General features: G+C 44.2%; 1 protein-coding gene across 2 annotated transcripts; it reads right to left on the bottom strand.

Moving 5' to 3' along the window:
* Positions 1 to 36,724: 36,724 nt before the first annotated feature.
* Positions 36,725 to 60,068, bottom strand: TRIM29 (tripartite motif containing 29). 2 transcript variants are annotated; one of them, XM_088520587.1, is made up of 9 exons: positions 59,211 to 60,068; positions 52,096 to 52,191; positions 50,650 to 50,883; positions 50,117 to 50,315; positions 45,325 to 45,408; positions 41,880 to 41,945; positions 40,558 to 40,659; positions 39,716 to 39,792; positions 36,725 to 36,992 (listed from the first exon to the last, which is right to left on the bottom strand). In XM_088520587.1, the coding sequence occupies exons 1-9, from the start codon at positions 60,066 to 60,068 to the stop codon at positions 36,930 to 36,932; spliced, it is 1,779 nt and encodes a 592-aa protein (XP_088376713.1). In that variant the 3' UTR covers positions 36,725 to 36,929. The 2 variants fall into 2 exon arrangements, with proteins under 2 accessions (XP_088376713.1, XP_010213501.1); XM_010215199.2 differs by having other exon boundaries at positions 41,886 to 41,945.
* Positions 60,069 to 71,504: the final 11,436 nt, after the last annotated feature.

The following is a 71,504-nucleotide window of genomic DNA, read 5'->3' as shown; positions in this document are numbered from 1 at the left end:
CTTACAAGTACCTTCATCTAGGACAAGCCAGAGAAATAGTGTTTACGCTCTCCAAAGAGCCAGCTGCTGACCATGGCTCTCAGCCCCACTGCAGGCTAGTGGCTTATCCAGTGCGTGGTTCTATTTTGCTCTGCATTAGACTAGAAAACATGTATCCCATGTGAAAATAGGTCAGCTCCAGATTTGCTTCTAGAATGCATGGATACATTGAGTTGTCTAAACATATACCAGGGATAGATCTGGTCCTACCATATGTCCCAGAGCTAACTTGCTTTCCTCCTACTTTTTGAGACTGCTAATGAATCTCTCTTCCCCCACAGAGAAAGCAATGTGTTAAAAATAGGACTGTTGCATCCCAAGAGGATGGGTGTTAGTGGCAGAACAGAAGGGGAGAGAACGATAATGGAAATCAATGTGCGTCAGGATCTGATCCAGGCTATCAAAATCAATAGAGTTTTTCAGAGTCATGAAATTTGAGGTCCAGAACATGTTCAATCAAGCTCTCAAAGTGTCTGAGTTCAGGAGTTTTTTTTCTGTTGCTTTTTCTCCAAATTTTCTCTGACGTTCCGATTTATTTCTATTAGCAAGCGTAGAAGGTGAAATAGCTAGGGAAACTGCCTCCTCTCAGTTAGCAGAGCATCCCAGAGAGCCTGAATCCCACGAGTCTGATGGGGAGGGAGGGGAGAGCCCTCACTGTGAGCTGGGGAGCAGAACAAAGGTGGAATGAAGGATAAGCAAGCTGACAGCTTCCCAAACAGGCACCATGCTTGTTAACTCCTAGATCATCCTGTCCTAATTATTATAATTAGTGATTTGATGAGGATCTGTCGACATAATGTCCCTCAAGGGAGTAAAGTGAGGAGGTTTGCCTAAACCATGAGGTTATTAAACACAGTGCTTTCTAGATAAAGCTGTGCAGGGCAAAAGTGAAGGCAGGACTGACAGCCTGATGTGGCTGGATGTTAGAACCTGCTTAGAGGTGGGAAAAAAAAAAACAAAAACAACAAAAAAAGGCATCTTAGTAGCTCACAATCCAGCTCCGCATCAAAATCTCAGTGATGATGGGAGCAAAGGAGACTTGTGTATCTATCAAAAGCTCTTACCACTGAAATTATTGCTGATGTGCAATGTGGGTGTTTTAAATTCAAAGTGTAACAGGAATTTTCTTAGGGCTATGATGTATATTCTCTGAGTCTCAGCTCCTGATGTAATTCAATCAAAGAGGAACCAAGCAGGAGGTGGGGAAAAATGGCATAAATCCTTAAATTCCATATAAAATTAGATAAAAGGGAATGGCTTAAAGGATTTTACAGAGCCTTATTTGGGATTTTTTATTTTTTTTAAATGGAAAAGAATTTAGCACACACTCTCTACTTTTCTCAACAAAATATCAGAAATTCCAGTTCAGGAACTGCTTGAAGCCAATTTCAAAGGGTCACTAATAGGGAGGAAATATCTGAAAAGAAGAGGTAGAGAGGAAGAACAGCTGTACAGAGTCCCCAGCATCCTCTAATCACATTTTTCTCTGCTTGCTAAATATCAAACAGAAAGAAATGTTTGAAATAATACATCCATTAAGAAACCTTCAATGCCTGTCAGATTTTGCTCTGAGAGGATTGTGCTTTGTTACACAGCAGTAAGGTTTTAGATTCATGAAATTCCTTTGGAGCAAGTAAAATAAAAGGAGGTAGGAAGCAAACATGCCTCTTTCACGCCCAGGAATGGGGCTTGGCAAGCAATTAAAATTCTGCCCTGCACTAGCCTTCAGCAAAGGACACAGGTATGAACAGGTTGGTTTCCACATCTTTTAAGTGATTGTTCCTACTTAGTTCGGGAGTATTCAGTAAGAGAGAGGAAAATATTCAACTGTAAGAAAAGAACATGAAAGTGTTGAGGATGTACGAGGCTGCAGTAATTTGAGATGCTGGGAGAAGCCATGCCTGCCAGGATAGGCAGCTATCCCTTATAGCAGCACCAGTTTGGCCAGCAGACCGAGGCCTGGGATAGCCGCTGTGAGGAAGGAATGGCCGGGGAGTAACCCCAGAAATGTCATCCTCACTTTTCTGAGCTCTGATATCTCCATACCAGGGCTTTGGGTCTGAACCAGAGCTCTGCCCACCTCCCAGCAATTCTTCCATTCAAGACAACAGTGAGACCATAGCCACTTTCAGGGTGGAGAGACAGAGGGTCTGATGGCTGTAGCCAGTCTGCGTCCTATCATACAGCTCACTCCAGTGCCATCTTCTGAGCCTTCCTTCAGCTCCTGATCCTTGGCACCTAGACTGCTTCTGTGGTTTCAAGCATTCAGTATTTATCTCCAAGGCTTGCCTGCCTGCTCTCCAGGCTTGTACAACTCCATCTCTCTGATGGTAGATAAGAAGAGCTGTCCTCATCCTGGGTTAAATAGATGTTCTCTCCAAGCTTTTGAGATCCTTCAAGGTAAGATTGCAGAAGTGTTCTCTGCTGTTATTGTTAGAGCATAATCAAGCAAATCAAAACCCTGCGCATGCACTGAAAATATGAAAAGCTCTGAGGATGAAAAGCATCATAGAAATGGGCTATGAATTTTTACTATCGGTTGATAAAGACACTTTTTCTGTCTCAATAACTCTGTTTTCCTGGGAGCCTTTTCCTCGGAGTTGTACCTTAACCACCTTGGTCAGAGTTCAACACCACTTCTCCCTTCTTGCTTTTGTTATTTCAGTCATATTATGTCAACAGATGAGTCTTAACAGCCTATGCAGGCAGGAGTTTTATTTAACATAATGCCTTTTCCTCATCATCACCATTTTTCATTTAATCTTTCAAAGTCATAATTAGCTAATATTCATGTTCTCATCACTGCAATATTCACAAGAAGACAGTGGGTTTTTGTCCACAGAGACAAGGATTTTGGAAATTAATACACTACTTTTCAGGATTGATTTCAGCCTTATAGTTGCCCACAGCCAGAGGGACCGGTCTGTTTAAGAATATCAGAAACTAATTTCCCAGGATCCATTATTCAGCCGTAGAATTGAGTGAAGTTGTCCTTCATATGTCTTACACACCTTTATGTTGTTTTAAGCTTTGTTATTTTGATATGTCTTAAAAACATGTGGAACTCTGCATAGGCCAGATTGTCTTCCTTGTCTAGCTATTTCATAACTGTAGAGTCCATTGGGGGTCTCAATTTGAAATGCCCCAACAACTGTGGAGGAAGCTGGATACTGTATCTGACATTCCAAAATGACATAGGGAGAAGGAACAGATTATGAGGTTCTTTTACGCTTTATTTTTTCCTGATTGAAGCTATGGATCTTTCCTGCAAAAATAATAGAAAAAGTTGACTTCTGGCTAAATTCAATTCCATATAAATGTTTTATATCTCCCTAAATTCTTAGCATTCTTCCATATGGTGTTCAGCCCACACACTTTCTATCCTAACTGCCTGCAATGCATTGCTGGGAGATGTGAAACACGACAGCAGCAGGTATGTGATACCGGTCCACGAAGACCTGATTTCATCAGTTTCTTGCAAAATATGATGCTGCTGTTGCTGGGGAATACTTTTCCCTTTTTTTTATTTGGGGGAGGTGGGGAAGAGGGGCTGGCAGGGGGATGGGGAGGTATTGCTCATCAGAAATCAGATACTTTCTATAAAATTTTACTGGATACCCCCGTGAAAATGTAAGTAATAAGCATATCTTCTCTTTTGTATGTAATAGTGAATTATTTACTGGAAGCTGTGACTTAAAAGCTGGGTCTATTTAAAACCTCATGACATAGTTAGGTCATTGGTGCTAAGCGTTTTCAGTTTTCATTTGGAAAGTGTGGTGCTTAAAAAAAGAAAAAAAAAAAAGAGAGCAAATCCTGTGTGCCAAAGGTTAGCACAGGCCTAGGTGCAAGCTGTGTCTTTGGGTAGTAAGGTACTCTATTTTAGAACTCATTGTTGCATGTGCTCAGAAACATGCATCAGTAGCTGTCGCATCAACTTCAGTGGTCCTGTTCATCACGCTGCCTTTGCTCTTCTGCCAGTGCAGAGAGACCTGTGATTTTTGTGGGCTGCTGGAAGGCTCAGCACTCAGAATTTATTTGCTGCTGACACCTCTTACTGTACTGCTGTCTGAACACTCCCATCAAGATCCCGTGCTGATCATATGATGCAGCCAAGTATCCATCGTCTTGCCATGGCACAGCACAGCAGGGTCAATAATTAAAGCCCTTTATTCTTTCCCCTGACATGGCCCCATAGTGGAAGTAATTGTAAACTCCCACAGGCCACATGGAAGTTTGAAGTGACTGTTGGTCCCATTAATTTACTTCATGTGTCATCCAGACAGGTGCAGAATGAACCTAATTAAACTGTACTGGAGCCTTAGAGATGAGAAGGAAGAAGGTGATTTCTTTCTTTTTTTAAAAAAAACAAAAAAAAACACTCCCTAGCAATATCCTCTGATAGGGTTGGAAGTGAGTGGAAAAAGAGATCTGCTGGACAACTGGAACTCGCTTGAAAAGGACAGCAGGAAAAGAGTTTGTAACGTCAATATCCAAGTCCCTGACATCTGAAATTCCCACCCGTGATGGGTGACAGGGCTGCTTTTGAGGCTGCAGCCAGTGTGACTGCAGACAGGCCAGGAAGGCAGCAGACAGCTCCAGTGACAGTGATGGACTGAAATGAGCAACAGGAAAATGCAGAGGTCACTGCTACCATTTCTTTGGTGTCAGGCTGGGTTTCAGAGTCAGTTCCCTTGCTGACTGACAGCGGGGTGAAGATGTTCATGCCCAGCTCCAGCTGCTTTTTGAAGGCGCAAGTAAAGTAATAGGACTTTTCATCTTGTCATATGTAGCTTATCACTTCCAAGGGTCTCAAAGCCTTCAACAAACCCAGTTAGCTTTCCACTCCCCTTTGAAGTCCTCTCTTCCCATTGCACAAAGGAAGGGAAGGGACACCTGAAGTATTTTATAAAAAATCCTCTGTTTTCTGGAACATACTGCAGCAGTGTGATTTTACAGGGCTTGAGAGAGAAAGAAAGCACAACTGTGCAGAAAACCCAGGAGTCCAGACTTTCCCTTTAATTATCAGCCTGAATATATTCATGGAAAGTTTATGTCTACTTATTTTCACTCACATGTAGCCGTGCCTTTTGACTGGGATTTTTTGATTGTTTTAGGGTCTTGAATTTTGATCATAGCATGTTTTTCTTCTCATATATCCTGCTTGCATGTTGGGTCCTCAGAAGATGGATGCTCTCTCTCTTTTTTTTTCTTGGATTGAGAAGAGACTCTGTTCTAAGTCCAAATGCAATGAAGGAGTCAGGGTTTAGAAGAGGAAAAAGGGAAGGAGGAAAAAAGGATGTTTTAAGTGAGGGATCTTATCGTGGAGGGCAATGTCCTGCTGTCTTCCTGCAGATGCCCTGGTGGGCCAGGCAGCAGCAGCAGCACAGTCTTTTGAGACCATTCAAAAAACTAAGGTATGCCCAGGTTGAGCTCCCAGGGCAGTGGTGTGAACAGGGTCCCACCTTTTAAATTCTTCCCCAGACACCTGCTACTGATCACCCTTGGGAGAATAGGAGTGGGCTAGGCTGATGTTTGTTTTTCCTAGAAGAGCTGCTAATGCTAGAAGTCCAAGTGATACCCTGTATCAGTCTCAGGATGAGCTAACAGGTCCGTGATTTTTACTGAGCAATCTGGGAAAAAAATAAATCCTGTGAAACATTTCGTACAATTGAGAAGAAGAAAAAATGCCTAGAATCAAAATGAAAAGTCAAAAACAAGATCTTTTCGAGCCCAGGAGAACAGTCCTAGAGAAACATCTGAGATGAGAGAATCAAAATGAGAGAATTCAGTTTGGGTGTTTCCCACCTGGAAGGGCTACTTTGCTTCCTCTGCATGGTTTTCTGATGGAAACTGCCTAGACAACTCTAGAAATAATCCTCTAAAGGGGCAGATTTGCCTAAGTTTTTCTGATAAGTGATGAGAAATGAGTCTGCAATCGCTTGACTAGCAAAACATGGAACATCCCCTTGTTCAGCTACTATGCTTATGCTGGTAGGGCAGCTAGTCAGCTGTGACCTCTGGGTGGTTATAAACCTTGCTCAGGCAGCTGCTGGGGGAAAAAGACGGCAACTAAGGTGTTGCAAAATGCGTTTATTTCCTTCCCTTCAGTTGTTTGAACATTCGTGTGATTTGCAAGAATGGGGGGGCGCGGGGGGAGTTTTTAGAATAATGTTCTGTGTCTGGTCCCAATATGTCTTGCCAGCACAGATGCTTCTTTGTTGTTCTCCCTCTCTTGAATAACTTTCAGAAATAAATTGGGAATTGAGCGATTCACAGCATTTAGAGCGTATTGTGAGGAGATGAGCAGTTCTCTGGTGCTGTGTGGGTGGAATTCACACCTTTTCCTTATGTAGTGCTGTGGACCAGCCACTGCCAAATAGTCGTCTTCTCAGCTGCACCTCTGTGCTGAACTTGGTGTGCAATCTTTGAGTGGCTGCTGTCAATCAGTCCCATTTCTCACCATGTTTACAAATCCCCACTCTCAGGCATGCATGCGCACACAAGGCCCTCAGGGAACACTTCACTTGATGGCTGCCAGACTTTTGCTTTTCTTCTGCAACATTTAGCTCCAATATTTCATTTTATCACTCTCCAACTCTCGCTGTGCACCAAGAGCTATAAGCTCCGTACGCAAGGTGGAAGATGGAGGCAGCAGGGAGGGAAGAATGGCTTACCCACCCAGGGCAACAGAGGAAAAGGTTCCAAAGGAAATCCTGGTCTGCTGGTGTGCTCCCCATGCTCTTTCCATATTTCTGGCTTGACAAGTAGGCTTAATTCGAAAGTGCATTCTTGCTCTTAAGAGAAACTACAACATGCAGAATAGCATTTCACAGACATTCTTGTTTTAACTGACATACAACCCAAATATGTTCATCAATCTTACTTGTGTTTTGGCACGGTCTCTGAAAGAAATTCTGCAGTTGCTGTTTACAATGAGCACACGCGTAGAACAATCAAATTTGGTTCTTATGTGTCCTGGCATAAGTGCAAAAGACTCTGATAAAATGAGGGCTGGATGCAGACCTAAGCTGATCTTTTGGCAGGGATGCTGCAGTGACCTGTGCAGATATTTAGGCACATCTTTGCAGAGGTCTGCTGTCCCCGTAAACCTGTGCGTGAGACGTTCTCCTCCTTCCTCTGCTACAAATGACCTGTGGGTTTAATGGGTCAAAGCAATTCCTTGTGTTTAAAAGTTAGTGCTTAAATGTTGCTTGTGCAATACAGAGCATGGTACAAGTATGGTACCAAGCACCCTTGCTCCTATGCCTTGAGCCCTACATTTTGATCTAGATGTGCAGAGTAAGGGCAAGACCAGTTTTCCTTCCTGAGTTCTTGGTACAGTTGAACCACTTAGGAATGACCTTATTTCCTGTTGAAACACCTTGCCAACAGATACTGTGATGTTCGGAGATGCCAGACGAGTGACACAAATGGGATCAGAGACAAGAAATGTCATCAGCCACAGACCTTTTCCCTCTACCCGAGTGCTAAATTAGAAGTCCAGTTGTTCAAAACAGAACAGTAAGAGCAGGCAAACCCTAATCTCTGTGCCTGGTCCAGTGTGCTCAGAGCAGCGCAGAGGGGAGCCAGGTCTGCTGAGCTGATTTAGCTTTAACCTTTTCGTGTTGCATTTAGCTCAGTGGGGTTTTACATTTTTGTCACTTCTAGAGTGCCTCATCCTAGAGACTTTTGTCAAAACTTCCCACCATGGGCTCTAGGTGACTGTGCATCCACACACATGGATGCTAGCAGCTAATGGCTGGGAGAGCTGGAGGGAGAAGATCATAAATGGGGTAAAAAATAAAAAATGATGAGTGGGATGTCCCCCAGTCACAGGTTTTTAATACTAGGGATTGAGCTAAATAAATTTGTCTCCATCATGCCAAAGGACCCCGAAACACTTTGGCCAAATAAGCTGTCCAGCAGGAGAAATGGTCTGGTTTTGTAGCGTTTATGTGCCTTGAGTAAATGGTAAGAGGCTGTAGACAGCATTGGGTACAAGCTTCGATAATCTCCCTGAGGCATCCAGCACAAGAAAGTTAAGTGATCTAGCTAGGCCTTCAACAAGCAGCTTTGGTTTTGTCTTTTTTAAGTGCTGTAATTTATCCATATTTCAGAATAGGAAAGAGAAAAGAAGGTATGTTTCAAAGCTGTTCACTTTTCTAGACAAAAAAAAATTGGAAAATCCATGACAAAATGGATTGTCTCCTGTGGCCGGCTCTAAGGAAGAACTCTGTTCTGGACATAAGCTTTCATAGCTCTCAGCCCATGTTTTGCTAGTGAAGCTAAAAGCAGACCTAAAAGATGGGTATAAATAGTCCATTAACCCAGCTAGCCCGGACACGAGAAGGTGTTTATAAGGAGCTCATTGAGAAAAGGCTTCTCACAATAGCAACATATACAAGACATCTGCTTTTTAGGTGGAACTTGATTGGCTGACAAAATCAAAATGGCATATTTCAGTGCCGGTATTTATATTTCATGTTGTCAGGTGAAAATTTAGAATTTAAATCAGAATACAAATAAACATCACAATCTATTTTTCTAAAAATATCAGACCAAGACATCTCATCATTGTAAATATTTTATTCCCCCTAACAAAAGTGGGATATTTTCAACTCATACTTTGAAAGAATGACATTTTCAGATGGAAAACAGTCCCATTCAACACCCTCATATGCATTTTATTCAAAAAGAATTTTTGGTGAAAATTTCATCCACTTTGCTTTTTGTAAATACCTCTGACCTCACCTTTCTGAAACATATTTATTGGCAACATAATTTTCAAAAATAATTTCTACTGATAAATTTTGGCCTAAAACTTGTCAGTTATGAGTGTCTGGGAAATGTATTTGGAGCAGCTTTGAGTCCTGTCTGTGGTTTCATGACAAATTTTAAATCCCTGACTGGATAAGCATAAATCATAGCATCAGATTTCCTGTATAAATGTTTATGATGATAAAACTTGGAATTTGGTTCCCAGTGATGTATTCACTTAATAGCATAGAGCCTAAAGCCCCTTTTCCAGGAAATTCATTTAGTACTATTCTTACAGAAGGGAAACATGAAAAGCTTCTGGGCACTTCTTATCTTCAGAGCTCTTTCTTATTCATTTTCTTTCATAGCCTACATTTGTTGCCTTTACCCGTTGTGCTTAATTTAAATGGAGATCACAAGTGCTTTTTAGCAGCACTTATCTTACCGTGTGTATACACAATTCCTTGTATAACAGGAGTCTAATCTGGATGGTATTTACTGCCATGCAAATAAATAACAATGACTATGCTGAAATAATATTGCATTATTATTGGAGTTGGTGTGTTGGTGACTGCACACTGGATATCCCAAGCATATGACAGACGAGGCATTGTAAGCTTGCTAACTGGTTACTTTTTCTTGTATTGATCTTACAGAAGATGCCCCCCTAACATTTTGCTTTATAATTTGGTATATAATTTATTAAAATCATTCATTTCTTTTCCACAGAAAAAATACCTAAAATTCTATCATTTCTCTGTGAGTTTGAAATTTTTCTTTCAAGAATGGAATTAGGGATATTTTTTCTCCATTGCTGTCACCACCTCTGTCCAACCAATGACTGCTTTTTTCATGGATCTGCAGCAGCTTAAGCCAGGACTACAGTTTCAGATAGGAGGTGTATCATTCCTAGTAAGGCCAGTGATAAAATTACATGAGAATATTCCTGTCCATCTCCAAGCAACTATGGCAGAAATAAGTTCTTCTGAAGCAAAAGGAAGATTTTGGACTAGTCCTTTGCACTTGATTTATATTCTAGCACGTAGAAGTCTATATTCACTCTGTATTTTCTGTTCTAAAGATGTGAAGGTAGATACTTATTCTGCCTCTGTAGATGTCCTCTCTTTTGGGGCAATCCTTTACTTCTCTACTTCAGTAATAATTTCATATCCATGAATTCCATGAGCCTAATTTCCCTGCATATAAAAAAAGAGCATTTCCTTTTATCACTTTTAAATGACTAGCCTTTTAATTTAATTGGATTCTTGTAGTATGGAAAGTAAAACTGAGAACCTGCGGCTGATTTTCTTTGCACCATTTATTATCTTGCATGCCTCTGTCATTCCACCTTCTCTTCATCTCCTTCCTAAACTAATCTAGTCTTAATATTTTTAATCTCTTCTAATACAGAAATCTCTGCAAGCTTCACAGCATTTTCCATGTGGGTCTCAGGTCCTTAGATCTGCAGGAGAGCCCTTATGTCCTAAGCAAACTGTTAACATTGAAAATTGTGGCAAGCATCTAATGAAAATTGCACAGTGATGCGATGAGTTATTCCAGCTTTCAGGATCATTATGATGACACAGATTCAAAAATGGCCTTTGTGCTAGTCTTAGAATCCAAGACACTAAATCTTATTAATAAGCATCTCCTCAATTGAAATCAATGATGTGTGACATAGCCTGACATAAATGAAGATTTCAGAGAGTGACCTATGGCCACAGATTGTCTAACAATGAGCTGTCAAACTCAGAGGTGGAAATAAAGGCCTGTATACAATTTTGCCGCACATTCTTTAGATGCTATAGTCTGTCACGTCTTCCAGAAGATAATACTAGCTACATCTGACTTCCTGTTATCTTTGGGTTTATTGTTCTGTTCTTATTTGCAAAGTAATAAATCTGATTGCCCTTCCCCTTTTCCTTACTCTTTCCTTCCCTTTCACAAATCAATCCTTAATGATGCTGCCCAGTGCAGCAATATATTGAAACATCTACATGAAATTGGGACTGGGTTTTCTAGAAAGGAGTATTCTTGCCACAATACCTCAAAAAAGTCTTCAAAGTCTTCCCTGTCCTCTGGGCTGAACACCCCTGAAAATCCATACTCTTCCCAGCACTGCTGATTTAGAGGTCCTCCTAGTTTGGACCAAAATGTACTACCTTCAGTGTATGTTTCAGGCTGTGTAAGCCTGCTTTATGACATTATTCCAAATGTAACTGTTCCCATTAAAGTCAGTGGAGTTACTTGAGATATCTCATAGGATAATTGGTATTCAAGCCTGTTTTTTTTCTTGGAGAAATAACCTTAGAGGATCAAGCCATCGGTCAAATGGAACAGTACCTATATCCCACAGTAAATGGCAAGGAAGTCGCAAACAGATAATCAGAGATCCATTTTGTCATTGGAGAAGCTTCTTCCTAGCACACACCAAATAGAGGTTGGCATGATCACTGAAGAATAAGCGTTTATATCCTTCTAAAAATAAGAATAAAAGCTGATTACTGAGTTGTACCCTTTGTCTTTAAGTCATGTTTGTTGAGGCTTACTACTAATTGCATAGCACTTAATTGTCTTGTATTTTTAATTGCAATCCATTTTTTTTCCACAGATCAATAGAGTAATTCAGATAAAAGATTGAGAACCAGTTACTGAGCTTCACATAATTAATCATTATACCATTGATCTCTGTGCCATTAGTCTTGGCTTTAGCAAGTGAAGCCTTTCCCATATTACTGGCGTGGGGGAGGCGGGCTGAGGGGAGCTGGGAAATGCACAATGGATTTCAGTAACAGTTCATATGTTTTTTGTGTGGCCTGTGTGATTCAAAAAGGAAATGTTGCATTGTAGGAGCAATCAGCCCTTGGCATCCCCTCACAATCCCAAATACAGCAGCAAAACAGAGCCTTCAGGACTACTCATAGCTCTTGTAATCACCAAGCTGTGGGAATAACTACAAATATATGTGTGTAAAAATGTGTATGCTTGCATCTCTGTTTATATATGATGTATGAATCATTATTAGATCCCAATAAAGCACCAGGAAACAACCCTTATTGCTTTGGTCGTTAATTACGTATAAGTTGATTGCATCAATCATCTCCCTCTATATCCAGCGGAGGCCAGCGTGGAGCCATTTAAAAGGTGATGGCAAAAAGAACAGGAAAACAGAGTTAACTGAGAAACCCTGTGATTACTTTGCTTAGCATTATACAAAGCCATACTTTGCTTATGTGCCTAAGCCATGTGTGACTCCATAGCTCTAGCATGTGTGTGTATTCATTTCCTCTTGAGGAGAGACCTGCCTTCATTCTTGCATACCAATCTATGTTGACTCACAGGCCTCTACTGCTGCTTGCATACAGTCCTGATATCTGCTCCAGCTTTTCAGGAATGCTCTGGAAATCCCAGTTGTTTCATGTGAGTCACCAACAACAGGAACTGATGGCAGAATTTCATGCCTTTAATGCTGTCACACATATCCTCCTTACTGTCTGCCAATGTGCTAGCACACACACACGCGCAAGCTTTTATAAAATAGATATGTAAATACATAAAATGAATTTTACATTACCCACTTAACTTGGGTTCAGCTTGGGATCTGTTCTTGACACTGCCACAGATGGTCTCCATGGCCTTAGTCATGTCGTCTAATATCTAACCCTGAGCAGTTATATATGAACTCCTCCTTTTCTTAGGCTGATATGAATTCCTTAAAGGAAGGAGTCTCTTCCTTATCCATTTGTAAAGTGTTTTACTACAAAGAGGCTACAATTTTAGCTAGAATTTGTAGGTGTCAAAGCATGCACAAAACCATATATTTTCCCAAAGTCCTCTTCTGCCTCTGGGGTCTCACAACTGTTCAACCAGAGCAGAGAGACTGGTCCCCATTGCATAGCTAGATACCAAAATGCTCTCAGTCCCCTTTGACTCCAGCTTCCCCATCAAAGCCACTTTGAAAGAATTATTATGTTATGATTTTAAAAGGAAATTGAAAATCCCCTCTTTACTGCCATTTAAGTGAACCTTGTAATTTTTTCTCTGTCTGTTAGTGACAATGTTCAATTCTCTCCCTGTCAAAATGATCCCATGAAATGCAGGAGAGCAGCCAGTGGCAAGAAGGATTTATTGCCCTGTCTCCTGCGGTGGACCAGACACCTGGCTGCGATCCTCTGTCTTGTGCTGGGTACAGTCCACTTGCAGGACTGAGGGTGAAGAGCAGCCCGGGATATCTCGCCAGTGCCGTCTCACTTGCTCAGGAATATCCTTTTCTTGGGATTTGCCATGGCTCAATCCCATCTGTTCTGCACAGCCTGTTGATGGGCCCTGCAGCACTGCCTGAGCGTGGCCTTCACCTCTGTCCCTCCTGCTGCACCATGCACTGAGCTCAGCCTGAATGAGCTTTGCCAAATTTCCCGGAGTGCAATTTATCCTCCTCTCCTAAAACCAGAGAAAAATTCATTATTTCACATCCAGCACTCCCAATTTGCTTTCCTCTTTCTGCCAAAAAAGGACTTTGTTAAGCTGCAAATTAGACTTGGAGGTCTCAGTCCATTGTGGCATACATCTTTATGCTTGTTGAATCACAAAATGATTAGGAAAGGTATTAAATAGTTTTCTGCTTTTGCCATGGAACAAGTTCCTCTTTCATAGCTATTTGAACATCTCTATGAGATGGTCTGATTACTTTTGTGAATAGAATGAGGTTAAATGAAGAGACCAACTGTATATGATCAATGTTAATTTTCAGCTAACACCGATATAAGAAAGGACACAGGGCTGGACACAATCATCTGGCTCATCAAATCTACTCCCTTGCAACTATGTAGTCAGTAATAGAGGTCTTCACAAGCATCTTCACAATCTAGCATCTATACACAGCAAGTCTTGGAAACATTCCCTGAGGATACTTACATCCTAGGATAATACACTCTAAACTTTCACGACAAAAGACCAAAAGCTCCCAAGTTACAGCAACCTGAGGGAAGAGAGCAAAATAGATCAAGGACATCAAAGATGTCCTAAGTTACTGAAATAGCAGGGAATTTGTTAGGCAATAAATGATCTTATGCATCTTGAACAGAGGATGAATGTTCAAGGTTTCTTGCCTTACTTTGATGCCTTTTCTAGTAGTTACACATAAGAATGTGATGTGGAACTGGCTGGAAATCTGCTCTCATGGCATTTAGCAATCTGTAGTTATTAGGGCACGTGGAAGTAAATCCAGCAGCCTGCAGTCCTGGCCGCCTTGACCTTAGATTTCCTTCTCATTTTTCCCTTGTTCCTCTTTTGAGATACGGACACCATCAAACAGTGGGGAAGAGAATGGGTGATTTGTCCCTTGGTCTCCAGCCTGATGTGCAGGATGACGCACAAGCTCGGAAAACTTCAGAGCTGTGTGCGCTGCGCCAAGCACTGTCAGCATGGCACTCGCTGCAGGGCTTGGCATCGTCAAGGGAAGGCACAGTGGGAATGGTGGCAGCCGTCTGTATCTCTCAAGTCTCAAGGTCAACAGCATGATTAAAATATTAAGAAAGCAAGTGTCATCGAAGTGAAATACTGTGTCCCTGCCAGCATAAATCCCTGTGCAGCTCCTAGTGTTATCTGACAGGTTCCCCCAGAGATCGCAGGCCCCATTGCTGCAGGGGAAGTCACATACCAGGGTAGCAAATGGATCTAGTCAGGCTCGTTTACTGCTCCCTCTCACTGGTTATGTCCTGCTGTACCTCACTTGGAGAGAGGTGTCTCCTGCTGCTAGAACCAATGTTGTCCCTCTCCCCTACTCGCGTCGAAGGCGCGCAGGTCTGATCTGCACCACAGGCTGGGAAGAGGCTCAGGTTCAGACAGAGCCAGGCAGCCCATCCACCCTGCACACTGTCCCCTTATGCCACGAGCTCTGTGTTCCCATATCACTCCGAAGTAACGAGCAGCCTAAAGGTGTCTGTGAGAAGCTTCCATCTGGATCCCTGAGAAGCTGTCTGCCAGGACAAATCTCTCCTTTCATGTAGAGCATGGGCTGAGGAACTTTATAAATCGTAAAGGATGGCTCCAGCACGCAGATCCCCCTCTTTCCCTGCCCATTTTTTTTTACCAACATGTGTGTCAAATTAGCAATTCCTTAATTATTTACATGCTCATAAGGAGCACACTCTCACATTAAAACAGCCTTGACCCTCAGCAGAACCCCTAAAGCACACTCTCAGCTCTGATGAGGAAAGGATTAAAAAAGATGTCCAGAAGTAAATGCAGAAAATTGAGCCAATTTACACCTCAGTATCATTGGGCTTGTTATTATTACAGTAAGATTAATTTGTAATTTTTTTAAAAAATCCCTCTTTTAGAGTTGTTTTTCCTAGAGACTTTCAGGCACTACTCAGTCCCTCCAAAGCTAGGAGAGGTGCAAGCACTCAGTAGAGAGATGGTCCTTTCTTCAGACAGCTTAAAATTAAACATGTCAAGAGATAAAGAGTAAATACAGAGCCAGAAGTGAGGCAAGAGGCAAGGATGGTTTATCATGATGGGCAACAGATCCAGATCCCAGGTAAAGCTGCTTGTTCTCTGTATTTTATTTTTTGATCAATTTGTTGGTTTTGTTTTGTTTTGTTTTTTTGCAATTGTTTTTTCAGGAGAGCTTTAAAGGGGAACAAGGCTATGGATTTGTGCATGTTTGTAGATTACTTTTCCTGACCATGAGAAAGCTCCCAATGTCAAACAAAAGATATAATAAGTCTTAGGACTTGTTTTTGGAAGTCATATCAATAACTCAGCAACCAAGAGACAGAGAGGACAGGAAATTATTAAACCAAACAGCTGCCTGGGTCAGCCTGACTGGGGGACTAACTTTGCAACAACACTCCCATTTTTAATTAAAAAATCAAATGAAAACAGAGTTACTAAAGGATGGGCATGCCCTGAAGCAGTTATCACTTTTTGATATCAGCAGTTTTGATGCAGATTGGTCTTTGCCAGTGTCTCACCATCATGAGACAAAAATCAGCAGGTAGCAACTTTGTTCCCAAGGCCAATGGCAGGGATGCAGCCAGCTGGCAGGGCTGAGCCCCACTGGGCCCAGTCGTAGGAGTGCACAGCTCAAACAGGAGCAGGTATTCGGAAGAGCAGGAGAAGACTGCGGCAATGTCAGTGCAGCTGAGCTCACCAGGACTGGGAAGCTGCTGATTTGGCATAAGCAGGAGGTAAATCAGGCCTCGAGTGTATCTCAGCACTGCGTAGGGCACTTCTCCTTGGCCAGCTGAGGAGGAGGGAAAGGGAGTTAAGGAGGAGGTTATGGAAAGAATGCAACTGCAGATTTAGCTCTGTGGTAGAGATGGTACTTTTAGTAGCTGAGTGGAGAGAAGAGTGGTGTGTTTCCAAGCTTGGTTTCGGTTAACTGTCTGCTAGGTACCAATGCTGCTTTGAACTCTTCTGCTGATCTTTCCTTCCTGTAATATTTTTTTCTTCTCTCCGTACTCCTCTTTGCTTAGACAGCAGTGGCAGGTACTGAAAGGGAAGACAGACCTAAATATCCGAGGCTCCATGAAGCCTCCAAGCTTCCTAACATTGTCAAGACTGGGCAAGCAGGAGCTGACAGGGTCTGTCACAGAGGCTTACACCCCTTGTGACAGGCTGCGCCTCCGGTCCTCCTCTTGGGAGAGCGGGGGGAGCAGATGGCACGCTTGACGGAGCAGCTGACCTGGCTGGGGCCATCAGCGCCTCCTCTTTGGAGCCATGGCAGATCATGGATGGGACCATGCACTGGATGCACATGCAATTCTAGTGCCAGCTTGAGAGCAGAATGTTCAGATGCTACTCCTGGCAGTAAGACAACGGGAGAGGGCTTGTTAAGTATCTAGGACCACTCCTAGATACTCTTTTTTTTTTTTCATGACAAGTGTGGCCTCTTCAGATGTCTGAGATCTACCGTTCTTAAAGCCACTCTAATGCTTTTCATTTAAGATCACAAAACACCTACATTTGAGGTAATTGGAGCTTATTTTGCAAAGGTGCAAAGAGAGGGCTTGGCTGTTCAGCTACCCTTGCTGAGCATGACCATAATGAGACTGCAGAGGTCTGGGGAAACTTGGAAGGAAATCTACTTGGTTAAATAGTGTCCCCCTATTTCAAATAAGGGTCTTAGAAGGCAGAGAAACACATTTCATCACAGGAGGCAAAGGTAAAGCCACCGAGAAGATGTTTCTTTGGTCCTTGTGTAGAGTTTTAGGGAAGAAAAGAAACATGAAGTGTTGATTTTTTAAACAGAAGTGAGGGAAACCCATGCGTGGATTGGACAGGCAGGGCTCTGCAGTCTCCCTGCAGCCCCTTGTCTTCAGTGCATCAGGAGTTAAGCCCAGCAGTTTCTGCAGACACACAAGAAACTGAGCAGGAATCTGAATGCTACCATTTTAGTTAATGTAATAGGAAAGCTGTTCTGCTGACCTTGAGGTGGGCACGAGCTGGTGTTTCAATACAGCCTATTTGTAACTAAATACATTTCCCAGCGTATTTCTCCTGTGCCTTTCCAAGGTCTCAGCCATGATCCCAGTTTAGCAATCTGTGTGTCAGCGGAGTGGCTATCTCTGTCTGTTTGAAACCATCTAATTGAATGTGGATAATCCTATATGAACTCTTCTGGCTGGATCAAAAGGCCCTTGCGCGTCTCACCCGTGTCCCATCTCCACAGAGGGTTTTGTTATCATGTTTATAAGCAGCCACCACTGGCAGGGAATTTGCATATAGATAACCTGCCAGCCACAAAGGCAGCTGGAGGCACCTGGTAACTGCTCCATATATTGCTCCAGAAAGATGCAAGGCAGAAAGAAGCCATTGCTATGGGTGGTTATGTCCCTTTGCAGCTTCACAACTGCAACCACGGTGACCCCATTAAAAAGTAATATTTGTGGATAGACTTAGGGTTTAAGGGCTGTCACCTCCCACTGAGAGGAAGGAACCAAAGGTCCTTCTCCAATGCAGAGAGCTGTTGGACTCAATGCCCTTGCTGTGAGCCCTGGGGTTGCGGGTTACTGACCAAGGCCCTGCATCTCCAGGGTGCAGGGTGCCTGCAGGAGCTGCTGGGTCTCAGGCGTGTCAGCAGAAATCCACTAAGAGTAGTGTGGGGAAACAGGAAAGATCTTGCAGCTGGGTTTTTCAAAGCAAACCTGGAACTGCTTGCTGCAGTCAGCTGCGGATAAGCAGCAACCAGGGTCCTTGGTCTCAAGGGGGGACAGGGAGGGCATGGGTTTGAATTCACTTCATACTCCATTTACTGTGCGATTGCATCTGCCTCTTCTCCCCTGAGCTCAAGTACATTTCAGGCTCCAAAGCATCCCCCTTGCAGACTGCATCCCTAACGTACCCCGAATTAACTGCTGTGGCTTATCTAGGGTTGTTTATGGGCATGTTATGTCTTTGCAGCCAGAGGGGATGCAGAGTCCTGGCCAGGACCTGCTCTGCGTGCAGCAGGGTGCAAGCAGGTAGTGCTGGAGGGGAGGCTGGGGGGGTCTGGGACCGTGTTGAGGACATTGTAAGCAAGAGCAAGAGGAGCAGCCTGAAGAGGACCAAAAAGGCTCAGGAGGCTTCACTGCAGGAGAAAAGAGTTTAGCAAGATGTGTAGATATTAAGATCACAGTGTAGATACTGAGAGGAATGACCAGGCTAGTGAGGGGAGGAGAAATGCATAGTGTCTTGAATGGAAAATGAGAAGGACAGAGCAAAAAATTGGAGTTCAGAGAAGGATGAACTTGTGGAGAAGCAAGAAGCATTACTGTTACTGGCTCAAAGAGGATGTCAGTGTTGGAACAGGCTGTTGAGGAATCAAAGGGGAGATAAAACATATTTGCAAGGCATATGAGACTTTCTTCTTTGCCCAAATCCCCCTCCTCTTCCTTGTAAGTAAGGATAATGAAAGAGAAACAATTAATATAATGTCAGCCAAGGGCTGGAGTGCAAGTCCCAGCAAGAATAAATAAAACCCAGGCTAATCTGGCTAAATGTTCAAACACATTCCTGCCCAGATTTAATGTGTGCATGCACACATAAAAATCTATGACAAAAACAAAGGCATTAAGGAAGAATTTGATGAATTGGGTGAAGTAAATAGCTAATTGCCTGCAGCACTGCTGAATAGCAGCAAGGAGAGGGGGCTGCAGTGCAGCAGGAGCATGGAGTTAAGCACTATGCCTTGTGTAAAGCAAAGCTCTGGGGGCATCAGGCAGAGAATAGGGCAGAAATACACCATACATCCACCTATCAGGAAATATCCTCGTATGAGATCCTCCTAAAAGGATGGGTGATGAACTGCTGGATGAGATTCTTCTCTCTTCCCTTGGACATCCCTTGGAGGTCTGAGCAGGTGAAGGGGCTTTGCCTAAGTCACGTATGAGGCAGTGGGATGTCCTGGGAAAATGTCCAGGTTTTCTCAACCAAGCAGTGGCCCATGCAACTTTGCAGAACAGGAGCAGCTCTAACCTGGCCAAATTTTGGTGATGACCACCAGAGCTTTACTGCATGTGGTCTTGAGCCTGTTCCTTCCCAGAAGAAAGAAGGGATGAAAGTCAAAGAGGACTTGAGATCTAGGGAAAGCTATGTTAACTAATCTTCAAGGTTTGTTCTTGAACATTTTTCACTGTTATCCAGATGGGACTCATTCCAAGTGGATGCTGGTATAACTCCTGAGAGGCATTAGCAGCTCCAGATCAGCATTTTAATCTTCATTCAATTTCTATTTTCTTGTATGGCCCTGGGGATCATCTCAGAGCTTTTAGAAGTATTGGGAGATAAAAACAAGGAAAGAAATACTGAAGGGGCTGGTTGTGGAGGTGAGGAAACACTGACCCCCGGAAGGGGAACTTGAACTGAAGTTTTCCTGGCACTGCAGCTGCAAACAGGATGGCTGAGAGGAGATATCAGAGCGATGCGCACACGGTGAGAACCTGCCTCGCAACCCTTAGTGCAGACACAGCTCTCTGAGACAGATGCCCCCCACCAGCTCCTGCGGTCTGAAGTACTCAGGAAAGAAAACCCTGCACTTTCAAAAGCAAACTCCATTTTTCTTCTCAAATTAGCAGGAAATGATTCATTCCACAAATAGAGTCTCAGGATATGCATACAGGACTCAAGTTCTCATCCAGGTATGTCTGTGGGAGCACTAGAAAAATCACTTAATTAGAGTTGTATGGGGAAGTGTTTTCAAGATCTCAGGTAGTCTGCTTCTAAAGTGTTTTTTCTGAGCCTTTTCGAGTGTGAAGAAATGCTAGTGTCTGCACTCTGAAAAGGAAGCCTCGTCCCAGCTCCAGGTATGTTTTCCAAACTTCAGGTACTTAAGCTAGGGTCACTCCCTGGTTTTTGGCCTTAATACCAGGCTGGATCTCTTGGGAAATGCTCAGAAATTCTGCAGTGGCTGTTTGTATTTTATTTAGCACAGGGAGGGAAAAATGGATAGAAAATAATAGAAGAACAAGACCAAGTCAACTATAAGCTCAGTGCAAAGATTGCTCCTGCATTTTATTCTAGATACCTTTGGCGATTTTGTTCTGCAGTGGCTGACATTATCCCATGGGCATAATCGTATTGATTATGCTAACATTATTCTGCAGAATTAGCTGTGCTGTTCTGGTGCTTGGGAAAACAAAAGCAAAACCACTGATGGACTTGGGTAACTGGACAGAGGGTTAATTAAAAGCACAGGTCTCCTGCACATTGCTTTGACTCAGCCTCTGGCAAGAGCAGGGGACTGTTGGAAGTAAAGTGACACTGCAAAGGTGGAATTCTGTGCACCAGACCAAGTCAAATGATTTCCTTCCATTTCTTAACCTTTTTTTTTTTACCCTTTCCTATTTGCCTTCCTTCATCCTATTGTACACAAGTTTCAGCCTGCCCCTTGACTCCACCCTGGTGCTTCTATTTCACCTGGAAATTTTCTCATCAGCATTTTAAAATGCCTCATTAGGGAAGAAGCAGACAGAGCAGACTTTGCTGAGGCAGAACCAAGGAGTGGATATCGGAGTTCCCACGTGACAGTTTGATTTTGCTTGAATTGACCTAATATCACCTCTTTCAGATGTGAACATTAGTTTTCCTGCTTTTTTGCCCTGCATGCTGAACTCGATGATTGTACAGCCCTCCATTTCCCCAGCACAGAAAGGACGAAATGTACATGATAATAAATACGGTTTCCTTTTTCCCTATTTACTCTTCCTCTGTATACGTCTGTCAGACACTGCTTATATTGCCAAACATCCTGTTGCATATAAGGGATTTGTTCAAATTGTTGTGCATGAAGTTATTAAAAAAAAAAAAAAAGACCCATTTTTCTTTCTGGTGGGTGTGAATATTTCTCTTGGGCAAGCAAAACTTGTTCCACTTTCCTCCCATCTTTCCTCTGCACTGGATCGAAAGAGATGATTTTTCCAACCAAATTTCATTCCTTTGATATTTTTCTTAAAGCTTCAAAACCAGGAATTCTGTGTTTATCTTTAAAAATCAAGAAGAAAATCTCCCTAGCTCCCACCGCTCCACTGCCATTAAAAATTCTAAAGCTTCATAGCCTTGAGGTTGTAGAGAATAGCCTCTCTGCAGACATGAAAAAGAATTGCCAATTTATTTATTATTTATGGATCTCATTATATTTTAACTTCGGGGGGTGGTAAGTATAGGAGAGAGTCTTTTAAACAACTTGCAGGCCTTCCAGTGGTGCTCACCATGTTTCTGCATCAAAGGCGGCAGCAAAAAGTGGAGCAACGCTAAGTGAGGGCAGGTGGGCTGGCAGTTTTTAGAGATGCCCACGCCAGTGCCAGGGGTTTGGAACACAGCAGGGTTTGCAGGGCTGGAAGACAATCAGTGATTTTTGGTGCTGACACTCTGTGTGTCAGACTGGGACATGAGATGTTTCAGTCTGTTTCCATCTCTCTTCTCATCCAGTCCTGTACAAAGAGTATGGACAGCAGAGCTCATAAATAAAGCCATGGACTTAAGGCAGGACTAAAATCTTATTGGAAAGGATTTGCTCTCTGTTTCATTTTTTTGTTCAATGTATTTTATTAACAAGTCTATTCAATCAGAACTGAAATTCACAGCCTCCTGTACTTGGAAGGATCTTTTCTCAATGTAGTTCGTCAGCTGGATTCCTTCCTGGTCATGCTCCTGTTTTTTTCTCAGCACATCCTGATTTCCCCTGTTTTTTGACAGCAACAGGTGCTTCCTATTCCTGGAACATAGGGCTATTTCAATCATGATTTTTGTCTTGGGTGCATACACACACACCTATATATGTCTGTACATACAAACATATATATGGTTATTCCTGTTTTTTTTTCTTTTTTTTTTTCTTTCCAGCAGCTGAGCAGCATAGGACAGAAGCATTTGGGAATGATTCTGATCCCCTGCAGCTTGACTGAAGCTGAGGTGGTCTCTGACAGTGCAAAGCAAGAGATATCACCCTCAGTAGGGTGGGGATTGCAGCCAGGCTGGTGCTGGGAATTACAGACAAAGGGGAAAACCCCAAACAAGGCATCTACTACCATTTTTCACCATGCGATAGGAAGGTAGTTGAGAAGTAGACAGTGTACAGCCATGTCTAGAGCGGAGGCTTTAGATCTTATTAACCTGTACTGGTGTCCCTCCATCCCTAGGGCCCTGTGTAGGAAATGACAAGGCATATGGTACCACCATTACACCACTGATTGCAATATGAACTCATTCCTGAAGGTGTATAGAGGACAGTGCCTTGCCTATTTGATTTTCAACACCCAGTCCTTGAAGTTTCCACTCCTGCCTGTTTCCAGTGACTTTGTGATACCTGCAGACAGGGGAGCTTTAAGAACTGGAAGTTTTTTTGCTGATAGCTGCTTCATATCAAAACTTTGATTAAACTTTTCCAAAATCCTACATATTAGCATAATAGGGTGGATTTATTCTGTGTCTTGGCAATGTATCTGATTATTTATAGGAACTAACGGCCAATTACAATTAACTTTGATGAATATAAAGCTTCCTGGAAGAAGGAGGAGAAAAATGTCCCCTCCTTTGGCTATAATTTATAAAGCAGGTTAGTTTGTGGGTGCAAATAAATAAAGCTAGGTCATTAACCATCAGGTTTCAAGGCAGTGGGAGAATCTTTGCATTATCCCATGAGATGATGTAAATTGGAGTACCTTTAACAGAACTGAAAGTTACACAGGTCTGACACAATTTCAGGATCTAGCCCTTTATCTTAAATCTATTCTTTCCTGCTTTTCTGCTGATTAGAGTTTTACCAAACACTGAAGCAAGGAAGAGGGATGAATTTATGCAGGTTTATGTGCATTGACAATATTTATGTAAGTGCAAGTGTGTGCACACCAAGGAAGGGATGTGCCATTCTCAGAGATGCCCCCAGCAAACAGAGACTGTGGTCTCCGGGGAGGCTGCTCTCCATCCAAGCTCAGAGAGAAATCATCTTAACCCCGAAAACGAGCATGGCTGATGTGTGACCAGCTCATGGAAACTCTCTGCAGCCTAGGGCGCTCGATGGTCTTTCTGCTTTGACAGGCTTAAGGCATCACACCTTGTTCAGCATCCAAGGGGCTGTGCACTGCTGCCTTGTTTGTGCTATTGACCTAAGGATAAAGATCTTGCATGGCACATTTTATCAGCTGTAGTAAATGTTCTCTCTGTATTAATTCTGTTTGGAATCAATAATTAATGCTGCTGCCTCCTTTGCAATTCCCCTCAGTGTGAGAGGAGCATGGAGGTAAGATAGTATTTCATAGCTTTACTGTCAGAAGAGCTTTGTGTTCCTTGAAGACCCCTCTGGTCCCAGTGTATATCAGGATTTTCATACTATCAAAGTGCTTTTCTTGCTCAGGGTCAGTAAGATCCCAATTTAAGTAGGCTAGCAAGGTACATAACGGTTTCATTTCCCGTCACAGAGAAATGCAGCAAACACACCACACCACGGTCTTCCGATCCAAGCCCTCCCTTGCCAGGCACAACGTAACAACGTGGGTCAGCTTGCAATTGGTAGTGCCAGCAGGAACAAAGGCACTTTCTCTGCCAGCAACCATCTCCCCACTGCTTAGCATTTTCTGCCAAAGCCTCCAGAGACCTTTTTAAGAGACAACCAAATTAGAAGTTGGACTGTGCAGCCTAAAACCTGCATCCTGCTGGCCACTGCAAGCTTGCCAGCCCCCCATGTTGTCTTGCTGGTAACAACCCAGGCCAGATTTGTTGCCAGCTTAAAGGTGGAAAGGCTCCGGGGTCTGCTGCCAACCCATAGAGCCCGGCGTTTCCCTGGAGCAGCGCTTACTTAAAAATCAAAAGGATCTTCATTCTGCAGTTTAGAAAACAAATAGGGCAAGACCAAGAAGCCAGATTTCTTTAGCCTCCAGGTGCCCGCAGGTCAGTCCGTGGCACATCAGGGCTGCTTGTTAGCTGCTTGTCTGACTCATTCACTCACCAATGGACAGAAATCCCAGGCTTATAGGTTTATTTCTGTACCAGATAAAATGCCAGGAGGGGTTCTTTGTGCTGGCAGCACAGCCCTCTCCCAGCCACACTAGTGGCTTTTGACCCTGCTGTGGGTAAAGAGAAGGTTTCAAATAAGTTGGCAGGGTGTCAGATAAAGTGCAGTTAATGCCACATGTCTCAATAGCCCTTTTCATGCAAGAATGGCAAATGGATTTTGCACTTACTGTTCAAGCAAGCTCACTTTTATCTCTCAGCTGTGGATGTTATCATCTCTTTACATGGCAGGGAAACAGAGGCACAGAGTTAAATTTTTCCAATTTCTGTCTTTTGGAAGAGTTCCTGTTTTAAACCTTTTCTCACATAGAAAATACACTGAAAAACAAACTTCTGTATTCTTTATGATTTATTTGTATTTATTTATCTTGGTAAGGAAAGGGGCATATGGGGACATTCTGTAAAATGATACCATATTTCATTTTCTCGTTTCTTGCCAAAATGTACAGAAACATAAGTTCTATAGTTTTCTGGGGAAAAAAAAAAAAAAACTTTTGAATCAAAATGTTATTTTTGCTGAAGATTCGAAGTGGGATAGGGAGGCCTAGTTAATAGACCTGTCTCCTACAGCCTGGCCTAGCTGCTGATGATATTTCTCTGTGCTTCACAAGCAGCACGGACAGTCAGTGCTAAAGTGAAGTATAGAACCCAGGAGCCCTAGCACTTGAAGCAGAATTTCGGTCCTTGGCACCAGAAGAAGGAAAACAGATTGTTTATAGGGATAAAAATGGCCATAAAGGCAGCTGAATGCAGGCTGCTCTCCCTAGATTTAGGCCTGCTGGCAGAGCCAGCTCAGGGATTTTCAGCCTCATAGGCAGAGCAGTGTTTGCCAGCTCTGGGATGCAGCACTGGGCTGCTCCAGCTCCAGGCTGAACAAGGGAAAGGGGATGCATGAGGCAAAGTGGCTGCTCCTGCACAGCAGTGTGCAGGCAGGGATGCTGGGAAGCAGCCTAAGGTTAGCCAGGGTTAAGCAGAGACTTCTCCATGTTAGTTTATCCTAGGTTTCCCTGACTCGGCAATCAAAAAAGTAGGATGTGGGGTCATGCCAGCCCTGCTGCTGATCTAACTGCTGAACTCCACAGAGAGGAGAGCTTGGGTTTGCTTTAAGGCCGTTTTCAGGCATTTTTTTCTCTCTTTGACTCATTTGCACTTAGACCAGGGTTTGGTGTAAATCCCCCAGTGCTCTTTGCTGAGTGCTGCTGTCAGATGGTGTGGGCTTTGCAACCTGGCCTGCTGTTGCTGGCCTGGGAACTTACCGATTTTTAGACCACCTCCCTGCTTTTACACTTACAGCAAATCCAGCTGAGCAGCTTTGTGCCTAACGCCCTGCATCCATTGCTCGTATGAGAGATCTTCTAATAAAACTGTAAGTTCAATGAGATGTTCAGTCCTGCACATAAGCCTCACAATATCAATTGCATCATCACTGACTTGGCCTTTCTCAGCCTTTGTGAATAGGCTCCTTCTCACTTGACCATTTGCTTCTCTGTTTTTGCTTCATCTTCTCCGAAATGAGTAAATGGGGGTAAACAGCTCAGCTCTGCAGACATTCCTAGACTCAAAACAAGCATAGAGCTATCTGCCAGCATAAGTGAATATGGGACTCGTAGTCTAATTAGATAGGGAGGCTGGGAGCACATATGTAAATAGCAAGATGACTACTATAAAAAAACTGTTTTTCATTTTGGTACTGCAGGATTTCTTGATTTGCTGCAGGGACTATGAGGTTTATCTTTGTGGTCTGTCAGGCAAAAAAAAAAAAAAAAAAAAAAAGCCCACACATATACAAGGCCAACCAGTATTTTTTTTTAATGTTTTACTGAAAACTGGGAGAAGTGATGTTTTACTCGCAGTGTTTCTCTGCAGCACTTGCTGCAGCTTGTGAGCTGGCCAATGACTCTCACATTTTTTTCAGAAATCGGTGAGTGCACAGGGACAAGGATGTCCTTCCTTCATCCTTCACAAGGGAGATGTGTCCCAGAGCTCCAATTCCTCTGCTGATAAAACACAAGGAGTAATTTCCTCAGCCATTCGTGTCACCCAGATTGGTCCATGACACAGCTAAACTATTGCAGCTAAAGCTAGTAGAAGGCAATGTTTTTTCCTGGTCAGTCCTTTCCAAGCGCTGCCTGGGATCTTTGTATCTCTGTAGGTTATAGATCTCAGTCATGAGCCAAAGCAGATGTCAAGTGGAGAGTGTAAACTAAATTAGATGGAAATTTTCCAGGCTAGGGACCCAGTATTATAGGAACTCTGCCAGTACCTCCTCTAATGCCATTATTGGGCATTTCCTTGGAAAAGTTTATGTCTGGGGCAAGTGCACCATAGAGAACCTCATTAAGAGGTGTCACACATGAGGAGGAAGAAGCCATGGGAGGAACACATACAGAGAAAGGAGCAAAAGCAGGGAAATGAAGGAGCAACAGGGTATGTATATGATAGCAGGGTACACACATGACGGCCAGGGCAGGGTGGTGGAAATCACAGGTGATGGACTGTACTGCAGCATCGCTCCTCTTTGTAGACAGGCTGCAGGCAAGCACAGTGCAAGGCTTTAAGAGCTGCCAGAACTCTAGCTCCAGGCAGAAACTTGTGCTCCATGGCAGGTAGCAGAGATTGTAACTTGCTGATTGGCAGAAATGAGGGAAACTGGTCTTACTGGTAATGCGATTGCCATTTGAGATCACCCAAGCAACCTGCGAAAAGAAGTTGCCTAGAGGAGAGTCTGGCCTTTGAGTAAAAGCTGAAGGAAATTGCTGTGGTACCTCAGGGGAGACTCTAAAGAAGTGATATAAGATTGGGTCAGAATAGTTCTTAGTACAAATTGCCCTGTGTAATTTCTTGTCTGCCAACTGCCAGCCTATCTCCACTCTCAAATCCCCACATCTCCAAGAACCTTTCCTCCCATGATCTCTTTTCATCCTTCCTTCCTGAACTCTTAACCCATCTGCTTTAAATAGAAAGCATCTTTCCCTTCTGCTATGAAATACAGACTTGTCCTTAAAGAGGAAGCAGCCACTTAGTTAGGTGAGTTTCTACACTGCTTGAGCTCCAGTGCTGCATTTTCAGCCCACCAAGGACATGATTCCAGACAGAAAGATGTTTTGCAACTGAGCTGCATCCCATGAGCAAAATTATAAGCGATCCGAAAGTGAAAAAAGATGAGACTGCACATGGGGTTAGTCAGGCTAGTCTCTTGAAAGAACAGGCAGGCTGGGTTTCATTTGGGGGTCCGTAGCATTTAAACGGTTGCCTGGCAGAGGGCTGGAGGGCCAGGGCCACGGCAGATCCTGCTTGCAATGGTGACAGCAGCAATGGGAAAAGCCATGGATGGAGCACGAACCTTAAAGGTTTTGCCATTAAGAGGTGTAATTTAGCCTCTGCTTGGTGTTTTGATTTTGCCCAGCTGTGTCTGTGCACATTTTGATTAATCCTGTTAGCTGGCAGGAGCGGGGCTGCCTGCTGTTTATCAAGAGTGCTTGTGTGATTTCTTATTTGATATGCAGTTGTCTTGGAGAGAAACCTCGCAGGCTCGTTCAGAGCAGTGTCTGGGCTCACCGAGGCACTCGCAGAGCTGACGGGTGGCACGCGGCTGTCCTCCTGGACACCCCAAGAAGCATCAGGGAGAAGGGCCAGCACCTCCATCGCCCGAGGACACAGGTAGGTGATCGCCACCATCTGCCAGAGCAGAAACCGGTCAGTTCATGTGCCTCACTTCTAGGGCCTCACCCAACTGGGACTTCTCCACACACTGTTTCAGTCACCCGCAAAAAGCAGAAAAAGAGAAATCCCTCCTCCGCTCAACAGAAGCGTCTTAGGAGACACTTAGGAGTCTGAACTCTACCCCTCCCTTTGCCAGGGAGAGTTTGGACATATGACTAAAATTAATTACTCATTTTACAAATTGCTACTCATTAGCCAAGTGACTGTGTGCACACGTTTAGCCTGACTTATCTGTGAAATGAAAAGATATTACACTAAAAGAAAAAAATCCTAATGATTAGCATAACTCAATTGCCTGGCAATAACTCTATCATCACGTAAAAAGTGATACTCTCTGTTCCTAATGACCATACGAATATAGCAGAATAATACAGCTGGAATTCCTGGTTAGTACAGAACATCTTGGTGAGTCCTAGTGCAAACTGACTCTATGGTAACAGAGGCTGGGGTCCAGGACTGCTATCACAAGCTGGAGAGAAGAACTCTGCATTTGTATGTGTATGCAAAGAGGTTTGTCATCTCCTTCACAAGCTTCGTTAGTCTAAGCTGGTCCTGGGTCCTAGACTTCTTTTTTAATCCTAGGTGATATTCCAGTGGAACTTGTTGTTAGATGTGCTGAAAGCGGAGCACCTAGAGATGTTCTGATGAGGACTAATCATTTCTCTGGGTAATGAAAACACAAAGTTATTATGTTAGTTATGAAGGGGAGAAGTCCCTTATGTCTACGCAACATCAGAGTATGCTAAGATTTTTTTTTCTTGATTATTTCTACAGATTTCCCTTGCAGCTGTTCTCTTAGCAGAAGAATGAAATTGGGAATATTCAGTCATTACATCTTCCTGAAATTATTTTTCTTAGAATTCTGTTAAACAATGAATGTTTCAGCTGGGAAAATTTTCCTTTTCCTGTATTTTTTAATTTATTTTTCAGAAGATGTTTTATTCAGTTTAAGTTCCTCTGCTTTTTTATTTTTATTTTTTTCATCATCCTTATTATTCCATCCTTCCATCACTTCTCAAGCATTTCAAGCAAAATATTAACTGCATTAACTGTATTCTTTGTATCAGTATCCGTGCTGTTTGGCCATGGTGAGCTTATACAGCAATTGAAAAGGCACATTGCAGATCTCCAGCTGCCCCCAGCACTAAGCACTTCCTTGACAGCCATTTCCTTTTGATCAAGAGCTGGTCTTTCAGGCTGGATGATTCTTGTTCATGCAAACCTGCTACACTAGAGCAACGAGGCTGGAAGAAGTCAATCCATCAGCTTTGTCCTCTGCCTTCTGCTGCAAAGCCAATGTTCCCAGTGATGCCAGCGATCTCCCTAGGTAGAAGAGGGAGCTGCGCTGTAACCCACTGTTCCCGACACTCATATCAACTTTAATTTGCTGAGTGGTTTTCAAATGTTTTAAAATTCCTGCACAGCAGTTGTACCGTGTTATTGTTGTTGGCATGTTTTAATTAAACTATACTGTAGAACCCTTTGTCACCACAGACTCCTGAACTGAAACACAAGCGGATGCAAAATTAGGTTAGATATCTTTGAGGAAAACAATCTGCTCCCAGCTGGAGATTAGACCTTGAGTCCCTGCCTTGCTTGACCTAAAGCAAACCTCACCTTTTCTGTGCTTCTGTTCTCTAGGGGCTGGGGATTCTCATTTGCCATAGTGCTAGGAAAGTAAATGCACCAGAGAGTCTGATGCTCAGCTACTGCACTAATAGGGAGTAATGTCAGAAATTTCATTATCAGGGTTTCAAAAACACGAAAAGGGGGTATTAATTAATGTCACAAGCTAACTGCTAACTGATGGGGTCAGGAGGAACTACTTCTCCCTAAACACAGTTTATTCCACATCTGTCTGCTCGCATCTTCCATCGAAGCATCTGCTACTGTCAGATTGGTTTCTGTACCAGATGGACCTGCTTTGCAATCCACTCTAAGGCTGTATTTGTTCCTGCATCTCCTGAGTGATCGCTCCCTAAAAGTTTACATTTTTCTTTTGCTGTGTGTCAGTGGGAATTGATTAGTGCAGAACAGAATCTATGCCCTACCCATGTGGAAACCGGCTATGTACAGCAGTCTGGATTGTGACAGAGACTTTTTTGGATTTTTTTCCTAATAAAATTGGAAATCATAAATGAACATTGCTGTGTGATGTTTTGACTTCGGTGATTAAGTCAAGATGGAGTACAATGAATGAGAGGGAGGAAAAATTATAGGAAATTTGTTTCTTTTTCTTGGAAACATGCAGCTGTACAGAAAGGTGAGGGTTATAAATCTGTCTGATGGGTCTATGAATATCTGCACAAGCAGGTATCTCCTTGGCTTGCTCTCCCACTACCAGCTCACCAGCCATGTGTCTTGCCAGCCCAGCCAGGTAGCCACTCGTTGCCATCAGGTGCTGGTCGGTGACCTGTGTGGTGTGCATTTCTTTGCCACTGTTCAGTCCCTGCCACCTACATCACAGATTCAGCCACGGCACTTGATGCTAAACACTGCCCTTGCTGGTCCCTGCTACAGAGATGGGTAACTAGGAGGGACAATACAGGAGGCCCTCAGGACAACCCTTGGTCCCTATAAATAACCTCTGATTTGCCTGACTGTAACCACACAAGTCAGGTATAGGAATGCAGTGTTCTGCTCCTGCTGAGGTGTGGGGAGCAGCAGCATCTCCGATAGCGTGGGGCCGGGGCCATAGGCGAGGGGTGCTGCCGACCCAGCAGCCGCCATCCTGACATGCTTCCAGCGACAGCCTCGCGGTGTCAGCCTGCCGAGCACCTTGCAAGGAACAGCTGAGTGGCATATTTTAATTAGAGTGAGAGTAAATTACAGCGGACTACGAGAGTTCGACTTTTTCACAACAGCTTGGGGAAAATGGAAAGACTAGCATTTTCAATTTAAGGTTTAGTTAGATAATGCCTGTTGGTGCCAGTAGATTACAGAGTGGATATTAAATCCTCCAGGATTTGCAATGGGAGAGTATTCACAGAATCCATAAGCAGGCAGGAGAACAGAGCTATGGAGCTATCGTCCCCTGGAGGTCCCAAGCGGGAAGGGAAAATGTGAAGTAAATCTTTTCTTTGAAGGAGGCTCCACGTAAAGAGCACACATATGCAGGCTGTGGCCTTTAAAGGTTCCCTGTTAAGAGGCTTTCTTGCTTCTGACAGCAGCCAAATGGTACGTGAAAAGGTAATGGGGTCTGTCAAACTGCTGGAGCAAGTCAGGCCTCCTGGGTGCTAATGCTCTCGCTGTGGAGTTCGTGCCGGGTCTCTTCTGAGGCTCCCACAGAAAGACCTTCTGTGGGCCAGGTCCCGGGCTGGGGGGGGGTCTGACACGGCTGTGCAAGCAAGACCAGCTAACAATGCTCTAAAGCAGCTGGTCACAGGTCTTACAAACTGCTCAAGGTAGAGGTCAACTGAATGTGCTTTAAAGCCTCCCTCAGTCATGCCCAAGAGCAATGAGTTCAGCATCAGTAGCGCCAGTCAAGTGTCTCCCCTGGTCTGTAGCTCTGTCTCCTGAGGAGTGAAAAGGAGGCCATGCTTGCCTGCTTTTTTTTTTTTTTTTTTCAGGGGGAAGTGTTGATTTCTATCTGCAAAGCACTGAAGATCCTATGATAACAAGGGCTAGGAAAGTTATCCTAACATGCCAGCGTCTTTGTCCAGCTGTGCACAGCAACTATTTCTGGACTATATACATGATTGATGGAGGTGTATGAGATTACTGGTTTAAGAGCACTAAAACATGCAAATTAATTACCACAACTACCCAGAATAGCTATCCAGACTATGAAATATTCAAGGCAGAGTTTGACCCCAGCTGAGGGTCTGAGACTGATGTCAGCTCTAGGGCCTATTGGTTTCCATTGCGGACTGGAGTAAGGGCTCGACTGATGCTGCATTATGTCAAGGTCTGTAGCCTAGAGAGATTGCAAACACCTTAGCTAAAAGTAGGATTCTTGACAGTGAAAAATCAGGAGCTTTCATAGTTTTTGATTTGAACATCTGAATAGCTTTATTAAGAATGCATCCCCGTATTTTATGCTTGATAATTTGCAAGTTCAAACACTTTATTTCTCCGTTATATTTGTGCCAAAAAGTGGCAAATTTATGTCACAAAAAATATTGTGAAAACATAAAGGTTCACAAGCAATTAGATTTTATTATTCTTGTTTATGTTCTTGAAGAATTGTTCCTTTTAAAACTTTACACTCAATATACACAAAGACAAAACAGTGACCTGTCTTGCTCTAGTGGCAGCATCTGAGTATCTGAGTAAGCCAAATGAATTATTAAAGGAGACTAGCTTTTGGAGCTACTTGCTTCAGTACTTACCTGGCTTTTGCAGGCATTTATGATGTCCCAAAAGAGGTTCTGTCCTATGTTATGTCCCAAAAGAGGTTCTGTCCTATGTTATTTCCCTTGGACTAGCACAGATCATGCATTATTCTAGTTCAGAAGCCCATCATTATACACATGCTAACAAAATGCTGCATAAACTTGCTTTCTATTGTTGTGAGAGTTGGTTTAATGTCTTTTTTTTCAAACTGACACTGAATTCTGTTTGCACTGTTATGAGTATTGGGTCATGCTGAAAGTAAGGCTATAGCTAGATGCTATTCCTTAGGCATATGGCTGCTTCAAAGTCATCCTTTCATGAGCATACGGTCCAAAAGCAGTCTACAAAGGCTGTATTAACAGGCCAGCATTTCAACGAGGGGCAGTGACTATGAAAGCAACGTGTTATTACAATGCAAACACCTCTGATGTTCATGCTCTTTTAATTTATTTTCATTGTATTATTTGTTATTTTAGTTATTTATTCATTTATTTATTTCACTTGTCAGTCCTTGATAGTGTGGGGCTTTATGTTTGCAGATTAAACTCTACTTCTTCTTGTAGCCAGCTTTATTTATTTATTTATTTATTTATTTATTTATTTATTTATTTATTTATTTTATTTATTCACTTGTTCATCCTGATAGTGTGAGGCTTTATGTTTGCCGATTAATCTCTACTCTCTACTTCTTTTGTCTGTATTTTATCTATATTTTATCTATATATTTATCTATATATTATCTATATTTTATCTATCTATCTGTCTATCTATCTATATATGAATTAATTATCTCGCCAGCGCGGGGCGGCCGATAAAAGCGGCCGCGCGGGCCCAGGTGCGCTTTTGCCGACGGCGCCTGCAATCCCGGCCGCGGCCACACGGCGGCGACGTGGCGCGGAGCCGCCCCGCAGCGGCGCGGAGCAGCGGCCGCCCCGACGCGCAGGTGAGGGGCGCGGGCGAGGGCGGCGGCGGCGGCCGGGACCCGGGGCCGACCCGGGTCTCCGCGGGTTCTCGTCCCCCTTCTCTCCGGGGGAACGAGGTCTCTCCCAGAATGTGCCGATCATCGCCCTGTCCGTGTTGCCCGGGGCGCTTGGGCGAGGGGCTCCATCACGGCATCGAGGTGTGTCGCGTGCGGTTTCCGCTCTTCGTTCTTGTGTGGTTGTGCCGAGGCATAATTTTGGGATAGGGATGAGATTTCTCTTTGATTGCTTTTTAATCACCGTAATAACAGTAATGAAGGCAGTGAGTGGAATTGATGGGAAAGCTCTGAGATCTGTTTTCTGGTGAACTCCAATGAGCGGTAAATGAGGAGGATTTACTGGCTTTCTGGAGTGAATTGGTAGAATCCTGCTTATTCAGGAACAACTCCCAGCAATGTCTGTGTAAAAACAGTCAGCATGCAGTATACTGGTGAAGAAATGCCCCAGGCATCCCCTAGAAACCTCTCTGCCTTAGGGGCCTTTAGGGTATCTAGGGTAAATGAATAAATCCTGATTTCCTCTGCTCTTATCCCAAGAGGATTCATATGCATAATTGCTTCTTAAGCACCTATCAGGGCTACCTCTACACCTGCCTGCCTAAATCAGCATCTTAAGCAGCACATGCGGGATGTACTTTTCCCCCTCCCAGCCGAGATGAGCTGTCATATTTCAGGTATGCTGCCAGGGAGGTTTGTGTCCCCAAACGGTTAAAGTGCAGTGATGGGGAGACACGTGGAAGTGCCTGCTATGGGGAAGGATGCTTGTGACACCAGATTTTGGGAAAAAATTTAGCTGGGGCAGGACTGTGTTATACTCCAAAGGGATGATGCTAAAAGTACTGGTTTTGACCTGTGCCTTCAAGGATGTGGGACTTTTCACCCAGGTGACAGGAGCCTGGCACAAAATATCCAGAAATCACTCAAAACAAAGTCTCTAGACTTTGGGAGAATAGGCTTTCCACCCCGCCCCGCAACTGACAGAATTTCAGGAGACCTTAAACACGTCGAGACCATTAGACAAACACCAAAGACTTCATACGCAGGCTTTTTATTTATTTATTTATTTATTTTCATATATGGAGCTTTCTCCTTTATTTCTGCAGTAGGTGTTGTACATGTGAAGGGCCTCACTTACATCACTGTTGTTGTGTCCTGCCCAAGAAGATGGAACTCCTCTTGCTTTGCAGACCAAGGCTAATGTGATAAAACAGTCCATGCAAAATGCACCTCTGAGCCATGCTGCTAATTGCCCAGGACCAGTGAGGTGCAACCCGGGCAGAAGCTGTGCCCAATCCCTACCTCCTCAGTATCCAGCAGGGCAAAGGACTGCAGCAAGCCCAGCAGAGCTGTCTGAAGGAAACGGAGGCCTGGAGGTCCTCCAAGACTAAAGGAAATCAGGAGTAGCTCCATTTGTGTTGTTGGAGTTTGCTGGTCTGAAAAATCATGTGTGGAAGATATGAATGAGGCCCTTAAAGTAAGGAGAAGAAGGGGAGAAAATGAGTTGAATAGTGGGGATAGTGCAGATGGCACAGGCAGAGATACGCAAGGATGGAGGGAGGAAGGAGACACTCAGTCTTCACTCCTGCCACATTCACAGAGCCATAGGAGTAGCTCACACATGAGGCGTCACTGCAGCAGAGTTAGTTTAGGACAGTAAAGAAGGATGAGTATCACAAAATCGGGGATTTGCAGGAGAAGGAGGGATGGTGCCCCCATTTTAGGAAATAAAAATGAAGAGAGGGAAGCCTCTCCTCGAACAGGAGGAACCCATGTGATTGACTACAGGAGGTCTGCTTTGGCAAAGAAAAATAAAATAAAACAGCCAGGAAGACTTGCGAGGGGGAAGTTGGGACCAATCTGCTTTTCTCAACTAGTTAACCTTGCTCCCAACCACTACTTCTGTGCTATGTCCCTCTATAGTTTGTCTTTTCACGTGTGTTGATGTACATTCATTCTAGGTCCAGGGGTGAAATATCCCCTTCTTTACCCTTACTTTTTCTTAGTTGGAGCTACTGATTTTGGTCGGTGGTTTATTTTATTTCTCTCTCACAACCTTCAGTGCATTTCCTAGCAAGTCTTTCCTTTATCCCAATTCTTCTTTCTTCATGTCCTTCTGGAAATGTGTTACCTCCTTCCCCTCCAGTCTCTAACTTATTTTCTTTAATTAATATAAAACAGGTGGCATTTCAAGTATTTTGGACCAGCCATTTTCCAGCCCCAGAAGTTTTGTCTGAGGTGCTGCATTAAAAGGCAGCGTCTTTATACAGAGATTATCAAGAAAGTAAGTTACAATGCGTGATAGATGTGACCTCCCTCAGCCAGATGTTGCAAGCATTTAGGGGCAGGGAAAGAGGGGGAAAGCTGTTCCAAGAAAGGTTTGAGCAAAACAAACCCAGAAAGATAACTGTCAGGTCCTTTTTTTTTTCTATTTTGCAGCTGCTTATGAGTGTTTCAGGGTTCTGATCCTGCAGTTGGCCTTTTGCTCCTGCTGACTAGGCAGGAAAGGGTTTTTTTATTATTATTATTTGTTTTGTTTTGCTCAGCGTGGAAGCTAACCTCTACTTGGTTCAAGGGTAAAGAAAAATAATCTCTGAGATTGTGGAAAGGTTAACTAGCTCTGCCTTGTTTGCACTTAGGGTGCTGATAGGATTCCTCCATCCACGGTGCGAATAAGAAATACTATCCTGAGCAAACATGGCTGGTACTAATTCCCATTGCAGAAGAAAAATTCCTGAAACAATATATACAAACCAATTCCATTTTATGGGGTGGTATGGAGAAAGAAACTTAACACCTGTGGCATCTCATGAATCTCCTGCTAGTAGGATGGATATTTATATTACTTTTAATTTGAAAAGGTGGCTGGAGGGGTGCTTGAATGGGATAGAAAGTGTCTTTGTCATCTACTAGCAGCTAGCCAAGAGCTGCAGCAGCTCAAAATAGTTGCTAGTCAAGCTGAGTGGAGCTGACCAAAGGGCCCCAAGGAAAAGTGCCACCACCAAAAGTTGGCTGGCGGGGGTCTGCAAGTGTTTCTGGGAGAGGGGCAAAGCTGGAACAGGTCTTGGCAGGGGCTGTCCATCCCATCCAGAGGCAGGTCTAGGTGACAGGGCAGAGAGCCATGGGAAGAGCTTAGCCTGGTGCAGCTCCGAGTGATGGGGGGGCTCTGTTCCAGGAAGACCTGTGACCCCCAGCTTGGCACCCTTCACCAGGACTTAATGGCTACGGTCATCTAAACAGTCAGGAGAACAGGGCAGCTGGTCATAAGGAGGCGAGGGGAAGGGGTGGGTGGAACCCAAGCACACATGCTTCCCGGGAGAAGCAGAGCTGCCAGCCCTGCAGAGGCAAAGGGAAGGGCATTGGTGGGGAAGGAATAAGGAGGTGACAGCAGAGGATGGGGTTATGTTGTTAAGGCCTGCAGAGCTATCCAGGGGAAATCCCGTAATGATTAGGATTTGAAAAAAGTCCTTGTATTCCCTTCTGCACCTTCCCTCTCCCTGGCAGAGTTTAGAGCAGCAAGGTTAATATAGTAGCAGGTACATCCATGAAAATCCGCAGCTGAGTCTTCACTCCAAGTGCTGCCAGCTCTTCCCTACGTCTTCAGGAATCAAGGTGCCTCGTTGGAAGTTGCTCCATTGCCTTTGTTCACGTAAAAGGGGCGGTAATGTGACTGCAATGGAGAATTTAGGGCATTTAAGTTTGGCCTATCTTCTCATTGCCTATACTTCATCCTCCTAGATAGTTCAGCCATACCAGCTCCTGTTCTACTAGCTAAAGTCTTTCCTCTTTCAGAGCAACACTACCTCATTTCACTACTAGAAGTGCTGGAGTTATCAAATGCAAATGGTGTTTTTTTGATTTATACACATGCTTTGCATGAACTTCATTCCTAAGCCAAATGAGTCTGTGCATCGTATAAAATCTCAGACTATGACTCATTGCTTGATGAGAGGTTTCTGAAGGAATGTCACCTTTATTTCTATGCTTCTACCAGTGTCTTGTAATTGCTCGCTAACCTAAGAACTCATTCTATGCGAGTATTCATGCTTAAAGCCATGCACAGTATGTGAGTGATTGAGTAGGTTGCACAGTACTTGTTTGTGCTCTCTGTCTGGAGAGCCAAAAACTCTGGTACATGGAAATTCTCACACAGTGGAGTATTATTTATTCTCACCTTCACATGTTGAAGGGAGATTTCCCTATGGAAAAAGGGCTCAGTTCTAAATGTTTGTGTAAACAGAAGCAGAGGTGGAAAAGAGGTGAGGGCAGGGCCTAAGGAATTGTTTTTCTGTCTTTCCAGCTCTGTTTGCCTCAGTCTCTAATAGTATCTGTTCTCCTCAGAAGCTAGTCCAAGATTTTCACTCTTACCTGCACCATGACAAATACACAACAGACAAGTTTGAGCCACTGTGCAGGACTTGTCTTTTACAAGGATGGAAAGATGGCTCAGGACCAAGCTGCTCCAGCTTGGTGAATGACACTAGTTAATATGAGGTATCGCAGGAGGCTGGAAGTATGGGCAGAGCAAAGCCAACATGTCTTGCTGCTCAGCATCACCTCCTTATATCGCCTGCTCAGTGGTCCTTTTTTTTTTTTTTGTGCTATTTTATGGTTTTGTTTTCCAACGTAATAAAGAGGGGGGAAAAAGAGGTCTTCATTTTCAAGAACTCCGTGTGGGATTAAAAGATATTCCTCCTTAAGTAGTGTAGCCCTTTGTGAAAGTTCATATTTACAGACCTTTTAGAATGTGTATTACTTAAATACATATTTAAGCCTATTTTAAAAGCTATATTATTGGCCCAATAGACTGTAAAAGTGGCTGCAGAGCTGCTATTGTCCAGAGCATGTATATGTATTTGGGGACTTTTTAATGCTTATATTTATCCACTTAATTGTTAAGTTCAGGGCTATCTAGTGAATAGAGGCTATAAAAATAACATAGCCCATACAGGTCTTATGTATGCATAAGACAGAGACAGACTAGTGACTTTATATGGGAGAGGCTCACCAGGCTTTCTCTATAGGGATTAATAAAAAACAGAGCTTGTATTTGCAGCCTACGGTATATTGACTCTCTGGTAGCACAGTGTTTAATGCCAGGAGGACCGCAGGCTTTTGCAGGTGGTGACAGGGAACTCCCTTTACTGTCTGGAATTTTGCAGTGTAGAAGCACCAGGGGGGAGGTTAGGTTGGTATCTAAAATATCTGGGAAAGGTGTTCATCTAGGCACACACACGATGCTGATGATCTTTTAAAAAGTGGCAGTCAAACCCACGATGGAGAAGATACTGCAAAACTTCTGCATTCCTAAGAGAGAGGTTTTGTGCAGCACATTGAGAAAAAACAGCATTACATCTCTGAATGTGCTACAGAGTCTCAGGGAACCTCCCTTTGACGGTCATTCAGCTCATGGAAGAGCTTTTTAAATTTAGCAGAGACAGCAGCTGCTTTGTAAGCGTTGTGTATATGCTGTATTTTCTTCCTTTGGCGTGTACATGCTCTTGATTGTTGCCCTTCTGCTTACAAGTTTTATTTCTAGGGAACGGTAAATAATCTTTTGCAAATATATAATGTGAATTCAAAAATAGGTTTCATCTGCAGAGATGGTGGCAAAAACTTAAGTCCTTATTTCAGAACTTGCAAGATCTTAATGGATCACAGTATGAATGGATGATAAGAAAAAAATGGATGAATTTAGCAAATGTTTACATGGCTATGCAGTTTATAAACAGTGTTTGTTAATAACTGTTTGCTAACCTTGTACATTTAAGAATACAAGACATAATATATCATTACCTGGTGCCTCCTATAATGCACTGGTGCTTATTTTGTGGTAACAGTGCACAGTGAGTGACTTAAGGAAGTTCTGGGGGTTTATGAGCACAGTCTGACCTCTCATCTTTGATATTGCAGCTGCACACTGTAGGATGTGATCAGTGAGACACTTTTATGGTTCCTGTATTTCCAAAATATATGCTTTCTAACTGTCCCTGACTACTGCAAGCACAAGACATCAGTGCAAGGAACAGTAGTGCTAAAGATATTGAAATGATTGCTGTAGTATTTGTATAGCTTTTAAAAGTCCTGGATCAAATTCTAGACCAGGACAGTATCTTATCAAAATGTCATTTTAAAACTTGTTTATTCCTACTCTGGGTCTGGATTTGACGTTTTAATCTGGGTCTGGACTTGAAGTTTAGTACCTCTCTCGATTTCATTTAGTACTCAAAAACCCACACTCAATCCAGGTAACACACACACACATGAATATTTTGATTTAAAACTTTCACATTGTCCTTTCTGAAGGACCCCAACCTCAGGCTTCTCTAGAACAGATATTTCTCTTGCTGAAGCTGTACACATGCTGCTTTTACACCAAGGTATATTTCTTACCAGTACAGAAGGCTTGGAGGATTTCCATGTCTGTGGTGTCACCTTTGCAGACTGATGTCTCACTATTGAAGGATAAGCTGTGAGAATATAAAGCATCTGTTAAAGATCAGTCTGTGACACCATCCCTGTCCCCCAATCGCTGTCGCTCTTAGCAAGCATCAAGAGAGATAGCAGGACTAGATGGGTCAGATAGCTAATACTGCCTTGCTTAATACCGAATTGCAGCCATTTCTGCTGTATCACAACCAGTTGCAGCACTGTCAGGCTATGGGCTTTGCCAGCTGCTTCCCATTTCCAAATTAATCAGGCCTGGCTGCTCAGCAGGAGGTGATTCCCTTAGATTCCTCCTTGGGTGCCCTTGACCTAGCAAGTAAAGAGGATTATGAGGCTGAACAGGGAATGGTAGTTAAGATAAAGGCAGTGTGTATTTGTTAAGGGTTTTGCTCAGTGACTATTATTCTCTTAGGATGATAACTGTTTTTAAAAAAGATCAAGTTAGAGGGGTAAAAAAGGCCCTGGATATCCTTTCCTAATATCTTTTTCTTCCTCGTCCCTAAGCTTTTATCCCTGCCTAGTGAAAACAAAACTTTTAAAAAAAATCAGCTATTCACTAGATAAACATAACCACTTTCTTTACTAAAGTTCTACTGTTCTGGTTCAACAGAGTAAGTTGCTTTTCTATCCAAACAGGAGCACATTAATAAGAGATGGACAGCCAAGACAGGAGATAAGACACACGTGAGAGGTTGTCCCAGGCCGCCTCTGGGGGAAGAACAGGATTAAATAACTTATAACCTAAGAAAGGGGTAGAAGGAAGAGGGGAAAAATGAAATGCCTAGTACCGGTCTTAGTGAAGAGGCTCCCATCAGACTGTTTGCTGAAGTCACCAGGCTGGTTCTGTCCCATCGAGGAGAACTGAAAAGGCAGCTTAGTACCATTGCCTACTGGAAGACACAAGAGTTGGTGTTATTCCACAGCATTGTGTGCTGCAGTGGGGAAACTTAAGAATTCCACAGCACGCTCTGTAAAACTGCTTTTAACCAGTTTAGGGGGAAAAATGGAAACTAATATCTTTGTACTCTTTCTTTTGTAGAGAAAAGGGAGATCCCAGTAGGCAGTGTGTGAGGAGTGAGTGAGTGTGAATAAATCCCTGTGCTCCAGGCAGGCAGGGAGGAGCCTTTCTCTGATGAGACCCAGTGTGCAGGTGTGACTGATGAAGAACAGCTTCCTCATAGGCAAATTGCATCTCTAGAAACAGGACTAATGAGGTAGCCCTACACAACCACCCATGTTCCCTTGCCTTCAAGCAGTTGGGGCCTTATTCAAAGTCCAGAGAAATTAAAGCAAGGCTTTTCTTCCTGGCCTCCTTGGGGTCAGGCCCTGGCTGCCAAAATGAATCTAAAGGCAGAAGCGATGAGAAGGAGATGGCCCTGCCTGTGGCATGAAAAGCAGGAATGGTTTAGATGTGGTTGTGAGTCAGGAGAGCACCCATGGGAGAGCAGCCAAGGATATCTGTAGTCTGTTTTTGAATGCAAGGAAAGGCTGGACCTTCTGAGCATGAAGGGAGCAGAGGAGACAAGGTGGGCAAGAGAAAGAAAGGTGGAGAACTGTGGAAAAAGGCATGGCTTGCTGCTGCTGGTTCTCATGACACTACTGTGAAACCCTCCTCCCCATCATGCTAGATGCTGGACAGATAGTGAACATAAGCAGGCCATATGCTAGTAAGCTTGCAAAATGAATAAGAGATGTATGCAGGAAGAAAAGCAGCCTTGTGTTTCTGACTGGAGTGATTTTGGAGTCACTTCGTGACTCTGCCACCACCTCCATAAATATCTTGGGGCATGCTCATATAGGAACTCTAGTTGGTTAGCTATCTCAGTCCCTACACAAACTGGTCCTCATCCGTTTTCCATCTTCTTTCACTGCCTGAACAAGGAGGAACAGGGATAGCCTAGCCACCTACATGTGCAGCACTTAGCGCAACAAGACCCTGGCTTTGGTGTATACACTGGTGCTGATAATCCAGCTAAGAGATGCTTCAAACACTGAGACAGTGACTGACAGGTGACAGGACAGCTGAGAGGGGAAGCAGAAAAGGTTGGTTAGCCAGCTGGAAAGCTGTGGCACGGGGCGTTAGATCCTTTCAAACTGAAGGCAGAATTACCCGTACCAAGTGTTTCCTCAGTTGCTTGGAAGGAGGAAAATTCCCATGACCGTGGATTGAAACTGGCTGTAAAACAAGAGCATCCAGTTCAGCAATTGGCTCCTGATGAGCTGGCTCTAAGGCCTGTGCCTGGCATTGCTCTATTAAACAATCCCCACCGATTTGGAAGCAGCCCAGACCCAGGAATCTGGTCCAGGTTGTTGAGGAAAGTCCATTCTTTTTTCTATGGGTTCTAGGTATGTTGAATAGGCTTTCGATCATCTACGGAACAAAACTCTCGCACTGCCATAGAGCTGTCTTTAGCTACATTAAATTGCCAACTCAGGCTTGTCTACTCAACATGACTACTCTGCAGAGACCTGCAGGCAGAGGCTTGGATTTAGAGCACAGAGACAAATAGGGGAACATTTCTCACTCATACACACATTGTCTCAGCCACTGTGACAGGCATGTGCTCCAGGGTTTCCCTGAGACATCATGCTGTGATGACAACTACTGCTGTTGGACCCCTTTTGTGCAGCCTGAGGTTCCCAGAAGTGTGAGAAAGAGATGAATACTTTAAATTGTTTTGCTGCCATCCTGTGGACTGCTTTTCTATTTAAGCAGTGTTGTTCCCTTTACCTGCTTGTGCTGAGTTCACTCCATTCCTATCTAAGAGCTTGCAAATACATGACATCATCTTTCCAACCTCTTTCTGGCTTTGGACAAAATGTTTGCAATATCAGTAGGAGAAAGCTCAGTGAAAGAGAACAGGAAGGAGTGTTGAGGAGTTCAACAGCTTGCTCCTTCCTCTGTTAGGCAGCATTTGAAGTCTATTAGGTCTCCCTTTTGCCTCATTGTCATCCCTGCAGACAGATATTTTGTGTTATTGTCTTTCAGGAGAAGAGCAGGAGAAGACTCCTTGAATTTAAGCAGGGCTTAAAAACCTAGAGTGCTAGCTCAGATGCAGGCAACATCTCAGTATTGGCCACTGCAATGAGCACTGACTGCTACCTGGAACTTGGTAGCATTGCACAGTGCAGCCTGCAAACTTGCTGCTGTGGCCTGAGGCAAAATTTGCTGTGATCCAGCCTGGCAAGAAAAAGGGTGTATGGCAAATCTGCCATGAGATATGCAAGGACTCTTTGTTCATAATATATCTGTGTGCATGATATACTGTTGGGGTGCTCTTTTCTTTCTGTCTTATGAAATTACTTAGGAAAGATGCAATCAGAAGCAATGCTGGACTGCTACCTGACTGACAGAGCACAGAAAGCTCTAGAAGGTGATGATAGATGTATTGCATTATTTCATTGATAATCTTCTATTATCCAGCACGGAGGCTAAGTGGGTCAGGTCTGCTCTTTTGCTTCCTGACTCAATCTGTTCTCAAAGTCACCATCAATGTGACAAACAAATCAAACAGCAGCTGGTTCCTTTCCATCAAAGCATTTCTATAAGGAATCATTCTTGAGCCCTCACCCTGGTGGAGAGTGCAGCACTGTTCAATCCCCATTTCAGCAGGGACTTTGTGTGTGATCATGTATTTAGCCTTTTTGGACAAAGAACCTTGATTGATTGCAAATTTGGAAGAAGTACCTTTGGAAAGAAACATGTCTTTACTGCCTGGAGAATGTAGATGTGTAGGTGGAACAACCAATCCCCCAATATTTGTATTTTGAAAAGCCTGTTGCAGGAAGCAATGGACCACTGAGTTAAAAGCCAGTACACAGCGCTCATAAACATCTGTAACTTACTGGCTCCAATAAGGATTTTTAAATAATAAACTCTATTATCCCATAGTTGCAGTTGAACCCCCTGTATCTCTTGGCAGCTTCCTCAGGAGCTCTGGATGCCTGTTCCCAGCTGAAGCCAGGGCTTCCCTGTTCCAGATTTCAGCAGTGAATCCTCCAGCCAGGAGAACAGTGATTCAGGGAAGGCAGTCCTTAGCACAGCCCAGGGAAACCACGTCTGCTTTCCAGAGCCACAAGCTGCTTGGCCACGCAGGACTCCCACCACAGTCCCCCATATACATATACACACATATGCATGCATACGTACAGATGCAGCCTTTTAAGTGCCTTCTGTGCCATTTACACTTGGGCCTGAAGCACTCCATTATTTTGGGTAGAGATGGGTTCAGTCCGTGTTATTTAGAATCAGCTTTCAAATATCCTTCCAGGTTTCAAATGGTTTGGGTGCAGGACTTAGCTTGTGGTCAATCCCCAGAATCGGCACTGCTGTTCAGCAGAACATGTGCTTCTCTGACAGCACAGAGCCTGCATTCCCCTGCAGCAGCTCTCGCCATCTGGGCAGTGTTTGGATACAAGCTCCATTACATGCAAATACCCCTGTGCAGTCTCTGATTGAGGGCTATTTCTTGGCTTGGTGGACCAACAAGAAATACCCATGTTAAAGCCTTGCTGACACTGAGTTCCAAACATGCCCTCTGCTTCAGAGACTGCTCCAGGCAGGGGCTGATAACAGAGGAAAAGGGAGTGTGTCATGAAGGCAATGGGGAAATCCAGACAAAAGGCCCAGTGTTGACATCTGGGTCGTCCCCAGACTAAAACCCACCAACAGTGCGGCCAGTATCGCACTTCAGATAAGCCCTTTGGGGACTGCAGCTACTAATTGCCAGCAGCAGGCATGTCCCCTCGCCCTGCCCACCATCTGCTTCTGCAGAACAGCAGCTGTAAACACTGGGCAAACCCACAGAACAGGAGAGATTTGGTTACATATTTTGTGTTCCTTTTTGTTTCTTAGGATTATACAGGTATTGCTGTGCCTGGGCCTTTATTACTCTATGCTTCTTTCTCTGGAGGTCTTGTCACTGACTTAGAAATAGAAGGCAACTGCCATTTTACAGCTGAATGGGTTGAAAACAGCTGAAGGCTCATCCTGGGGTGTTCATGTAGCAGCTGGGCTATAAGCAAATCACAAGCGCTCTTGTTATTGGCATCAGAGCTCAGGAAGGAACCCAGGAGTCCCAGACTCCTGCTTTTCTAAGATGCATCCCTCACTTTTTTTTTCATGCACAGAAAAAATACATTTTCTGGTGAAAGTAAAATCCTAATGCAGAGCAAGCCTAGTATAGCTTTCACACTCGATCGCACAGTGAGGTAAGCTTCTGTTGGAAAATAACACTTACTTCAACCTGATAACACATGTTAAAACTACTCTATTTTCACAAGTTTCCCTCTTGCAAAAGTTCAGTTGTTCCAGCTATGTTCTAGGTACATGTAGAGTTAAGAACCAGTCTTTTTAGACATGAAAAAGCAAAAACTCTTCAAAGCTTTATAGGTTGAAGACCAAGCACGAACAATTGCAAATGGACTAGTTTTGGTCTAGTCCAGGGGCACAGTGTGAGACATGTGAGGGAAAACAAACTACGGGAAAAAGCTTTGGTGAACTTCCTTTCCTATGCCATGTTTGGAGAAACCTGACGACCATTAAGCTGCTGTACCTTTGGGAGACAGGAACATAGAAAATCTCTTCAAGTTGTCAGGCTGGTTCCACTCATAGTTGTTCATCATGAACCGGTGGTCACCTGGAGGAGCAGAGCAGATTGTGAACTGGAGGTGGCAGTGGAAGAGACTTTTGAGTTTGGGAGCCTTGAGAAGAATGAGGGTGGAAAAAGGGGATAACAGACTGACATTACTTCCTTAAGCATTCAAGGAGGATCATTGTTCCTGTATTTTTTGCAATTTCTTTCTAGGAATAAAGATAGAACTGTGCTGTAGCTGCCCAGAGATTCAGCCTGTGAAAAATACACGAAGCACCCTGGGGGACATAGCATACAGTAGACCTAGAGAAAGATTACACTGAAACAAAAAGCAGTGGATCCACAAGCATTGAAGGTGATGCAAAAATATTTGCATTCAGTTCTGTAAAGCTCTAATTTGAATGCAAAAAGAAAAATCATTTCAAAGGTGCCTCAACACCTGCTTACTTCATTGACTATAGTGAAAGTAGGGTCTGTGACATGAAGGGTACCACATCCAATATTCCTTGCCGATTTTAAGCTCTAAAGTGTAAGCTACCTGTTTGTAAAATATTTTCAAGTAGAAGAAGAAAGTATGTTCTCTTGCAGTCAAAAAGCCTGACTGAAAAGCAGAGGTGTCACCAGCAGTGTCAGGCTCAGGAGTATGGGAGGCTCAGGAGAAGTAAAAGGCTTTCCCAAGAGGTAGATTTGCCCATAAAGCTAAATGACAAAGTGCAAGAAATCCTGTGCACCTCTCAAAGAGGAGCCAACACAGCTAATGCAAACCTCCTTTCCAGTGGTAGAAGCCTTGGGCTGCGCTGGTGCAATGGATTCCAGGACTGGGGCTGAGGCATATTAAATGACTGGGATGAAGGATGCTCGAACTGCTGCTGAATCTATTCTATAAATAGATAAAAACTTTGTTCTCCAAAGCTATGGTCCCAGGTCCTTCTGCAGCTGAGGGTTGGAAGTCAGTGATTGGGCTCTAGCAGCACATGAGAAATGTACCCTTTGTACTGTCTTTATGAGCCCATATAGAAAAATCTGGTTGGTCAGATTGCCTTATAGAAGCTGATGTTTACCAGGGAGCCTCTATTAAATGCCACATGCTATGGTGCAGTCACTTGTATCCACAACTAGCAAATTCGGGGTTTCAGGTAGGCTTCCTATTGCTTCCATTTTAACTCCTCTCTAGTTGACAACCTCATAGTTGAAATATTTTGAGCTACTCATGGATCTGAACCAGCTGAGGAAATAGTATAGCAGACAGCTAACAAGGCAGTCAACCCACGCCCATTCCATATGCAGTCTGCTGAAAATACATTGGGAGACTTTGCAGTTAACACACTTTCCTGCCAAAACACTGCTGTGTGTCTAAAAATGGAACCCTGAACCCACTTCAAAAGCAGTGGTATGGGTTTGGCTTCTTTTGTGCATTTAACCTGTGCACAGACCTGGCTTTGAACCAGCAGATCTTGAACTGCAAGTGTTACGAAGCTCAAGAAAATCAGAGTGTTGGGATGGCTCAACGTGTTAGTTCAATTTTTAAAGGAAGATATTAAACCCGAGTTGCAAACAGTTCCAGTTTCCTGGGCCTTTGGTTCAAGCTTTATTCAAAATCAATGAAACATACTCCAGGCTTTACAGACTCCCCACTTTGTTTTTTTTTCTGAGAGTAGTCCACAGGAAAGGAGTCCTGTTAGTTCAGTTGCTCGTAAGATACTTTGTTTTAGGTTTTACATGAACCTTGCATTGCTGTCTGAGCTGACAGGGTGGAGCAGTGTAAATTTGGTCCCTATGTTTGGATAGTACCAGTGTTTGATTTTTAAGTCAATGAACAAACTTTTATGTTATTTCTCCATTTTACTTCTGTGCCATTAAAACCGCTTGGATGTCCTCTGATTATTTGCCTCCTTGCCACACTATTAAGCAAGTAGCTCTTCTGACAACTAAAAGAAAGTGGAATCCCTTTGCAGTCAGCTATTAAGCAGGTTTCATTCCATTAATATAATATTTCTTCCTGGGATTTTTTTTACACTAGAAGATCAAGTCAATTGCAAATGAATTTGCTCCAGTGACTCAGGGGGAGTATGAGTTAATTAAATCCATTAGGTAATTGTGGAGTTATTTCCTTGCAGTCACTAGATGCAGAGTGCTGTCCTCTTTCAAGTGTAAATGTGGTGTGAAAAACGGAGAGATCTGAAGTTTGAGATTCACCTTAAATAACATTGCCTAACTGAGTGGATGCCCCTGTTCTTCTCACTAGCTGGACTCCAAGCTGTGACTGTTAAATACCCAGTAAAGTTCCTGAAAATACCCAGGTCTCACACAGTAGTGAAGTGTTCCCCTGCTCAGGCACTCAAATCCCACCGTTTGCATGCACTTTGAGGACATTCGGTATCAGTAACTTGGAGGGGAACCTATCTAAAAAGGATGAAGATAGTGTTCTGTCATCATCCAGAGCTGCCATTACTGGGCACGTACATATCTCAGGCTGTACAAATGGCCTAGTAAAATGTATTTGCTTCCAGGGTGGCAAAAACAGCTTAGCTGATGAAAGGTAGCTCCCCAAGTCATAGTAACTTGACTGAAAAGTACTTTCATGCCATTCATCTGTACTTCAGAAGTGCTGTGAGTCATCAAGCATCTGAAATCTCTTTGGCTTTATGCCATCTAGTGTTTGGAAATGTTTCAAATGTCCAGGTGAACAAAGGAGAAAACAAAACGTAGAAAAGTGATTTTTGCATCAGAGCTGTCCCTCATATACTGCTTTGAGTTACAGCCTAATTTCTCAGCAGACTTAACACATAAAGCATTGAGTGAGTCTGAAAGTTGGACCATGTATATTAAAGTGGTAAACACTGGAAGAAAAGTAATGTTCAATTGCTGGTGCTACTTTAAGGGCATGGGAGAGCCTTCAAATCTGGTTCGGTATGTGTCCCAAGTACTTTGAGATTTGTCACTTTTCCAAAAGCTTGGGCCTCTGGACTAGAAGCATCTTGTCTATCTAATTGATGTCTAAGTAGAATGATGGTGCTGGATCAATGTTAATGAACTGCTTTCAGTGTAGACTCCTTGGGGGCAGGGACTTATTCTATCTCTGCGTAACACAGGAAGGCAGTAGCTGTCACTTGATAAATATGAGTGTTTCTCGTTACAGATACAAATGCACTCCGGTCCATGCAACATTCCTTCTTATTGCTCTGAATTTGGAATGTCAGAAAGGCTGACTCAAAATGAGGCTCTGGAAACATTCCTTATCCAGTAACTAATCCCATGCTGTCTTAGCCTCTATGCATCTATTCTGCAGTATGCTTTTTGTTCTAGTTTATTTCCTGGTTGTTTCTCCCTTTCCTCTGTTATCACCATCCTATAATGTGGATCTGTCTGTCTTTGAAGGAGGTCAGAGATTTGCATGACTGTTGCCCTGGAAAAAAGTAGCTTAGTAATATCACAGGCATGTCTAATGAGTGCTGTGAAACTGAAGTAAATGGCTGTGATCTTGCATAGAGCAGTGGAGTTCATCAGATGTTATACAAACTGTGGACTTAAGACTGTCCCTGCATCTTGTCAAATTACACATCCCTCCTGGGACAGCAGAATGCAATCTGTTCTTGCACTACCTATCTTGCTCCTTGACCTTTATTGCTCCAGTACCCAAGGTTTCAAGGGTTGCTTGAGGAAAAGCTGGGGAATAAACCTGTGTCCCATTATACTACTGTGTCCTTTATAACCATGTGTGAGCTTTATGTAACACAAGTTCCTTTTAGAACAATAACTGGGAGACACAAAAGCAAAGTGGATGCAAAGACCTAGATTGTGGCGTCAGTGATTCTGCCCTCTCTATTCGCACAAGAAACATTACTCTTCCTTAAAAACCACTGAAATGGAGGGATCATTTGGCACTGCATGTTCCATGAGCACCGTGGTCCAGGGCAGGCAGGAGACAAATCAGGCAGAGAAGTATGATCAAGGAGAATTCTCTGTTCAAGCTGAAGCTTAATATGAGGAGCTCTTTACTTGGAAAATCTGTCATTAGATTTTCAATGGCATGTGCTTGCAGAATATTTCATGTTGTAGACAGGCAGTCAGGGGCTGAAATGGGCTGTTATAAAATGGCATGTCATACCAGTGCACGTTAACAGAGCTGTACAAATAAGCCTAATTCCAAGATTTCTAAATTGCCAGACTAAGGTGGCTACATTCCCATTTCTGCCACCAAAGCTGTTCTCAGCACAACATAGTTTTTCATATAATCCTGCCTTATCCATTTACCTAGTAGGCTCCTAAATTGTCTAAGTGTCTGTGCAGTCTTGCACATGGAAACTGCTGTGTGAAGCTTGTGAGGGTTTAAAAGACTAGCACAAGGCAAGGTGTCATTGCTGGCCCCTTGCAGGAGGGAAAGGTAACAGTTCTCAACCTCCCAAAAGAGTGTTGCTCTGTAAATCCCAAGTGGGAGGCAACTGAACCAACTAAACACTGAAGTTGGAATGAAAAACAGCACTTGCAGGAAGTGCTGTTTGAATAGCTGGGATTCCTCCATCCCATTTATATGATATACTTGAAATCCCTAGCAGTCAAATTGGCTCCATCACCATGTAGGTCTGCTAGGATAGTTCTGATGTTGCAGAATAGATTTCAGGTACAGATAGTATTCCTCCAAGCTTTCTCAGAGCCTTGCTTTTTCCTCTGTGAAAGTACACTGATCACACCTTGTCTCCTGTGACTCTGAACTGGGCCCTGCCTAGGAAGGGAGGAGGGAAGGGGACTGTACCGTTCTCCATGTGGTTCCTTTCTATGAAGTTGCGGCCCAGGTCTGCCTTGCAGATCTTCTCCACATGTCTCATGCAGACATTGAGCAGGTCATCTCTGAGAAGCCCCATTGATGGGCTCATGCTCTCCCCTTCAAGCAGCACGCTGTATGTCGGGAGGGAGGGGGGAGGAACATAATTCCGCATCAAAGCCCCAAACTCCTGCCAACAAGAAGGGAACAGAAGTTATGGAGGAAATCAAGGGACAAAGATGCTAGATCCTGGGGAGTGCTGTTGGGCTCCAAATAATATGAAGTGCAAAGGAGAAGAGTGAAGATGGAGAGGGCAGTCAAATGCTGTGACTATGAGATACAGGCAAAAAGAGAGAATTATCGGGTTTGCGCAAGTTTATTCTACAACTTGTAGAGCAAACATGGCTTAAAGTACTGGGGCCAGCTACTGACATATATGCACCTTGAACTGGAGAGGATTAATGCTTCTTAAACTTATTGGGATTTTTTCCCTTACAAGGAAAGGAAGATGAGATGTTGGTTACCTGCAGGAAGAGTACAGAGTCACTGATCTGGTGGATCTGTTCTCTGTTCTCCTTGTCTTCCCGCAGCAGCTTTGCCCTCTCTTCCAGCTCATCCACAATTTCTTTGACGTTCTCTGATGCTATCTTTTCCCTCTGGTCCAGGGCAGCCTTCACTTCATCCCTCTGCCTCTCCAGGTCACGGATCAGCTCTTTGAAGTGCTGGTCCACTGTGGCTTTCTCATTGGTGGTATAGTTCTGGGGAAAGAGGAGAGGATAGGGGAGGGAATAGAATAGGAGATGGCAGATGAAATAAAATGCAAAACTTCCCAGGCAGTCACTTGCTAGTAGAAGGGATTCAGAGAGGGATATGTCCAGGCATTCTCAGCACTTGGACCACGAGGATGGAGACGCAAGGTTTGTGGGACTCAGCATCAAAAAAGTTATGTAAAGAGAAGACGTATTAGTTCTTACAACAATCATGTATGTGTATAAAACTGACAGCGGCTGCTGTCTTCATGACTATATTAGCATATCTCATATTTCTGTTTGTGAACTGGGTTCTTATGTGGTATTTGAAAACACTGTTTAACTTTCTAACACTCTTTAACATTCCAACTCCTGTTGCTGTTTCCTCAAGTGTTTGGGGCTGTAGTTCCCACTATTTCAATGAATGAAAGGTGATAATATTTTTCAGACCTTAATTCTAGGTACTTTTGAAATATCTCTCAGAATGGCTGTGTATGTAACCATATGCAGAGTTAAGATTTCTAGGTCAGTTTTTCAATAATAATAGTAATAATAAAGCACAAATAAAGCAGAACTGGGAAGCCAATGTGTGTGCACCACATAAAAGGGAGAATAATGGCTTGGCCTATTAATACTATGGAAATTTTCTGTGTGTCTCTAAATAGTGTTTTCACTGCCCTATTCTGGTAGGGGATGAATGAAAAAAATAACAGCATTATTACGTTCCACCACTTTGTGTGGTGAAAGGATTATAGAGGAGCCCTGTATCACTAAGGAAATAAGCTTTTCCATCATAAACAATACATTCATTGATATAACTGCACCTACTTCTGTTGTCTTCACTCTGGGCAATTCAGAATCCTCTGGAGCTTATTTTTATATGTGTACTAGCAGGAAAAAAAGCAGCACACCTTTGTTTCCAGATCCACCTGAATACAGTAACGCAAAGCAGGGAGGTATCTTGGACCATTTTGTAACAAGGCTGTGCTGTCTCTTTTTGGGCTCTTACAGGGTATGCTGCAAGATTACTTCAGTAGGAGTTGCTTTTTCCAAGTTTTGGCAGGAATGTGTTCAGGAGAGTGATGAGATGGAATGGGTAAGGGATTGTGCAAGAGATAGATATACCAAAGGAACCATAGAAAAGGGGGACAAGAAGGGCAGTGGGAAAGAAAGAAGCAACTAGAGGAGGCAGAAGTGAACCTAAAAATATGCCACACTCACCTTGATACGGTCCCTCTCCTTCTGCCACTTATCCATTTCATCTTCTACTTCAATGATCTTGAGCTGCAGTTGTTCTTTCTGCAGTGAGAGCTCGGCCTGTGAGAAGAGGGGAGACTCATGAACTGGGGCTGAGGGTGGCCTGCTTCAAAGGGGTGCTGTGCTTCTACTTATGTATTTGGACCTGAACAATAATAGCTGAGAGGTAGAGGTTCCTGGCACTGCTTGAATGGAGATCATGTGCTGACACTGAACAAGATCCCGGAGCTTCTGGCTGGGTCAAGAGATTGAGCTCCCTCAGCAAAGACAGCAACAGAAGCACCCACTTACCAGGCTACTGCCACGGTGCTGCTTTTAATCACATTAGAGTCATTAGCTGGAGGGAGAAGAGGCCTGTTTCAAAATTCAGCTGTGTATGCAGTGAAGGGCCCAACCCAGGGTGTGCCTGTGCAGCAATAACAGTTTTCATGTAATTATGGAATGACGTTTGACGAGTGTTGCAACAAGAGGACGATGCCTCTGGCAGGGATTCTGTTTAGACAGGATTGTGGATTAATTTGCTCTGAATTGAGAGCTTTCAAGTTATGATGAAGCTGGAAAATGCTTGGAGAAAAAAAAAAAGGAGGAGGTGTAGTCAACTGTGCTTGGCTTAGATCAGCAACTTCACTGGGATTCATTTGCATTTTGTTTTGCACTGGCTTCCTGGAGAAGTGTGGACTAGACAGTTGCATGCAAGATGGTTCCCAGAAGTGCAACCCATGAAGGTTCAAACAGCCATTCAGTGGTGCAACCTGGTAGCTGGTGTGCAATATCAGACCCAGGCCTCTCTGAGTATTGTCTTGGGCCGTTAATTCTGGCAGTTCCTCCCTTGGTCCCTCATGTTCACCACGTTCCTGCCCAACAGATCATGACAAAACTTTTGTTTATGTAGTTCAAGATATTGGTATTTCATGTGTATATAGCTTGGTTACAGCACAAGTGTAACTACAGGCAATCCGGCTACAGAGCACTTATCCCTAGAGCTATTAAGGAATTACACACTAGACAAAAAATTATCTGTATTCCACAACCAAACTATGCCACTTTAGAAAGGTTTTGAAAGCCCACTGTTTCATGTAGGATCCTTTATCAAACAGCTGTATTCCACAAAAGCACTTACATTTAGGCCAACCTTTAGAGGTAGGGGAGATGAGGGGTGGACAAATCCACTTGCACAATAGCTAACAAAGTGAGGTATCCCTGAAGTGAAATAACAAGATGTAGTTTCCATTGCTTAATCACACATTTAGGAACACAATACATCCTGAAAACATTGTTTTTCTCTTCTGATAATAGTTCTTTCCCTCCCATGGTGGAAGTTGAAAAGTTCAGTCCTGTAGTCAAGAAGGGAAAAAGGCCTCTTATGAAGAGTAGGCAACAAATTGTCACCCAGCTCAGAAAATCAGTCCATCAGGGTTCCTGTCTTGGCACAGTCACTGTTGTTTCTGAATGTTCTCTTGAGCTTGAATCTACTACAACTGCATCTAAGAGACATGGATGCTAGCTGTTCCGATTTAGAAAGTTTCTATTTATAGAGGGAAAGTAATTTGATAGTTATTTTATTGCCTTATGGAGGGTGGAGGGGAGAGAGACAAAAAAGGTATATGTAGTTCAAGATATCTCAATGCCATAAAAGCTTCATCCTCAAGCTGTCATTGTTATTGACTATGCTTGCTGTGAGCTAGGAGTGCACCAGCCCTTTCAAACAGTGTCCTTATACCCTGATGGCCTATTAGTAGCCAACTGCATGCAGTCATGAACTGAAACTCATATTCTTCAGGATTTCAAAGCAGACATAGAAGGGTTTTGCGGTACAGGAGTCAGCCCATCACCTTCCCACGGTTATCTGATGTAAAGAAGGGAAGAAGAAAAGTCAGACCAGAGGAGAAAATCCTGTACTAATGTTAGCCACACAGTTAAAAAATGAGAGAATTTGCTCTACTGCTGAACAACAAAGCGAGACATGAACTTCATCGTATAGTTTGCATGTTTACAGAGAGTGGCCTGAACGAATGTGTGCTTTCATCTATTTTCATGCACCCTGAGAGATGTCCACTATGTCAAGACAAAGTTGTGCAGCTATCTTTGCACAGCACAGAAATGCAGTAAGTTTAAAGCACTTTAGTTATTGGAGTGGATATCAGAACGTAATTTGAGAAATGATGCTAGAAAAAGTTGTTTTCATGAACCACAGGGCTATATCCAGGTAATATGGCTCACTGGATGATAGTGATAACATTAATTTCTATGATACTTTTTCATTAGGATTGATCTCGAAGGGATTTGCCAAACCATTACTTGTTCAAAAGTGGTAGCTAACTCCTAACAGCATGTTGAAGCTATAATATTCCTCCACCTTGAAAGGCCTTTTGGGTGCCGCTGGGATGGGATGTAACAGCTATTAAAGAGCAGCCCCACACTACAATCTAGAGTGAGAATTATGATTTGCAAATGAAAATTAGAGACAGTTTCAATAGCCAGAATGCAAATACCACAGTCATCCAGGTTCGACTTGGGTTAAAGCATCCACATGGAGGGCAAGAGGAAACATCATAAATACCAGCAAAGGAGATGGAGGGAAGTATATCACTGTATGAAGATGCAATGACTAAAATGATTCTTGGCAAAGAAAAAAAAAAATAAAAAGAGGGAGACTCTAGAATAGCAGTGGAAATGGTGTTATGACCAGACAATACTCTAAAGGCAGACCACAACTTAAGGGGTCAGCAAAGATCAATTCATGATGTCTTTAAGCCTTGTGCAATTTGGAGCTATCTGGAAGATTGCTTCAGCTGTGCACAAAAATCCTGCGTTACCATCCTACTGAAAATGTTTTTAGATGGTAGAGACTGTTGTCTTTTTGGCTTTATTCCACGAGATGAAACTTCCCCTCCAACTTCCTTGGTATTTTCAGATTTTCTCAGCAAGCTGAGAAATACTGGTCCCGATCAGCTTTGAGCTGATAGGACCCCTTATTAGGTTCTAAGTTAATTAGGGAAGTCAAGAGGACTCCATGAAAGTTCAGACCATATATCTAAACATTCACGGGTGAGCCTAGCCCTTGTGCTGTGAAGGACCTAGAGACATGCAATTGCATCACCATGCAACTCTTTTTTGCAAGGCAGCAATACAAGCATCATCATGTCTTAATGCTCTGGGAACCCAGTCCCAGAATAAGGGAACACCCCTGTGTCACCAGCCTGGGAGAGCTGTGCTAATTACCTGATGGCAACAACCAGATGCAATAATGAAGCTAGGGAAGAAGTATTTAAACTAGTTATCCCAGTACAGTGCCTGTATTGGAAATGGCATGGCTGAGACATCAGCAGAGGGGGGCATTTTTTCTTCTGTTTTTGCCTTGCCCTTTTTAAATTTGTGCTTCTGTTAAGCAGAGGTGGGTGTTCATGGTCTATGATCTCTGGATACTGAGTCAGTATACTGCAAAAATGCCACTAGTCAATGCACGAGTTAAGTCTGGAAAAGGCCCTCTAATTTGCACAGTTTGAGGACAATAAGGATTTCTTACCTGCAAATCCTGCACGAGTAGATTTTTGCCTGTGTATCACCACAGATGCACTAATGCAGAGCACAGCCATACTGGCAAAACTACTCTAAACCATAGTTAGCAGTCAAGCAACTTCCTCAGCCTTCCAGATGGGGAAAACTTTTGCAGGTAAAGTGCACAAGCTCCATGGAAAGATCTATTTTAGCATGTGTCCACAGAACAATCACAGTGAATCTAAGTATAGTGTCTCAGCCCTATCATGCTCTAACCATGGCACATCAATACCTTCTTGTTTGCTCTGTATTTAGGCTATCAAAACAATACAGTAAAGGCTCAGATGGAAATCCCTCTGGATCATCTCAGGACTGGTTGACTTCAAAGCCAGCTCAGGTCTTATGAAGGCTCTCTTTTTAGAAACTGCTTTGCTGAAAGCAGGAACACCCAGCTCCCGTTTCTGCACGTTCATTCTCAGCTTCCTTTTTAAACCTGCCATACAATGTGAGCTTTTCTTTAAAGGAAAAGAATTAAGGAATAAAAATCAAAGTTCTTTCTACTAGATCTGACCTGACATGTTGAGTATTAAGGCTGGTGATGGATGGTAACACCAGGTTATTTTATAGCCCTGTGGCTGGCAGGCATATGTGAAGTTGTCTTGTTTTGAGAACAGGCCTGTAAAACAGGTTTTGAATAAAGGATCCCCTTTCAAAATCAAGGATGCTGTCTGAAAGGGGGGCTGCAGCTCTGCTGATAAATCAGACTGGCCAGAGGGTTTTGTATGAGCTGCTATTGATAAGTCATGTTTCTCAACTGAGCTTGTGCTTATTACTCTTTCTTGTGGATTTTTTTTTTCCCTTTCTGTAGTTTTTTGTGCTGATTCTGACAGTGCTGTTACTTTTCCTTTAAATTTGTAGCAGGAAACTAATGCAGAATGGATCTGCGGAAGGAATTAAAGATTCCGGGGGTAAAATGTGCAAATATCGCTGGGTGCAGACTCAGAAACCGTGTCTCCATCTTCCCTGCCAAGGTGTCTCTGTCCGACCCCCTGCACCTTTCACTCTTGTCTGCACAGTGGCGCAGAAGAAAGGCATAGGAGTGATGCTCAACTCAGGTCACTGAGAAGTGGGACATGCTGCTCTGCTTTCCTTCTGCCTCATAGGCAGAGGAATGCCAAACCACTGCTTGGCTAAATGGTCTGACCGCCAGATGACTATGCACCGGCCAACTTTCCTTCCCTTTCTCTTAAACTGTACTCTTTCTCCTCATAGTGGAGAAATCAGTTACCTAATTCCTAATTTAAATCAGTTGCTAATTCCCTGCCTGTCTATTGGAGGGAGAAACCCATGAAAGCGTGTGACCTGAATTAATTCTGCAATATGAAAGCAGTAAATATATCTAATATAAGCATGTTCCTTGCTTGTGACATTTTTGTCACCAAGGTACGAAGTACACAGAGTTATAGACAGGCTGGAGTGTATTGGAGCAGAAACCCCCTGTGTTTTGCTGGATCCCTCCCCACGGATGTAGTTGCATTAGAGCCAAAGCCTGGGAGATCTTGGCAGACAGACACTTTGGTGCTGAACAAGAGTGGAGGAAAAAAAAAAGAAAAAAAAGCGGGGGGGAGAGCCTCTTAGATATGGTTATATGCTGTTTTTCAGTTCAGTGGCATAGTTAGCAAGCGTGCAGGCAGTAAAGGTGCCTTGTAGCTGGCTGGATGCCAACCTATGAAAATGGCATAGGGATGGTGTTCACTTGTTAACGGGGTTTTTGCTTACCCTTTCCACAAAGGCCAGCACCAGCCACACACTGATGCTGTTACAATTTGCGGTCATGTTCCAACTCATTTGATTTGCAAGGCTCGAAAGGAATAGGTCGTGCTTACAAGGGACTTAGAAATGATCATTCCTCTGTGGTTCTTGCTTAGGCTCCACCATCATTCACTATCATTATGGTGAATAAATCAGGGCTAGAATAAATATTTGTGAGCAACAGCTATTCTGGTAATTGCTTTTGTCTGTGGAATACTAACTCAAGTTGCAACACGATCAAAACTCGTCACCAGCAGGAGAAGCTTGCACAAAAGTATGATTCATATTGATAAAAGTGTAAATCCTCTAGGTGTAACAGCAATAGAAAAAGAGCATAGGAAAGTACAGGAACTAAGATATGGAGCTCACAAGAATGACACAAGTACTCAGAGAGAAAATAAGTATCATTTAAATCTCAGATAAAGGTTTCTCTGTCCAGTTATGAATGCCTCTTACGAAGCAAGGCGTTCTACATTGATCTAACCACAGGAAAAAAGGCAGCTTTAGCTCCTTTGGGAGCAACCGTTAACCTGTTCTTGATGCAATGGGATAAGAGGAATTGGACAATCCAATAGACACTGGGCTCAGCAGTTATAAAGGTTAGTCAGATGCTGTGAAGTGGTTCACAGCTGACATCAAAACGCAAGAACACAAGAACAAGCAATCATGAAACAAATTGCAGGCTTAGCAAGCCCTGCATAAATTTCTTTGAGAGATTGTTTGAAACATGGAATGAACCATGGTTCTGCTTTCAATAAGCCCGAGACTGACATTGCAAGTAAAGACCAAAAGTTGTGCACAAGAACACGGAGATAAACACTGGCTAAGAAGCTTTTGCAACTATACTTTCTCTAGCCTTATAAGTTAAACTGTCCTAGCACTGGAGAAAGACTTAATCTTTTTTCCCTGAATTAAGGATCACTGAAGAATTCCCAGCATCAGGTACTTGTATTGGCCTGTTCACCACATCATCAAAGCACTAGTTTGGGGATTTTGACTAGGATTTTGCAGATCTGGGTACACTTATACCTTCTGCTATGGATCTGCTATGTGACTATTGTCCCATTGTTCAACTTTTTCATTGGTTTCCTTTGTATATCACTCCTGTATTGTCTAGATAACCAGACGCTCTCTTAGTATAGGACATGATCTTGCTATGGAGACGTACGGCACCTAGTCCAGTGAGACCCTGAAGTTAGCTAGAGATTGTGGGATAATGGTGCCTCTGCCCATAAAGCAAATAGCATTTAACTTTAAGCAAATAAAGGCAGAAGGTGCTTCATTCAGGTGAGCACTGATTCACATACTAGCCTCATCTCTTTAGATGTTCAGCTTCTATTGTACAAACATGTCAAGCGGGATTATGTTTTGTGTTTACATAGTTTTTTTCTTCGTGTAAGCTTAGAATTCTTTCCCACACATAGGTCTTAACACTACCAGCTCCATTTAAAAAAAAAGGGGGGAGGGAGAGAGGGGAGGGGGCATGAATTAATTCTAAGTAGCTGAGAGGTGCCAGCAGGCTGTAGATCAGGGAACAGAGAACAACACCAGTGATATGCTATTATATCCAGCTATTATAGCAACAAGACAATCGCAGCATGACCAAGGCAGTATCATTACTCCACTAAGTGCTTCCTATCCATTGTCCATGCACACCAGAGTAACATTGCCACCATGCTCTTAGGAAAAACTATGGGCTGGGTAACAGAACCCTGAATGTTGAGGTTCTTTGGAAAGACTGGGAAGGTGCAATATAAAACACTCATTACCTCTTTTCCTGCTTTCTCGATTTCCACTGTCACCGTGCTGTGATTCTTGTGCTCCTGGAACATGCAGAGGTAGCAGATGCACATCTGGTCTGTCTGACAGAACAGCTCCATGGTCTTCCCATGCACAGGGCATTTCCTTGCTTCAAAGTCCCTGATGGGGTCAAGGAGCTGGTGGTCCCGGAAAGCTGCTCCCTCCAGATGGGGCTTGAGGTGTAGCTCACAGAAGGAAGCCTGGCACACCAAGCAGGACTTGACGGCCTTTTGCTTATTATCAATGCAGGAATCGCACAAAACATCATCCAGCTTCACCCTGGGCCGTGACCCAGATGCTCTGTCAGGTTTGTTGAAGGTGGATCTTCTCAGGTCTCCTGTTTCCACCAGAGGGAGGGAAGATTTCTTCAGGTCCCCAATTTGCCCACTGGAGAATAAGGACTTCCTCCCCTCCCCGTCACTGGGCAGGAAGCTCTTTTTGGAATCCAGGGAGAAGAGGGGTTTCCTGAGGTCGCCCTTTTCTGTAAAGGAGAGGGGGGGTCTCCTCATGTCTCCTATCTGTCCGCTGGAATACTGCATCTTCTTGGAATCCCCTGAATCCATGCTGAAGTAGGTCGACCTCTTCTCATCTGATGACTCCACAAACTGGATGATGGGCCTCTTCCAGTCACTCCCGGAGAAGAGGGAACTCTTGATCTGCCCCGACTCCAGAGAAGCATTGCCAGTGCCCTTCATAGGCTCTTTCTCACCTCCACCCGGGTTCGTGGTCTTCTTCGCTTCTTCTTCCTTTTTGGGGGCAGATGGACTCTTCACATCTTCTGGCTTCCCAGCGGTACCGTTGGTCCTTGCTGCAGTCCCTGTTTCCATTGTCTGAGCCAGGCAAATTGGCTTTCGTCTTATTTTTTTTTTTTATACGCTTGTTCTCCCAAAGCTGTAGAAAGCGCGTATGTCTGGCTGGCTGTTGTCTAAGCAAGAAGCCAAGGTGGAATGCAGGAAAGTTTCTGCCCAGGTGACACACCTTGAGCTCCTGCAAGGAGGAGGAGAGTCTGGATTATGCTAGGTAGAAGCAGAGAGAAAGAAACAGACTTTACCGGGGATCAGAAGCTACAGCTGTGCAGTTAATTATACAAGACGGTCCACACCCAGGAACATTCTTGTCTAGCCAGGTTGGGGAGGAAGGGCTGTTTATACACATGGAAGTTTTTTTTTAATAATTTTCATTAAGATGTAGCAACCAGTTCTACCGCTTGTTTCAAAAATAATTTTGCTCATTGTTGCCAAGCACTAAGGTTACCTCCTTGCAGAGATGGGCAGGGTTGGAGAGACCATGAGATGCAGAGGATGGGTTTGTTAACTGGGTCATGCACATGCACAAAAATAATTATGGTTGTAATTAAAATGAACGCTTAGAATAAAAGCATTCTTAAATTGAGTTCTCCTTAGGGCTTACTGTGTTCACTAGGACAGGGAGGGGAAACACATGGATAATACCGGCTGTAAAAGACCCTATTAAATTTATTTTGATGTTAGCTTTTGGCCACATCCTCAATGGAACTGGAAGTAGCCAGTATCAGATAAACACAGCTGATCAGAAGAAAAAATGGACTGGAATCCTCTTTCCCACCTGCCATGTGATCTTGCTAACTGTGACTAGTAGTTAATCCCTAATGCCTGTTTTATTGTTTTTTTCTCTGCGCAATAAACACTCAAGTGTGTCTTCAGCTCTTTCCAGAAATGTCCACTGAATTGAAATACCTGTAGTATACCTGGAAGATGAAATATTTTACAGCTAGATGGCCAAAATATTTCTTGCAAGAAGGAGGAACTGTAGAAGAGTTTTAAAAACAGATCTTTTTCTTTTTCACTAATTGTATTCCTTTGGAATCTTCACCTTCTTGTTCAACAGAAATATATTCATTAACAACTTAGGTGGTTTTCCTTCTTTTCTTCCTTTGTTTTCCTTTAGTTTCTCATCTCTGTTCCTGGGAAAAGAAGGGTACAGTCCAACGGAGATGTGGCAAAACTATGTCAAATCTGCTGAAATGTGTTTCATTAAAAAAAAAAAAAAAGCTGTTTTAAAACTAACTAGAGTCACAGAACACTTCAGAACAAAAAGGTGCCTTCTGAACAGTGGTGAATTTCAACAACTGCAAAAGAAGGAGATTGAGCCTTCACTCATATCAATTAAACAGAGATTATAGAGTGAAATGCAGTGGAATTGCTCCAGTTTACCCCATGTGTGAATCTAACAATGGAGACTTCTGCTTGACTGAATTTTCTCAAAATGCAATGGTGTCATTCCTAGAGGAGGATTTGTACCATATAATAATTTCTGTTAAGAAGTTCTCAGCAAACCCCCTGTTGAAGTATCCAAAGCAGTGGGAAAAGAACCTGATTCTGTGCTTTGCAGTTCTTAGTTACGTGTGGTGGAAATAGAAGTGCAGCCCGAAACAGGAACAATATATATTTTGGATCTGATATGGAAATTAGCCATGAAGCACTTGTATTTTAGATATGGTATCTAAGGGTTTCATCCATGCAAAAGAAAAGAAAAGAGGAAATAGAGAAAACATATTCCTTTAAATAAAATCCAGTTGGAATTGTAGGTACAGGCCCTCTTACTGACTCTATATAGATATGGCTCTCTGTAGGTGACAAATGATTCGGTATGTAGAATATTTTTGTATTAGGGGTGTGGAGAAATATGTCCTTTTGCAGTCATTTCTAATTGCTGGCTTTATTGATGGGACCATAGTGCTTCCTGACTCCTAAATCATTCCTTGGTTTAGGAAAGTGCAATGCTACCTTTCAAAAGCAAATCTCAGAAGAAAATTATTAGCTGACATGCATGTACTTCTTTCCCTCGGGTTCCCGTGCTGAGCTGATCTTTCATAACATCAACAATCCTATGGATCTCCAAGTAATTAAAATTACTGGAGGGTGGAGGTGCCTGATCTCATGTGTACAGGGAAAGGCTCAGCAGAGTCTTTTCAAACTAGCATTAATGCATAAAAACCCAAAATGTATGAACAAAGAGGTCTGATTTGGAAGCTTTAGTTTCTCTTGCTTTCCAGACATGTTGCTAAGATTTTAGACTAGGTAAGGCAGCCAAACAATTAAGGATCAAGTTGCTTCCTCCTGGTTTTACTGGTGCAAATTCAGAGTATCTGAGTTTAATGCAGTTCTTCTAGATAGGCCTATAAGTAATTGAGCTCAAAATCCAGACAGCTGTTGATTCTTCTGCTCATGCATGACACATACGTGATTCTCACTAGAAGTTTGGACACTCCAGTAAGTCAGGTTGTGGCTGTGCTGTGCCAGGCAAACTCTGATGTAAGCTGCTGTCCTGGCTCTTCTGTTTGTTGCAATACTGCTGAAGTGTTTCATAGTAATTCCTGCTGTCTAATGCTGTTCAGATCTGATTCAGATAGACTCTTATCAGCCCTCCTGATGGTCAGTGTTTTTCCTAAAGCCTCAAGTTGAGGATTTGCTTTCAAGTAGCTGGGGTGGTGTCTGTCCTCGCTGTTTAATCTTGGAGGATTTTCAGCTCAAATTGGGTATGTCAAGAGGATGGAGGCCGTGTGTGGGTGCAGACCTCCAGACTAGGGGAGACACTCTTGTTCATGCCTGTGCAATGACAGACAACAGACTTGTCTGATAGCCAGTAGCAACAGGGAAGTGCAACCTGCATTTTTCCAGGAGGACAGTGCAGGGCATCTGTTTGCTGATTTCCTGTGCTGAATTTCTCCTAAGTTTGCAGGTAGCAAGCAAGGATGTCACTTGTGTACACGGGGGGCTGCCAGTCACTTCTGCGTAATACCACTTACACCGGCCCCCTCTCAGCCTCTGCTTGCTTCTGCAGAATCCCACACACCTGGCAGGAGTGCCTCAGGTGCTTCCTACGTGCAAGAAAACTGTGGCAGGGCCAGATATGGCCAGTGAGCGCTGAGCGTGTTGCCAGCGCTGCCCGGCAGCCTGGCCATGCGCCTTGCTCCATAGCCGCAGGCCAAGCCCTATCTTCTGCTTTATCTTTTGCCTTATCCTTGCATCATCTCTCTGCACCTCATGACAGCTCATTGAGTTTTTTCAGACAAAGACATTGCCCGCAGATGGCTCCCACCTCCCACTTGTTATTTTTGGCCTCTCCTGGGAAATCAACTGTTGCCACCTGTCTGAAACTTGAGATGAGTACAGCAGCCCACTGGGTTGTTCACAGACACCACGGGTGCTGGCGAATTCTGGTGGACAGCTTGCCCCTCGAAGCATGGAAGGGCTCTTGGGGCTAAAGGGTGGTTAGTTAAAAGGTGCTAGACAAGTTGTGTCTCGGTTCCCAGACGTATTTAGAAGACTTCCCCTCACGTACGTATTTTGGGCAATTTGGAAGTCAAAGCAGAGCACAGACTGGACTTCTTTAATGCAGGCTTTGTCCTTGAACCTCCTGGAGGGTGTCTCCTGATTTCTATAGCATGAGTTCACACCTGTGCAAGCCCTACTAGTGATTTTTGTTGCAGCCATCCCTACGTTTCCTGCAGAAGACAACTGTCTCCTATCTAGAACACTGCGTCAGACTGATCACACAATATACCCATGTCTATACCTCTGACTCAGAGTATACACCCACGTTTGGCATTTGCCGTGCCTTTCATCTGAAAAACTCAGAGCCTTTTTCAAAGGTTCACAAATTAAACTTGACAACACCTTTGCAAAATAAGTCTGGATTGCTAACTCCATATAGCAATTAGGGAAACTGAGGCACACACTGGGGAACTGGCAGAAATTTTTCAAGTGAAAACAGAACCTTCTTATGAAACTGCTCCATGACTTTTTGCTTGCTCATTCTTATTATTTTTCATGCATGTGAAACCCTTAAGTCCTTCATGTAATTTGAACATTACCTACTACTTCGGTTTTCAGCTTCACTTCTTTTCACAGACCATTCTGATTTGCCATTAAATTCAGGTAGTTTACTGCTTGTACTAAAGGGTTACCAGTATGCAAGGTCTTGGCACAGATTTTCTTCCCTAGTAGACCTTTAAAAGAAAAAAAATCCCCAGGACTGAGAAAGTGAAAAAATCGGGTTCCTTTCAAACCAAACAGAACAGAAACAGTTAAGCCAAGCCTGGGGCACTCCTTTATACAGGTTCTGGAGCAGATTTTCAACACCGATGACAGATGAAGTCATTGTAAGTCATTGAAAATAAGATCAACCAGTCCATGATTCACTGACCTTGGTTCTCACAACAACTCTGGATCAACTAGAAGCAAGGGAGCTGCCTGCTAATTGCCTTCTCTGCTTTCCCCCTTGATCCACACTCCTTTTCCTACTCTGTGCATTTTCTGTCCTTCTTTGCATAAAGTAAGGCTACAACTCAGAAAATGTTATGGCAATATACATGCAGGCTCTTCCCGCTACAGAAGTCAGTTCAGGAGATAATTCACCCAAGCATGTGGACGCCACTGAGCAATGACCATGAGTTGTATAGTTCCCAGTGTAACAGCAGAGCAGGCGCAACGAGTTCAAAGCTTTGAGCTGCTTTCACGCATATCAGATCCAGTCTGATCAGGAGAGCCATCCTGGCATAGAATGCAAAGGAGAAAGCAGTGACACTGAAGGTGTGTTTAAAGAAGATCTACAGGTACTCTCAGCTGTGGTTTACATGAGATTAAACTGAATTTATATGACATACACTTAAATTCAGCTATTTGTGACAAACTACAGTTGTCACTTCCTTATGATAATTATCTGTATTTCTTGGAGGAGGTGAGGAAGGGAAGGAAAATTCAATTAGGTTCCAATCACTAGGGATGCGTCTGCATCTTGCAAGGCATGCTGAAATGAAAGAGCTCAGTAAAGACATGCAGGACACAGCTTCGGGTGTGAGGACGGGGGTACTTAGCGCAGTGTGAGCAACCAAAAAGCTTCTTTGAGGAAGGACGGCATACCAAACATCAGCTTCCTAGGGCTTAAATCAGAGCTGCAGGCTATGAGCTGGACCATGGGGCATCTTAATTATTGGAATAAGTTACCAGCGGGATGTAAATGCATGTTGTGTAACAGCAATACTTGGTGAGCGTGCAGGAGGAGGGTGATTAATGGAGGGAGGGAGAGCGCGTGTGACAGGACAAGGCATTAACTGGAGGATATGTGGCACCCGGGGGAGGACCCCTTTCTAGTGGTTATGCTGAGTTTTCATCTTGGTAAAGGCTGAAGGGGGAAATGATTACTCAGCATTAATTTCAAGGGGAGGACAGGAAAGAGAATACCAGCTAAAGAGGCAAGTCTATTTGAATTAAAGGACAGTGTCAGTGCAAGATGAAATAGAGTATATTTGTTCATTTAAGAAACGTAGGCCAGAAATTAGAAGATGATTTCCAGACATCAGAGGAGGAGAGTTCAGGAATGGCCTTTGAAACAGTGTCTTGAGCACCAGGATCTGAAATGGATTCAAGGTGAGCTTGCTCCATTCATCAACATGTTGCATAACAGCGTATGGATGATACTGCATGCCTTCAATGTGCTTACAAGACTTGTTGCACCATGTTCATATTGCTTTTAATTAATTAATTAAGCCTGTATTTCAAGGCTTCTCCTAGTTGCCTATAGAGGCCAAGAAGGACTTTTTTCACCTCTTTGATGATTAACTTGGTTTCTGTGTCATTGGTTTTCAGTTTTTGTTTTCTTTTCCACCTCCTTTTCATGCACTGCAGATTGACACAGTGTGAGATGGAGAAGCTGGGTGGAGCTGGTAGCTCCTTTCAGGTGCCTGCTCAGCACTAAAACACCATTTCCAAAATTGGAATTGGGAAAGAAGGTTCCTTAGTCACATTGACAAGGACCACAGGAGCTTTTTGGGATTCTCCTGCAGGATGGCTAGTTGTTTTAGTCTTTTTCAGAGTACTGTTTGCAAATCAGTGTCAATAACTGGCTATTTACATGTATGAACTTGGGAGATCGTCATTCTGTTCTGCTGCAACTTGTTTATGACCTCCTAAAATGCTTTGAGATCTCTGGGAAGAAAGCACACTATGAGAGAGAGATGCTTTTCATGTAAAATTGACAATTCACATCATCCTTTCATTATAGAGGTTATAAGAGGAAGAATAAAACATTCTCTGGTTTGTAGTTGACAGTATTGAATTTATTGATATCTGGAGAGCTATGAAGACTGTGTTCACTCCCAGAAATGGTCTTGATCCTTGATGTATAGATAGTCGGTAGCTGTCAGCATTTCTTTTTCTATGCTTCTATGAGGATGCTTCTGTCTCTGCTGCTGCGGTCATACAGCCATCTGTGGTCTTCAACTGGGAAGGAAGTGCTATGATGCAACTGAGGCTGGGAAAGGGTTGAGGGCATCACTGCTCAGATTTTTATTCATGCTGGTGGAGAGCCTGGATAAATCAAAATCATATTCATTAGACAGGCTCTACCTGGAGAGAAAGAGGAAAAACCTGCTTAGGGTAAAGAAGGGATAGGACAAGGACAGGTGGCTTTGGTGAAGACTAGGGGGTGGCAGAAATCTCATTGTGGATCCACTCTATTCCCAGCTAGAGGCTTCCTGGCAAGCGCCACCTCTTCATTACTTGCGAGAGCCTCAGTGTCCCAGCCTAATCTCTCTGCTGAAGGCTTAGCCTGCGTCTCCTGGGACTTGGCCTCTTCTACCTGCTGTTGCACCCATGGAGATGCAAAGAGGTCAGAGCAGTCTGAGACAACCAGCTGGGGAGGTTTGGAAGACCCCGAGGGGCCGAGGGACAGGAAGCAGCCTCCCACCGATGGCAGCAGAGCTGGCGTCGGTAGTCTCACTGAGGTGGAAAAACCCCAGCAGGTAAGGCCTTGGCTGCCCATGACTTCTGCCTTGTTTAGGGCCCCCATGAGAGGCTTCGCCTACCTCAGGGCCACTGCTCTGTCACGCCATGGGACAGCTCAGTAGCTCTGGGGCCTGACCGGGTCGTGCTGCGCGGCGTTGAGGCTGCCTACCCTGCCCATCGGGGAGGCTGCAGGGGAGGCAGTGGGTGGCCCCAGCTCTGTGTCATTGCTGGGTTCCTGGAAATCGTAGTGCAGGGCAGAGGGAAGCCTGAGTAATGAGGCCACCGTGCACAGTACATGACTGTGAGCTCAGCTCTTGCGCCTGGTTGTTCAGAGGAGTTTTCATTCTGAAAAGCCCCTGGGAAATGAAATGGGAAAACATGTTGAAACAAGGCTGCTTATTCACTCTGTGACTGAGCAAGACAAACATCCAGTGCGTGTGCATGTGCATGCCTTGATTTAGTCCCCCCTTCTCTTCCTCTATAGTAGAGAAAAAAAGGAGAAAAAGCACTGAAAAGAAAAATGAGACAGTGAGAAAAGGAGGGAGAAGGAAGAAAAAACACGGCAATTGTGAGAAAGAAATGTAAAACACAGATAAGAGGACAAGCCTGGGGCCTGAGCCTGACTCTCTGTCATTGCCATAAATACAGAGTAACTTAAGAGAGGGCAAGGCAGAACCAGGGTCAGAGTTGGACCTCTGGGAAGGTTAGCACCACACTTACTCATGAGGAGCAACATTCTGGCAGGTGCCCTGCCTGGACTTGCTTCTTCTCGGTCAGCACTCTCTGCAGCAGAATCCCACCCTCTGGTTTTAGGGTGGTTTTAGGGCAGCGGCCTGGGAAAGAGCTGTGTCATGCCATGTCCTCTCATGGGGAAAATGGCAGTCTCAGCAAGCTGCAGGGAAGGCCGGCGGGGTCACTCTTGCAGGGCAGCAGAGCAGAGCCTGTGTTTTGGTTATTGGTGTTCAGAGGGAGATGGGAGCAGAGGGGGCAGGCGGTCCTTGACACTGCTCATCTTCCCAGGCCCCTTGCAGGCTCCAGTCAAGGGCGGCTCAGAGTCTGAGGTTTGGGAATGGCTCTGCGACTCAACAGAAGCATGTGGACACCAGCCTTGGCTTGCACGAATGGGAGTGTAATCTGGCATCCAGGCAGGGCAGTGTCCGATGGAAAATATCTGATGTTTGCCTTGGAAAGGATCGGGGACAGCCTGATCATGGCAGCGCTTACATCACTGGCACTGAGCTCATAGGTTCTCCAGCACCTGTTTATACCTTTTTCCAAGCCCATCACTAAATGCCAGGAGCTCAGACTTAGCCTTTCTTCCCATCGTTGCCTCATCCCCGCCTATGCCAGCGCTGTCTCCTTGCTCATGCCTCCCTCTGGATGCATTCAGGATCCAGTGGCATGAGAGCTGTTCCCCTTCTCCTCCCTCAGTAAAGCCAACCTCTGGAGGGTTCTCTAGGCTGAGAAACACCCATAGGAAGAACTAGCTCAAAGTCAGCAGTGAGACAAGCTTCTTGACTGGCACAGGCATGGCCCGATCGCCACAGCCATGGCCACCAGCTCCTTGCCCGTGGATGACTCCCATCCTCTGACCTACCTCCTTAGGGCAAGGCCTTCTGTGTGGGAGCTCTCCTCTTGACTTGGTGACAGCTCTGTCACTGCAATAGCAGCTGTTTGGGGTGACTTAAGTGACCATAATAAGACTGGCGGTAGCAGACTGTACAGCGGCAGCAAGGGGCAGAGCCTGGGGCCAGGTGTCCATCATGTTCCCAGTACGCCAGCTGGCACTGCAGTGGCCAGCAGGCATGGAGGAGCAGGAGGAGCCAGTCTGGTTGGAAAACTCTCTTGCAGCTGCATGTGAGCGTTGGAATGTGCCCAGACCCCAGAGGGCCCAAAAGCTCCTGCATTCCTGCCTCCCACCTGGCTGCTTCTTGGCAGACAGCAAGGTGCTGGCAGGGAGGCAGGATTTGGCCTCCCAGTTGGTGACATAGTTATGAAAGAGCCTAGAACAACAGGGGAGATTCCCAGGCAGCTGTGAGCCTGCTGGCTTTGCAACTCCATAGGCAGTGGGAATGCCGGCCAGTGGAGAAGGGAGGGGAGATACTGCAAGTTGTGCATGGGCAAGCAACACGTGGAGCTGGGACAACTTGAGCTGCGCCTTCTGCGCCGCTTGGCTCCATGCATGTGCTAGCTGCTGGCCTTCATTACATTAATTTCATTTCACTTTGAGGTGCTGTCAAGTCCCAACGGAGCCCAGCGTCATGGGGCTGGCTGGCACCCAGGCAGGAAAGCCAAGGGTGGAGGAAGCCGGGCTGAGACAGAGGCAGGTCCTGGGGAGCTGAATCCCTCTCATGGCACAGGACAGGGTGCTCCAGCCCTTGCCTCGTGCTCCCCATCCCTGGCAGAGATGATCCTGCTCACTGGGCTTGGCACGGAGTGTGGAAGGGACAGCCTTTTGGGGTGAGCTGCCCGTGTCAGGGGGAAAATAAATCAGCAAGGTTTGACTCTGCTGGTTCAGGAAAAAAAGAGATAGGGCAGCGGGGAGAAAGAAGGGGGCTGTTCTCCTTCTTGTATCCCTTGTAGCCATAGGAAGGAGAAGAGGCTGAGTGTACGTGTGAGCACACACGAAGGGCCTCTCCAGTGTCACCGCAGAGCACGTATGCTGCTCACTGCCTGTGCAAAAAGCAGATGGCTTGGAAAAGCATGTTTGTGGTGGAGCCAGATGTGATGGATACGGCTTGAGGGATCCTGCATCCTTCATCCCACAGGCTTTAATACTCCGTCCTGGTCTCTGTGCTGAGAGGGGAATGCTCAAGCTAGCAGTGTCTGCCTTCCAGATCCATCTTCCCCTACACCACCCTTGCAAGTCCCTGCCTTGCCCTTTCTCCCTTGGCTTCCTCACTGGACTCCTACATCCCCATGCACGTGGCAGGGGTGGTAAAGAAATCAGAGGCAGCTGTTTGTGCTAGCGCAGGGGATAGGAGGATGCCCAAGGCGCTGGGCTCCACCTCTCTGCTCTGTGCTACATGACTGCATGATTTTGCGGGGCTGGCGCTTGTGTGCAAGCACTGAATAGCAAAGAAGAGCAAGAAGAGGGGGGTTCTCAAAGAGCTGGGGTAGCCACAGCTCCCTCGTGGTCTGCAGCTCTGCATTGGTGATTCCTGGCTGCTCCCCACTCAGGTGAGCAATGCAGCAAGTGCCTTTAGGAAGGGAGCATCTGTGCCCTGAGGCCAGGCAGGGTAGGAAGCTGGCGGGCGCCTGGGTGCTGCAGCGGGTGCCAAGGCACCCAGGCGGCTCGCCAGCCGCTAGGTGTCCTCCCTAGCCCGCACACGGGTGTCAGAGGAAAGCAGCCCATGAGAAATGCAGGAATGCTGGAAAATCCTTCCAGGACAGACTAACCACCTCTGCCTGTGAGTGGCCTGGGGCTGAACAGGGGAAGGGGTGATGTTAGCAAGGATGTGAGCTCTGCCTGGAGTTGGAGTCCACAGGGAAGGGTTTCTGCACATGAAATCCCCTAGATGTCAAGAGGGGGAAGTTGGATTTGCAGCAAGGAAAATGCTCCATATTCCTTCCCAGGGGGAAAGATGCAGGGTCCTCAGAGTCCCAGCCAGGGAGTCCCAGGGTCCTGGCTCCCAGCCCTCGTAAAGCACAGGCTCAGGAGCAAGCACCACTGCCTCTGGAGGATATCCACAGGTATTTCCTGAACACCTCTCATCTCCTCATGAACATGTGCTCCCCTCACGCAAGTCCGCCAGTCCCTGTGCTATCTTATCAGCATGCTCATTATCCCCTCAGAAACGCAGTGTAAACATCTCCAGCAGACTGCTCTCGATGACAATTTCCTTGCCAAATAAGCCACTTCCCCACTTGAGTGATGGCTGCGAGAGGGTTTTTGTTACGGCTGCTGTTTGAACAGGCAGGGAAGCAAACAGAACTCCCTTGCTGGGAGCGCGCGCGTGCACCTGCTCGGCTGGGCAGAGGTAAGGAGATGTCTGTGGGAACTGCTCATTAAAATCCTGGCAGCTCCTCGCTGCAGCCGCGTTCAGCTCCGAATGCAGAGCCTGGCTGAGGGAGGAAGATAACGCTCTGGCAGCAGCTGCAAAGGGAGCTTTTACAGTCCAGGCTGTCGGCAGATTGGTTTTATGTCTTATTCCAGAGATGGCACCTTTACTGGCCCGGTGTCTCTCAACGAGCTGTCAGGGCACTGACACAGGCCCCATCAGGAAGATCTCACGCTCATGATGACAAAATTATGATGCTGCCGCTGGGTGCTAGCAGAGGAGCGCTACGGTGGCAGCCGCCGTGTACCCGCTGATTCCCGCATCCGGCCTGGCCTGCCTCCACCTCTGTGGCTGCTCCCGGCTGGGGGATTTGGAGCGCTCCTGCCGCTGCTGTGGTTCACAACAGGTAATGATGCAGCTGGGCGGCAGGCAGGCTGGAGCCTGTCGGGGGATTTCAGGGGCTTCTTGCATCCTCTTGCAAACTTTCTGCTCAAGC

Source organism: Tinamus guttatus, unplaced genomic scaffold (assembly GCF_059628265.1).
Source record: "Tinamus guttatus ecotype Peru unplaced genomic scaffold, ASM5962826v1 Tinamus_guttatus_pri_ptg000093l, whole genome shotgun sequence".
NCBI lineage: Eukaryota > Metazoa > Chordata > Aves > Tinamiformes > Tinamidae > Tinamus > Tinamus guttatus.
Note: the sequence above shows the minus strand (reverse complement) of the source record. Positions and strands in the feature narration are given on the sequence as shown.

Bases quoted from the DNA above. Each gene is read 5' to 3' on its own strand.
- TRIM29 (XM_088520587.1), bottom strand. From the start codon at position 60,068: ATGGAAACAGGGACTGCAGCAAGGACCAACGGTACCGCTGGGAAGCCA. The intron at 52,192-59,210 runs GTAATGAGTGTT...CTCTTCTCACAG, and splicing joins TCGAGAAAGCAGGAAAAGAG to GCCGAGCTCTCACTGCAGAA. The intron at 41,946-45,324 runs GTACAGCAGCTT...CTTGTTTTACAG, and splicing joins TATGTTCCTGTCTCCCAAAG to CCAGTTTCAATCCACGGTCA.